Here is a 72,089-nt window from a genome sequence, read left to right as displayed (position 1 = left end):
GATACTTATCCTCCAAAAGATTCTTAGCAAAGGGCAAATTTTACCATCCTTTCAGTCAGTTTCACTGTCCTGATCCAGACTTTTCCTGGGGTATTTTCTTGCTCAGGCAGATCACAGGATGGCATATCATGCCCACGGTGAAGAAGCCAGTTAAGAGTAGTGCCAAGTGGAACACTAATCCAGAGAAAGAACAGAGCAGATGGGTGATGACAGGCACAAATTAAGGGGCAATACAAAGTCTTTAGAGATGAAGCACAGGCTGGGACTGTCTTGACTCAAGTCACAATGACCTTACATGAAGCTGGTAGCATTCTTTCTGAGTAGGGGCTGACTTCCTTCATGAGGCTGGGCACAGATTTTCAAGGCCATAGGACTGTGCTACACAGTTTTCATTCTATCTCTAGTCAGCATCTTATAATTTGGAGAGACCAGGTGGCATAGTTAGAAGAACATAGACTCAGATGCTTCACAGACCTGAGTTCAAATCTCTTTTCCACCAGTTGCTAGCTATGAAACCATTGGACAATTTAATTAACTTTGGTTAACTTCTTTGTGGTAGGCTTCCCAAGTTATCACATGGTGAAAATATTGCCTCTCAGGAATATTGTGAGGGTTGAGATAAAGGATGGGTATTACCAACATTAAGAGTCTTCTCAGGTTCCAAATACTCCCATCACTGTTACAACCCCCATCCTTTCTACAAACTGCAAATCTTACCCCACAGTGAACTAAACCAGCCCTTCCTTAGGAAAAATTTGGAAATACTTATGTGAGAATTGGAGGGTTACTATATAAAATTCCATTTAGAATGGTCCCTTGAGAGCAGGTTATTCTTGTTGAAGAATAACCCTTCAAGAAAGATTTTCAATTAAAAAGGTAAGAAACAAGAACTGAATAGATCTTTTCTTCCCTTGCCCCACCCCATTCCACAAGCCATAGTCATTAATGAAAAATGTGTGTGCTATATTACCCAGCTCCTTCTCTGCAGGGGAGAGAAGGATTTTGACATATTACTTCCAAACTTATAAATACATTTCAAAAAGGAGGAATAAATTTCTGAGTCCTGAGCAGCAAATAAAAAGGCTCACTCCTAAGAGAGTTCCTCTGACCTGTATGGAGCCAGAACTAATATGCAACACAGAACCATCCAGAAGTGCTGAAATGGATTGTTCCCTTTAGAGACCCTTCCTATTCATATAGCCAAACAGAAGCAGGACTTCTCCACAGATTACTCTCCCTACACAGTGCCCTCTGCTGGACTTCCTGGCCCCTAGCATCATGGCATTTCAGGCAGCAGAGCTGCTTTGCCCCAGCTAAGTGGTACCTTTGTAGCATGGCAACCAACTGCCTCTTGGACGGTAGCCACTGCCAAGCAGCAATATAACCAGGACCCAATTTTTAAATGTTCTCCTCATATTAGCCACTTAAGCCCATGTATTAGTTTCTTATTGCTGCTATAACAAATTACCACAAACTTAAAATAGCTTAAAATGATACAAATCTTCTAGTTCTTCAGGTCAGAAGTCAGAAATCAATTTCTCTGGGCTAAAGTGAGAGTTGGAAGGCCTAGTTCATTCTGGAAACTCTATAAAAGGATCTGTTTCTTTGGCTTTGCTGGCTTTTAGAGACTGCCTGCAATCTGAGACTAGGGATCACTTCCTTGCATCCCTACTACCTCTGGCTTCTGTTGTCATAGCCCCAAAATACTCAATTTGATCTCCTGGCTCCCCCCTGTGATTATGTTACTGGGCTCACCTGCAAAATCCAGGATTATTTCTCCATCTCAAGATCCTTAAATTAATCACATCTGCAAAGTAGTTTTGCCATATAAACTAACATAGTCATAGGTTCCAGGGATTAGATTGAGGCTATCAGTGAAAGGTGGAAGGCATTATTCAGCCTACCACACACAGGCTTCTGCAACAAGGAGTAGCACAAAGACCATTAAACCAGGAGAAAGGAGAACTAGATTCTAATCCTATATCTGCTACCTCTTCTTCATTGTGTAACCTTGGACAGGACCATTAACCTCTCCAAGTCTCAGTTTCTTCACTTATAAATGGGGGTAATAATAATCCCTCACTCATAATGTAGTAATCAAATGTTTGGCAAACTCTTTCATAACACAGAAACTAGCACAGAGCAGGAACTCAATAAAAAATGCTGGTATAGGGGGGTTGTGTGGGGAGAGATGAGATGAGAAGTCTACAAAAATAGTTAAGTTGAAATATAACTAAGTGCTAAATGAGACTCAATGGAAAGAAAGAGTGGAATGAAAAATGGAGAGGTATACATGAGTTCAGATTTGTATTTCCTTGAGCTCAGAGCGAAAGTATCCTCATTTTCCATGCACACTGGACTTTATTGAAAAAGAAAGGCTTCTATTTATTCTCAACCCAAATACCTTTGAAACAAAACACAAAAGTGTTAGCTTGAAGGTCAGAGGTAGTAGGATATGCAAAGACACAGAGGCACAAATTGGCAAGAAAGGGGGACAACATGTAGTCTCTATGGTTCATGTGCGACAAGAAAAATTCTTGATGGCTGTCCACAGAGTTCCACAAAATCTGCTAACCTGTGTGTAGATATCCAATAGCTTCTTCTTATATGGTGGGTAGCCTTGGACAAGTAAGATATCCTCTCTGTGTACCTCAATTTCCTCATCTATAAAATTGACATATTAATAGTACATACTTTATAGAATTGTTATGAGGATTAAATGAAAATCCACTTTATAAATTTAGCATGGCTGCTGGAATCAAATGCCCCATAAATGTTAACTGGTATCATCATTGCTACAAGCAAGCTAAGATGCCCAGAGGTCTAGGACTATTTCTTCAAAGAGACTCCCACTCCAAGAAACTAAAATAGTCTAGGATTATAACTCAGTGGTAGAGCACTTGCCTAGCATATGGAAGGGCCTGGACTCAATTCCCAGTACCATAACCAAAAAGGGACTAAAGCCTGAATCTTTCACTCCATCTTGCCCTACCACTTCTTTCAATCCACATACACTCACCAATACAACTGCTGCACAGGTAGGCAAAAAAAATATAAGCAAAAATAAAATACATAGTATATATATCATGTATTATATAGAATATATAACACATAATATGACACATAATATATGATATATAATGTATATAATATGTATTATGCATTATATATTATATATACATATTATATATTACATTATATAGTATATATTTTACATGTGATTATGTTAGAATTGTTATAATGCATATATACATTATATATATTAATATATAGCACATTATATTACATTATATATCATGTTATAATATAGAATGTGTGTATTATATAATAGCATATAATTAGAATATATAATATATAATGTATGTATATCTATTATATCCTGTATATATTATAATATTGTATATATGCCATGCATACCATATATGCTTATTGTATATATTATACATTATACATTATATACATAATATAGAATGTGTATATGATATATGCTCTATGTACTATATATGCTATATGCAATATAATATAAAATTGTGTTATATATTGAATGTGATATATATTTTATATTGCATTGATATAAATCATACATCTTAAATAGTATATTAGATGTATATATGTGATGTATATATAATGTTATAGATACATTATATATATTTTATACATGTATTATAATATAGACTATGCTTGTAACATAATATTGTACATGTAATTTTATATTGTCTATATTGTATTATATATTATATATACATTATGATATAGAATGTGTATGCAATATGCTATGTGATATATATTATTATATATAGAATATTATATATTGTATGTTGTGTGTATATTTGCTTTTATAATGAATACATATCATATATAGTGTATATATATGGATGTTGGGGAAGTTTGGGATGGTTTTTCTTCTTGAAATTATTCAAATACATTCTCACTATGAAAATAAATAAAGTATTCAAAGTAAATCATGATTCTTCATTTCCCACCAAGCCCACTCCTCTCCTCAAGGTGATTTTCTATTAACAGTTTCCTTTGTATGTATTCTATGCATTTACACACATGTATATACGGACTTGGAGAGTTTTTTTTCATAAGTGGAACTACATATTGATTTGTGACCTAATTTGTCAATCAAAAATATGTCTTGGAAGCCTATGTCAGTAGATATAAACCTTTCCCAATCTTTTCACATTGCTGCATTATATTTCATAGACATGTATGTACCAGTCTGGCAATTCAGGAAGAGATATTAAATGTCACTGCTGTCTTTGTCCTTGGGCAAGATACAGCTAAATCACTGCAGGCAGAGAGCTGACCTAGGACCACAAGGAACCTACAAATGATATCACACCCCTAGGACACATAGCTAAGACCTTGTGTTGGTATGGGAAAGGAAGTGGGAAGAACAAAGGGAACACAGAGTTGAGAGGAGGTAAGAAAGAAGGGATCAGAGAGGGAAATGCCTGCCAGGGCCCTTCAAAAGGTAATTATTGAGGGTATAAAGGACAAATCAATGGTGATAATAATGTTTTGCACTGCTGTAGAAATTCTAAAACCCTCCTGACAGATGGGCATTCAGTTTTGACTTGCATATACCCAATGATAGAAAGATCACTATCTTTCAAGTTTGCCTAGATTAATTTGAATCAATTTGTAGGTTCCTAAAAAGACAAGACAGAAAATGGGAAAGTTTTTAATGACTGAAAGAAAAGAAACAATTAGAGCATGAGCAAAGAAAAGCAGAATGAGAAGAGCATCTATAGAGGGATGAAGGAGAAAGAGATCCAGGCAGCAGAGAATACTAAGGTGGTGGGCAGAATAATACTCCCACAAAAATATCCATGTTCTAACCCTTGGAACCTAAGAATATGTGACCAAAAATATGTGACTTTACGTGGCAAAAGAGTCTTTGTAGGTGTGACTAAATTAAAGATCGTGCCATGAAGAGGTTATCCTGGTTTGTCCAGGTAGGTCCAATGAAATCACAGAATTCCTTACAAAGAGAGTTGAGGAGGGGTCAGTCAGAGAAGGAGATATAACTATGGAAACAAAGGTCTGAGTGATGTGCCCAAGAGTCAAGGAATGTGGGCAACTTCTAAAGCTAAAAAAAAAGTCAAGGACACATATCATCCCCTAGTGCATCTGGATGGAAAACAGTCCTGATGATGCCTTGATTTTAGCCCTCTAAGACCCATTTTGAACTTCTTAACTTGAGAAGGGTAAGATAATATATTTGTGTTGTTATAAGCCATTAAGTTTGTGGTAGTGTGTTACAGCAGCAAAAGGAAACTAATACAATCAGGAACCTACAAGTAGGAGAGAGCAAGGACAACTTTAATGTGTACACAGATCACTTAAAGATCTTGTTAAAACTCAGAATCTGCTTCAGGTCTTGTTCAAGGCCTGAGATTCTGCATTTGTACAAAGCTCTCCTGTCATACCACTGCTTCTGGTACATGATTTGATTGTGTAATCACTGATAAACACTTTGACTAATATTTTGATTACCACTCAGATACACTTTGATTAACAGTATGTTAACTTGATTAACAAAGGCTAGAAGACAGTAATAATACCTGTGTAATATTCTACAGTTTATGAAGCCTTGTCACATCCATGATACTTCATTTTGCCATAATCAACTCCATGATTAGGTATTATTATTCCTACACACGAGAAAACCAAAGATATATAAAAAATAAATTCCTCTGCCCAATCAAAGATATGGATCCTGGCCATTCTGACTGCAGAGTCTGTGCTTTTGCTACTGGACAGTGGTTCTTAACCCCAGCTAAATATCAGAATTGCCTGATAAAATTCTAGATGCACAGGTCACACCCCAGACAAATTATATTAGAATTCCTTGCTATGTGGCCAAAACAGTATGTTTTGGAATTGTCAAGTGATTTTAAGTACAGTCAAGATTAAGAACCATGGCATCAGAGCAGTGGGTCTCAGAGTGAGGTCCCTTAGCCAGCAGCAACAGAAGATGGAAATGTGTTAGGAATTCAGTTTCATGGGCCCGCCCCAGACCTACTATATCTGAAACTTCAGGGTAGGCCCCAAAAATCTGTTGTTGATTTTAAAGAATAAAATTTCCTTATTTATTTTCAGAAGTCAAAGAAGAAAATATACTGTATAAAGTATATTCCAAATCCAAAACTCAATTTGAATTTATAAACTTGTGGCACAGTTGGGATCTGGAGGAAGCTGTTCAACAAAGTGTATTTGCCATCAGAGGTTTGATTATGACATTAATCCAAAAAAATTTACAATGCTATAATCTCCATGTCTTACTACTTATATAATTGAGATAAACCTCACCAATTTATTGAGATGCTTTTCAAGAATGTAGAATCTGGGTTTTAATAAGGCCTCCAGGTGATTCTGATGCACACTCAAGTTTGAATATGGGCTTGAGAAGGGCCAATTTGTGCATGGAAACAAAAGCTGGGGAAACCAAAACACACCTTAAGTTCAGGCATGAAATCAGGCCAGGTTCTAAACCACTGAAATCAACCTCCTAAATGCATGTACCAAAGAATAAGAACTGTTCTCGGGTTTTCAACTGGACTATCAAATCCTCATGACACAGCTTTTCTGAGCCTTTGTAGGACAGACATCACCAACGGCCCTCTCAGACCATCAAACATCCTGGATATAATATTTGCCTCCACCTCTGCACCTTGCTCTCCACTCTCTCACTTAAAACACTAACCTTCCTATTTGTGCTCTCACCTGAACTGAGTAAATAGGCTTCTAACCACTCTTATCCCCACCCCTCTCTTCTTGGTATCCAAGATGAGAGTAGCAGGCAAAAGGTTAGTTCAAACGTACCCAAGCAAATGAATATATAACCTAAATTGGAGTGACTTACACAGTCACCCTCCCTGCATCCATCTCACCTGCTTCAGCAACACTGCTGCCCTTTGGTCTAATCCCCACAAGCTCTATCCCTGGAAAATTCCACTGTCAAACATTGAGCATACATTTTCTTGAATGAAGCCCACCTTGTCTTCTCACAGATAAACTCAGGTCTATAGGATGAAGAAAGGTAAACCTTTCAGTCACTATTACTGACTGGAGACTCAGTCTGCCATGATGTGGAAACAGTTTCCAAGGAATAGACCAAAGAGACAGCAGCATAAGATGAGGAGTGGGCTCTGTTCTAAACCAAATGACAATATTAACAATTCTTTGCCTTGTATTTCCTGTCCTTATTTCTCAACAAATTGAGTTGCAAGGGGTGAGAAACATAGGAACAGCATACTCTATTTGAATGAATTAGCCTCAGAGGTACTAGAAAGCAAAAGATAAGAAACAGTTTCAATGTGTGGCAACACTCCTGAAAGGATGCTGGGCCCCTCAAATAGTTACCAGCCCACTTCAACTGATTATGATCATCTTGCTTGATTAAAGGCAGTCATAATAGTAACTGAGAATTATTTATTAAGCAAATGCTTAATTAAGCTGAGATTAGTCATTAAGCTGGCACTTGAGCCTTAGGAAGAAAAGAGGTGGAAATTTAATAACAAGCTATGGAGAAAGAAAAAGTGTGATTAGAGTCAATTATATCTTCTCTCAGAGAGACCTGATGAATGCTCCCATCCCTCCAAAGCCTTTGAAGCATCAATGAAGGGAGAGGACCTGGAGAGACAGCATGTGCCAGGTACTTGGTTGTTGTCTAGTAACTTGGTTGTTGGAGAGGGAGGGACTATCTCAGGGCTCAGGGGGAGGTCTGCGCTGGGATTGCTGCCTTCAGAAAGCTGGAGAGGCAGGAGGCTGAGGACTCAAAGAGAGAGAGAGTGAATGATTTTTAATGACATCAATATCCCAAAGACTGGCAAGCTACCAGCCTGAACTGCCAGTGATGGCCAGAATTGTACTATGGCTCTGATCCCACAGATCCTCCTCCTCTGGCCCATGAGAATTTGAGCTGGAGAGCCAGCATGCCCTGGTAAGTGGAAGTCATACCACTTCAAGACATGGAGTCATCTTTCTCATTTGGAGTGATCCTTGCTGTACTGGCCTTCCTTATCATTGCTACTAATGCACTAGTGGCTGTGGCTGTGCTGCTGTCAATCCACAAGAATGATGGTGTTGGTCTATGCTTCACCTTGAATCTGGCTGTGGCTGACACCTTGATTGGCGTGGCTATCTCTGGCCTAGTTGCAGACCAGCTCTCCAGCTCTGCTCAGACCACACAGAAGACCCTGTGCAGCCTACGGATGGCATTTGTCACTTCTTCTGCGGCTGCCTCTGTTCTCACAGTCATGTTGATTGCTTTTGACAGGTACCTTGCCATCAAGCAGCCCCTCCGCTACTTTCAGATCATGAGTGGGCTTGTGGCTGGGGCCTGCATTGCCGGGCTATGGTTATTGTCTTACCTCATTGGCTTCCTCCCACTTGGAGTCTCCATATTCCAGCAAACCACCTACCAAGGGCCCTGCACCTTCTTTGCTGTGTTTCATCCAAGGTTTGTGCTGACCCTCTCCTGTGCTGGATTCTTCCCAGCCATGCTCCTCTTTGTCTTCTTCTACTGTGACATGCTCAAGATTGCCTCCATGCATAGCCAGCAGATCCGAAAGATGGAACATGCAGGATCCTTGGCTGGGGCTTACCGGCCTCCACGGTATCCAAGTGACTTCAAGGCTGTCCGCACTGTGTCTGTTCTCATCGGGAGCTTCACTCTATCCTGGTCCCCATTTCTTATCACTAGCATTGTGCAGGTGGCCTGCCAAGAGTGCCACCTCTACAAAGTGCTGGAACAGTACCTGTGGCTGCTCGGTGTAGGCAACTCCCTGCTCAACCCACTCATCTATGCCTATTGGCAGAAGGAGGTGCGGCTGCAGCTCTACCACATGGCCCTGGGAGTGAAGAAGGGGCTCACCTCATTCCTCCTCCTTCTGTCAACCAGGAATGGTGGGCCAGAGAGACCCAGGGAAAGTTCCTGTCACATCATCACTGTGTCCAACTCAGAGCTCGATGGCTAAGATGGTAAGGAAGGAGAAGTTCCAAAGTTCCCTTCCTCTCCTGACTCTGGACCCCAGCTAGGAGATCACATGGACCTAGAGGAACGATAGAAGTTGCCTCAGGTGACTGACCACCCTACCTTTCACATCCCCTCACCCCCAGAATGAGAGGCACCTGGGACAGGGTCCTCATTTTCTTCTATAATCAGTTTCTCCATCTGCAAATCTCCATTCTTCCCTGTTCTTTTGAAACAAACCTGTCTCCTGTATAGTATACTTATTTAAAGCAAGAAATGTACTCCTACAAAGCTGTTTGTATAACAAACCCTGTTTTTAATATACCAGAGCAATACTGTCCAACAGAAATATGATGCAAGCTACATATAGTTTTTTTAATGTCCTAGTAGCCATGTTAAAAAAGGAAACTGGCAAAATTAATGTTAATATTTTTAATATCTCAAGCTTTAATTTTAAGTTATTATTTTAATTTTACATATTTATGGAGTGTGTTATTTCCATACAGGTGTATATGTATTGATCAAATAAGAGTAATTAACATTTTCATCTCCTTAAAAATTTTTGCTAACATTTTATTTAACCCAGTATATCCAAAGTATTATCACTTCAACATGTAATCAATATTAAAAATTACTACTTTTTTCATACTAAGTCTTTGAAATCTAGTGTGTATTTTACTCTTACAAAACATCTCGATTCAAACTAATCATACTGCAAATGCTTAATAGCTATACGTGGTTAATGGCTCCCATACTAGACAGCACAGCTCTAGAGAAATTAGTTTTTTTCTTTTTGTTTATTATAGTGATTTACCACAATAATTAATTGGTAAGTGAGGAGTTCCTGTACCTTCTGCCTTCCTTAATATAAATCAGAGATTTTACATAGTGAGTTTGCATAAAACATAGGAACCTGAATTAGAGTCTAAAACATGTCTTTCCCTAATATTCATGGGGTTCAAATAGTGTTTATTTGGGAAACAGCCTATTGTGTGGTTATTTCTGCTACTATGTCACCCTATCTACCACCTTAACTCTCTGGTGCTCCTCCCTCCCAGTCGTCTCATATGGAACTTATAGATACTTACTGATGACAATGCTGAAATACAAATTCTGAGGCACCAGAAAATAAGAAAGAGTGAAAGGAGGTAGATACCAAGGCAGACACTGCCAAGCTTTCCAGAGCGGACCCACTTTGCCCCTCAGTGCTACACTTTCTTCTAGTTACTCCCAAAGTTGCATTTTCCTAAGAAACTCAGTCACACAAGAAGATGCCATGAAAATGGTACAGGAAGTCAACTGAGGAGCAGGTGCCTCATCCTTTTATCTGTGGGGTATAGAAATGACAATATTGGTAGCTGGGAATTTTGCTCAGGCTACCTCTTGGAAGCCCTGGCAGTAAAACTCAAGGACAAAATGGGGGGGGGGGGGACCCAGAAACCACACTCTGCCTTCCTGAGCTTCCCTGTAATTCATTCCTCGACCTCTTGGTCTCCACTGTGGATTTTAGAAAGTTTGATTCACAAGGCCTTAAAGTGATCTCCTCAGAAAGTTAGTGGGTTATCAACAAAAGAGGGCAACAAGAAACTAAAATTATGTGGGCTAATCTATCCTGGATTTGGTGCTGAAACAACATTGGAAGGTTAATCCTTTTATATCTCCAAAATGAAGGCCTGATGTGTTCAGGAGCAATGGCTAATACCAATAGGCCCTTGAAATTTTTCATTCAAATCTCAAATTATGATATTCAGAAACTGGACAGAACCTACCCATCACCATCTCAAAAAGATGTCACCACATCATGATGCTTTGCACTTGGGTTTTCTTAATTCCTCTTTAAGATGAACTTTCTGCTTTCTTTCATCAGTCATTCAGAGGATAATAATCACCCCTTTGTGTTTTCCTTCTCTTGAAATTTCCACACTCCTTATCTTCACCCTCTATCTAATGGTGGATTTCTTATACATCAGCCCTACTTTAGTAAATTCTCTTGAAGTTGTTCTGTTTACTAGTCAGGCTCACAGGAGAACATGCTTGCTTTCACCAAAGAAGTTTTATGTTAAAACCGAGGATGATTTTGGCTCTTGAGTGGATGATGAAACCCCAAGATCCCTTGAAGTGCTGAGCATCCAGCAAGTAACAGTTTTGCTAGCATACTCTTGGATTGGGTTATGAGTTATGGTAAACTAGATAAAGATACAAATAATAACTGAATTTTGGACAAAATTGAAAGCAGGTTCAAACCAATGCCCTCCTTATTGGTGGTTCAAAACTTAGTTTCTGGCCTTGCTGCAAAGGCTAGATCTTGCTAACATAACACCAGCAAAGTGGGATGTAATTTATTTAATTAGCCTGAGTTAAGCATTCCACATTGTAAATATATATCAAAACATCATGTTGTACCCCATGAATATATACAATTGTTATCTGTCAATTAAAATAAAATTTTAAAGATTTCTCTAAAGCTGCAGGAGAATATCAGGAGCTGAGGGGAGGTTAGGTGATCAACATTAGGTTCAATCCAAATAATGAAATTCTGCTCTCCATGATGGTCAGTATGTGCAGGAGAAAAATCACAGGCTTTGAAGTCCAACAGACAAGTGTTCAAATCATGATGCAGTTGTTTAAATTCTCAAAACTAGATTTCTCAACCGTTAAATTGCGTAATAATGCCTACCTTATGTTGCTATAGTGAGGATTAACTCAGATAATATATGTGAAAATGCCTAATAAACTACAGCATATTGTCAGTACTCAGAAAAACATTAGTCCTTTCTTTTTCCTTAAAATCCTAAACAATAAAACAGCCAACTGACCCATTCAAGGTACCATCATATTCAGATATTATGATCTTCAAGATAAAGGTAGTTTGGCTCAGAACTGTGAATTCCTCAACCCCTGAATAAGTTTATTTTTAATGAGGGATAAGAAGTAACTCAGGTAGAAAAAGAAGCAATAAATCTAATACATTAGCAGTATCAAGACAGAGCACATACATATGCTTAGATTTAAGCATAACCACAATTAAGAACTGTGTCTAATAAGCTGACAATAATAATGCTTTGCAAAAGTTTAATGGCTTTTTTGATGCAGGCTCCTTCACAGATAAGGGAATGTACTGGAAAGGAAACATTTAGCTTTCATTCATACATTCAATATTGTCTCCTGATGGACTTGAAAAGAAACCAGATTCTGCTCAGCAAATGATCAAAATATTCGAAAGATAATAAGACCTTATAAGATACAATGTAGATCAATCTGTTCCATTTATAGTTTTCAGGAGCAGCTTACTGTGAATTTGTTATAAAACTGTGACAGGACCAACATTTATATTACATTCTTGGATAGCTAATGCTATGCATTTAACGCCTCAGTTTCAGTTTCAGGACTACTCAAGAATGTAACAACACAAAGCCCTCTGCACAAAGGTATTGTGAATGGTTTTAGAAGTGTTACAAGCAGGTTGCCCTGACCTGATGCTTTTCTGCATGACCAATACGCCTATCCCTGGGAGTTGGCCAGAGTTAGCCTTGATATCTTTTCCCTGGATGAAGAAGTGTTAACTGGTTCAAATGGGAATTGAACTCATGACTTTCATTCTCAAACTCAGTCCCTGGTCAAACTGAATAAAGGCCAGTGAAAAGAGTAGGCAAAAGGGATACTTCAAGAACACATAGAATAAGAGGAACCATGGTGTCTATAGCTGGGCACAAAGAGCAGGAGTGGACTCAAGGACAAACCACAACTCCTTGGCTATCATTATGCACTCAATTTTGTGCCTCCTTCAGTACCATCCATGTCAGCTTTCAAAAACTGCTGACTGGTCTGGAAATTTCTCCTTTTAATTAATGAATCCTCATTTTTTTTCTGAAGTCTTATAAACTCCATAATGGGGCCTACAAATGTCAACTGTCATTTATTCATTTGTGTATACATCCATCCACCTACTCATCCCACAAACATTTGAGAGCTAGGTGCTAAAACTGCCCCATCTTCACTCAGGTTTCGTTTACACATTTGATGTATAAATAATGCTTATTATTCCTCTCAGATCATAAAAGTGAGTTTTATTCATTTTAGAAATTTCTTAAAATACAGAAAATTATAAAGTTACTCATAATTATACCATGCAGTGATGACCAGTTTTTCTCCTTCACCTTTTTTTTCACTTAATATATTTTACATACTTTCCTATGCCTTAAATCTTAAAAACTACAACTTGTAATGGTTACATGTTTTTCAACAAACAAGTATATAATATTGTACCCATTTTCCTATAGTTGTGCTTAAATTTAAGGTTAATTTTCATTGTTATAATACCACTATGAACACCCTGTGTATAAAGCTGACCTGCTCTCTTTGATTCTCTAAGGATAGGTTTTCCAAAACACTATTACTAGATCGAGAAGCATTAATGTTTCCCTGAAATCTGCTAAGAGTAGTCATAAGTGAACTATAAATGAACAGAACACATTGATATGAATACCAAAGAAATAAGGCACATGAATTCCTGAAAGCACATACCAAGGGAGTTAACTGGTTGTTGTTCCTGTTGTTGTTGTTGTTAACAAAAGGAAACCTTTTGATATGCTCCACTACTAGGATTAATCTTTCTCCCGCAAATTCAGAAGTCTGGACTAATAGAACACAGTAGTTTAAAAAACAAAACACCTCAGGGTGCAACTCCATCATCAATACAGCACAGTATGATATCCAGCTACTGATTTCAGTGTTTTGACTCTTATATTTTTCTCAGGCAGTCACTTTGTGCAATATCATAAAATGCTAAGTAGGCATGGGAATAAAACATTTATACAGGGGCCAGAATATAGTTCTTGATGCAGTTGAAGCCTTGAAGTCATAGTCTCTCAGCTTGCTGAAAGAGAAAGATGTGCTCTCATCTAATGGATAACCACGGCTGGGTAAAGTGCATGAGAGCTTAACATGCTACTACCCAGCCATATGTTCACTGAATTTACAAGCTGTTAGGACCATAATCAGCCACTGGGCTCAAAGAGCCCTCTCATGAGGAATCCTAGAAACGACTGATGCAGCTGGTAAGAGTTTAAGAGTCTATTTTAATGCACAAAGCAGTTCCTGTTTCTTTCAAAACCCCCTCTACAAAACAGGGCAGGCAGGATTTATTTGCTCCTCAGTACTAATATCATGTGGGGCCAAGAGCCTGAGGAGGCCCCTGCATCTGTTTAGGTTTGTTCTTATTGGTATATGTTGCTCAACAATCCCATGATTTAATCATATTTCCCATTTACCAGAATAGATCTACATCAGTTCCAGTTCTGTCTCAATTGTGTTGACATTAGGGCACTAAAAAGCTGATTAACACTAGGAGATAACACAGTCATAGGTCCAGTAAAATGCCAAGCTGTCTTACAAAACTGTTCAATGTGCTTTTACTACCTGTAGTATTTTTACAGATTTGTTCATTGAGTCATTTGACAAATATAAAAACATTTCCTATAGAAAAGCAAATGGATATCATATCATCTCAGAGGTAGTTTTAAAAAGTGAGATAGAGAAACCAATAAATTATAGCCAAATGGCCACAAGATAATTTCAAATATAAAAAACACTCATAATTAAAGCATTTATTATCCAAAATTCCAACCACTACTTTAAGATTACCAGGTTCCTTAGTAATCATAATATAAATAATATGGTTTATTTTATAAATAAACAGGAAAGAAAAGAATGCAGGAAGAGTGTTTAATTGAGTAAGCACAGCTGAGACACTGAATAAAAAGAGGAGAAATACCCTTTACAGTGAAAACTTAGAAGTTAACATTATTGGGGAATTGCCATTCTAACTAAGAAGACATGAAAATATTTGGGGGAAAAAGGCAATTTTATTTCTTTATTTTACATGCAATACCCTGAGAACTAGGCTTTAAAAATTCCTGAAGTGAGGTGGGGTTGTAGCTCAGCGGTAGAGTACTTACCTAGCACGTTGTGAGGCCCTGAGTTCGATCCTCAGCATGACATAAAGATTAAAAAATAATAATGTTGTGTCCACCTACAACTAAAAAAAATCCCTTAAGTGATATATTTTAGTAAATAAAAATTATTTACAATCAGGCTGGGTGCGGTGGCATACACCTGTAATTCCAGCGGCTTAGGAGGCTGAGACAGGAAGATGGCAAGTTCAAAGCTAGCCTCAGCAACTTCGAGAGGCCCTATGCAAATCAGTGAGACTCTGTCTCAAAAACAAAAAACGAAAAGGACTAGGGATGTAGTGTAGTGGTAAAGCACCCCTCAGTTAAATCTCCAGTAGCAAAAAATATATATATTATTTACAATCAGGTTCTTAGTAGTTTAATCACTTGTCCTGTAAAATTATTTATAAGCATAAAAATACTTCTTTGTATTGGAGGACAGAAGGTAAGAAGTCTAGCCCCATATCCAAATAACTAAATTTCAAACTAGTGGCATGCTTCAGTAGTTCTAAGTTCTTCAATGAACAGTCTAATGTACAAGAAGAACAAGTTCATTTTGCTTTGGTATGCCATCTCTGACAGCAAGAACTTTCTTTCTGAACCCCACTCTGCTACCCCTGGTGAACTGTGCTCACGTAGACAAGAGGAAGAAGGGAGAAGTAGTGGTGAAGGAGGTCACGGAGAAGAAAGGCCGACAAAGGGAAGAGAAAGAAGTGGTAGAAAGTGGTGAATATGGAGAAAAAGATATATTCACATTCACAGGTCTCCGGAAAAATAATCTAAATGCAGTATTACAGGTAAGTGTCGGAGTGACCAACCACTAAAACTATTGACCTTCTTTCTCCCAGGGTGCTATAAAGATAGGAGAATTAATGAAATCAATATTCTTTAGTGCTCACCTGCTATAAACTCTTCACACTGGGCAAGGTTAAGTCAGTATACATCTTGCATAGTAATTATAAGCATGGGTTCATGAGCCAGATTACCTGGGTTAGTATGCTGGCTCTGCCACTTTCTAGGGGCAAATCATTTCTACTTTTCTGTGCCTCATTGTCTCATCTGAATAATGAGAATAATACCTATCTCATAAGGGTTTGCACATAAAGCTATAAGGATTTGCACATTTTTATAAACGATACAATTAGAACAGTACCTGGCATATTAAAAAATACATGTAAATATTAGGGGTTTTTTCCTTGAAATAGGGTCTTGCTATGTTACCTAGACTGGTCTCTAACTCCTGGGCTCAAGCAATCCTCTTACTTCTGCCTCCTCATGAACAGCTGGGACTATAGGGATACACCATTATGCCTGGCTTAGCTATTATTATCTGAGTCATCTCACTATCCAGTCTCTCAAAAAAAAATGAGGGATTAGGGGCTGAAGATTTTTCAACTTGTACCCTACAGATTTTGATCATCATTTCAGCCCTTTAAATACATCTTCCTGGGATATAGGATGTGGGTTGTGAGAGAACAAAGGATTGCTTCAAAGTCCGAGCCACTAAAAGGGCTTTTGTGTGGGGCAAATCAAGAATTTTGTTTTGTACCTGTTAAGTTTGAAGTTCCTGTCAGACTTTAACAGAGATGTAGAGTAGGCAAAGGGACAGGGATGTATGGAGTACCAGGGAGAGGTATGGGCTGGGAATGGACATTTGAAACTCATTAGCACACAGACAATACTTAAAGCCATGACAATACTGCCCTTCAAGTGGCTCAGGCTTGAAGTAAACTTTATCATACAATCCTCTATCTAGTAATTCAAATTTTAATTAAATTTAAATCACATAGTATTTGCTGAACCTTTACCATGTTTTAAGGCCTTTTATGTGAGTCTTCAGCTACAGAACAATTCATTTATTCATCTGACAAACATTTACTGAGTGCATATAACTGTGCTGCGTACTGAGAATCCAGCAGTGAACAAAACTGACATAATCCCTCTCCTTATGGAGTTAAAGACTGATGGGAGATATAGATATTAATCAAATAATCACACAAATACAATATATAATTATAAATTGTGACACCATATAAAAATTATAATGGGGAAAATTATTTAGATTGAGAAATTCACTGGAAAGTTACTCTTTTTTGATAACACCTTTATTTTTATTTATTTTTATGTGGTGCTGAGGATCAAACCCAGTGCCTCACACGTGCTAATTGAGTGCTCTACCACTGAATCACAACTCCAGCCCCTGGAAGGTTTCTCTTAAGGAGGAACATTTAAGTTAAGGTAAATGAGAGTAATTTTCCGATATATATGAACTCTTTAAGTAACTATTTTTCAGCTTGTACCATTGTGGGGAAAAAAATGACTTTCTTACTGCTTATCTACTTGGGACTGAGTCAGGCATCTAACAGATGTAGTAAGTGTTTAAAAAATAAATATAAACAGCCAGGCCAGGTGTGGTGACACATGCCTGTAATCCCAATAGGTCGGCTCGTGAGACTGTCAGGAAGGTCACAAGTTCAAAACCAGCCTTGCAACTTAGCAAGGCCCTAAGCAACTTAGCAAGACCTGTCTCTAAATAAAACATTTGAAAAGGGCTGGGGATGTAGTTAAGCACTCCAGGTTCAATCCTCAGTGAGAAACACACATACACATACAGATAGACAGACAGACAGACAGACACACACACACACACACACACACACAGCCAGGAGCTATAGCACACACCTGAAGTCCAGTGACTGGGGAAGCTGAGGCAGAAGAATCAAAAGTTTGAGGTCAGTCTCAGCAACTTAGCCAGAACTCATCTCAAAAAAATAAATAAGTAAATATAAATAAAAATTAAAAAGGCAACTAAAAAGGGCTAAGATGTAGCTCAGTGCTAAAATGCCTCTGGTTCAATTCCTAGGACCAAAAATAAAAATAAATAAACAAGATGCCACTACTCACCTACAAGAAGGACTATAACCCAAAACAATGACAACACCAAAGGCTAGGAAGGAATAGATTCACAGAAATTCTTGTTCACTGTTGCTGGGAATACAAAATGATACAGCCACTTTGGAAGATAGTTTGGCAGTTTCTTATAAAACAAACACACTCTTATCATACCATCCACCAATTGTGTTCCTTGGTATTTACCTAAGTGACCTGAAAATTTATTTCCATACAAAAACATGCACACAAAAGTTTACAGCAGCTTTATTCATAATTGCCAGAACTTGGAAGCAACCATGATGTCCTTCTGTAGATGAACAGATAAATATGTCATGATATTTACAGACAGTGGAATATTATTCAGCACTAAAAAGAAATGAGCTATCAAGCCATGAAAAGACATGGAGGAAAATTAAATGCATGTTACTTAATGAAAGAAACCAGTCTGGAAAAGGCACAATATGATTCGAACTATAAGACACTTTGGAAAAAATAAAACCATGGAGACAATAAAAATACTCAGTGGTTGCCAGGGACTAGGAAGGAAAGTATGAAGAGGAGAAGCAGAGGATTTTGACAGCAGTTAATCCATTCTATATAATTTTTCTAATTATAGAAATATGTTGTTAAACTGTTGTTAAACATTTGTCAAAATGTATAATGCTTTAACCACATGGTCACATCCAATCTTCATTTGACTCAGCTCAAATGTCACCTCCATTATGAAGTTCTGGCAAAACCCCTGTGGCTGTTTCCCCTCTGTGCTCCTACAGAACTTTGTTCATCCCTCACATGATACTCAGAATTTATTGTAATTACTTATTTACACATCTGTTCTCTCACCACAATGTGAGCTTAAAAATAGAGACTATGTCTTACTCATTTTCATAGTCCCAAACATTAAGTAAATAATAAGCACATAGTAAATGTTTGAACAAAAAAATAAACAAAGATGAATACCTATACTATTCATTCAACCAATATTTGAGTGACTACAATATACCAGGCACTGTTGAAGTACAAGAAAGTAGCCAGAACTTTTTCCTATAAGACAAACGCCTCTTTTAGCATTTTATCTGTACAAACTTCCAAATGAGTCACTTGCTTCCTTATTCATGCTTAGGAAAGAACTACTTGACTCGTGTTTAGAAGTGAGTGGCATTATGACAATGAATGGCAGAGGGAAAGCACGATACACTTATTCTATTCCCATAAATGTGTGCTTTTAGAGTCCACTCTCACTTTTACATTCACCTTCTCTTTATCACTTTCTGGAGAATGTAACTTAAAGAGTTGGCATAAAATAGTAGAAAAAATAGTAAATAAAGACAAAGCCAAAGTGATTCTGCCAATAAATACTTTAATGAGAACCAAGGTCCATAGCAGTAACTGTCCGGGCCTATGCCTTCTGCTCTAGCCCAAACCTGGGGCTAAGCAACTACATTTAACCAACACTGGGGAAAAAAGGCCATTTTGAATGTCACCCATCAGTATCCATCTTCACAGAAGATACCAATCTGGGGCCAGAGTCTCAATGTTAACACTCCTCTCAGGGGAAAGTTAACATGGTAACACAAACACATAAACAACTTTGAACCATCCTATTGTTCTTCCATCAGGAGGCCTTTGGGAGACCACTGGTTCATTAAACACAATTTTGTCAAAATACATTAGAACACGAAAAAGGAAAAAGAAAAAGAATAGAAAGGCTGGCAGAGCCAGGCTCACATATATTCAGTTCTTAAATTTGAAGCCTCTTGAGTTGCTCATATGTAATAAAAAACTGAGGAATAAGTCATGGAAGATCTCTTAGTTAATAATGAAAGTCAAATCTAGTTCTAAAATTGTGCATTCCATTCTGTTAAATTAAGGTACTGTGCTATTCTAAGTCGCACTGGCTTAAACATCTTTTAAAAAACATTACCTGCCAGATCAAACATGCTGAGTGCCTACCATGTGCCCACTATGATTGCTGGCATTTAGCAATTAAACAGATTAAAACTCTAATATACTTAGAGTCTTCAGGGACAAAGAGAACATACACAATACCCCAAAACATCAAGGACAATGCATAATTTCATGCTAGAATAATTGTTATAGACATTAGGTGATTAGATCAATTTCAAAGAGTTCAGGAAAGATATATTATCTCTGTAAGCCTACAAACCCCATAAGGGAGGGAATTACTTTTCAACCCTGTGGTGCTCACGACTGTTCACGAAGCACCACACACAGTGTCCAATACGTGACTCTGCACACAGGAGGTACTCAAGACCAGCTAAAGGAGGGCAATTCACCCACAAGGAAAATCTTATTTTGCTATGAATTTCTTCACTCTATGAATGTTTTCTGTCCTGTTATTATTTCCTAGCTGTTTTAGTCCTATAGTTAGGAGTAGGAAACCCAGACCACCTCAACATGAACTTTCCTGTGGGCATCTCCCATCAGGGCTTCTAAAATCTTCAAAGCCCCTTCCAGATTGGCTGCGTTTGTTGTCATTTTGCTTTGAATAGGAAAACAAGAACGTGTGGCACATCTTTTCAACCCTTTTAGTTTGTATTAGCCTCCAATTAAAAGCTGTTTCTCTATTTAGTTCCATTCTCAATGGTCATCATTGGGATGCTTTAGTTAGTTACTTACTTACTTTCTTAATCAAATTTTCCTTCCCATAGTCTAGAACTCTCCGGGATCTTGGAATATCTACTTCCATTTTCATGTTTTAAAAGGATACAATGATGTTCCATGGTCCAAGTCGAAGCCAGTTTGGCCAAAATCCTTTATAGAGTGCAAAAAAGCCCTCATGTTTCCACATCTAAAGCAAAGACATAACCAAAAACAATAAATTCCCCTTTGTCTTTACTGTGACAATCATTTTTCCATCCCTACCCCAGCAACTTATGGCTCCATGAATGGTCTTTTTTCTAAAAATACACTTTGAATTCTTAAGTAGTCTAAAGCCACCTACTCACTTATTCAACAAATATTTACTAAGCACCTACCATTTGCAAGGCACTGTTCTTGATGCTGGAAATAAAACAGTAAATAAGACAGAGTGTTTGTAGTACCCAGCATCCAAGATGACCCTTAATAAATGTATCAAGACTGGTCTGTCACCAATAGAATATGGCAGTAGTTAACACATGTCACTTCCCTTGCTAGGTTATAAGATATTTTAGAGCCAGGTGCAGAGGCTCATGTCTGTAATCCTAGAAACTTTGTAGGGCTGGAGCAGAGGATCACAAATTCAAGGGCAGCCTGGGCAACTTGGTGAGGCCTTATTTCAAAATAAAAATAAAAAGGGCTGGGGTGTAGCTCAGTGATAAGAGTGCTTCTGGGTTCAATATTAAATATCACAAAAAATGTTTCATATATATAAGGCATCTGCCTTATTATGATCTTGGATCTTTCACTCTGAAGGAAACCAGATGCTGTAACATGAAGAGAGGCCTACAGAGTGAGGAGCTAAGGCTTCCAGTCAACAGCCCACATAAGCAGTCTTTGGTATCCTAGCTCCAGTCAAACCTTTAGGTGACTGCAGTCCTAGGTAACATTTGGACTATACTCCCCTGTGAGATCCTAAGCTAGAATCACTTAGCTAAGCTACTTCTCAATTCCTAACCCATAAAAACTACAAAGTAGTAACATTTTATTGTTTTAAGGCACTGCAGTACATAACTTACACAGACCCTACCCTCATTGGGTGCATATTCTGTAGCAGGGCTGACAGGCAAACACACAAACTGATAAATATTATAACCAGGAATAAATGTTATGAAGAAAACTAAAACAGGGTAAGTTCATAGGGAGTTGGGCAAGTCACTCTCCTCCTCTGAGTCTTTTCCATCATTATAAATTCTGTGTGACATGCCTATGGCCAATTTCATATGAATGCTTTCAGGATACATAGGAACAATGTGACCTGCTTTGTTTTGATTTCCTGCTTTATACAATGGGGGCCTCTATATACAATAGGTGATTATAAGATCTAGATGACAAATTATGCATACCCAAGATCATAAACTGATGGTATGTGCTGAATTTGGCTAGCAGAAACAGTTTATATATAACAGACAACTACCTATTAAGTAAATACAATGTGTAGGCATTGTGTTAAAATATTGAAAAATATTATTTTGCCTTTGGACTGTTTAACACTATTCTAAAAAGTGGATGTATTTGGATAAGACAATATGAGACGCCAGACTTACAAATGTCCCTTATCTCACTCTACAGTTTAAGTACAGTAGAGATAATTACCCTTGCAAACCAGTTTTGAGGGGAACAAAGAATAATATAATAAGGGTACTATTTATGGAAACACAGTGGTAATGCTGACATCAATGAATCTTTAGCAAATTCTGAAGGTCTCAGGCCAAAACTAATGTTGAAAATTTGAAAATCACTCAAAACAAAGCTTAGATGCAGATAACCTACAATCATGGGTTATTAAATGATAGGGGTCCTCAGAGATACAATACAATCCCATCATCTCTTACCTGGAATACCTAATTGGTCTAAAATCTCTATCTAGAAACCAGAACATTCTTTTAGAATTATAAATCAGATCATGTTACTTTTCCATTTAAAGATCTCAGATAGATTTCTTGTGGATTTCATTCTAGTTGCAAGTTCTCTGCAATGACTTACAAGATCTTACATGATTTAGCCCCTGCCTCTCTCACCATTTTCTCTTCCTACTACTTTCTTTTTCACTCACCACACTCAGCCATACAAGCCTTCTTTCTAATCCTTGAATATATCAAGCTCATTCCCAACTCAGATACTTTGTAACCTGCTCCTTCTTTACGAAATGATTTTCTTGAGGTTCTACATATGGCTACCTTCTTCTCCTCATTCAGAAGTCAGTTTGTCACCTCCTCACAGGCTTTCCCTGAACATCTTAGCTGAAGTAGCTCCCAAGCACCCAGTCAATATCTCAATATACTCTATTTTCTTTGTAATATTTACTTCTATCTAAAATTATACTATTTGTGTGTATATGTTTATTGTCTGTCTCCCTTAACTAGAATACAATCTCCAAGAGAGCAGGAACTATGTTTGTCTTGTTTACCATTGTATCCCCACCACCTCACAGTGTCTGGCCCATTTAATTTTCCAACAAATATTTGTGGAATACAAATGCTGATGGTCTCTAACAGCTCTGTGAGCCATCTAAATCCTTATAAATCTGCAAAACAGTGAACACCTTCAAAACGTGAGAAGTGGGAAATACTTTCTTGTTGAAAAAGATGTGTGAAAATATGAACTTCTGTAGATAAGCATTGACATAGAATACTTCATGAAGATATATATGTTAATTCATTTAATAATTTGCTTTGGAAAAGTGATAAACAGGTGCATACAGCTCTGCCTTCATGGAATTTAGACTCGACCAGGACAGACACTAAAGCAATTACAAATATGAATCAAATGTGATACAGTCACATAACATAATGTATTATTTGGCAATAAGGAGGAATAAAGTGCTGATACATGCTACAACATGGATGAAACTTGAAAACATTTATGGTAAGTAAAAGAAGCCATATATTAAGTTATATATTGTTGTTATGGTTTGGACGTGAGATGTCCCCCAAAAGCTCACATGTGAGACAATGCAGGAAGGTTCAGAGAAGAAATTATTGAGTTGTAAGAGTTTTAACCCAACCAGTGAATTAATCCCTGATGGGATTAACTGAAGTGGTAGGGTGTGTCTGGAGGATATTGGAATTGGGGCGTGGCTTTGGGATATATATATTTTATATCTAGAGAGTGGAGACTCTCTCTCTTTCTGCTTCCTGATGATGCAAGCTGCTTTCCTCTGCCACACTCTTCTGCCATGATGTTCTGCCTCACCTTGAGCCCCAAGGGATGGAGCCAGCCTTGTATGGACTAAGACCTCTGAAACTGTGAGCCCTCAAATTAACCTTTCCTCCTCTATAATTGTGCTGGTCAGATCATTTCGTCACAGCAGTGAGAAAGGTGACTAAAACATTTGTATATACCAACTAAGGTATTTATTGTATGATTCCATTTATATGAAATATCTAGATCAGGAAAAGCTATACAGATAAAAAGTAGGTTAGCAGCTGCTTAGGACTAGATGGATAGGGGATAAGGGATGAGAGCTAAAGGATATAGGGATTCTTTCTGAGGTCATTAAAATGTTCTGAAGTTGACTGTAAGTAATGAGGTTTCACATATCTCAATGTGATATGCTAAAATTCTAAGTATACTAAGTATTGAATGGGTTAATTTGATATGTATATTTTTTAAAATATTAATACATGATACTTGAGAGGAACTACAAGAAACCATTGAACATATAACCTAGTTTAATGGTCAGGGAAGGCCTTTTTTGAAAAAGCAATGAGATCTGAAGTATGACTAGGAACTGGCCAAATGAACAATGTATTTGGGATGGTATATGGCATGGGTGAACATGTGAAAGGAAATAGAAAATCAAGGACTGTAAATTTTTAGTATGCCTGCAATGTGAAAAAGGGTGGTATAAATAAGGCTGTAGGAGCGAAAAGGGATTATAGAAAGCCTGGGGTCAGCCTCTCAAGTCACTGGGATTATAGTCACTGGGGTCAACCCCTCAAGTCACTGCCACCACATCTGGCTCATTAACAAACTTTAGATAGGGGTGACAGGATGAGATTTGCAGCCATTCTTCACTATGTCATAGATGAATGTGTGACTCCATTCACCAAAGTGTTTTAGGATTCTAAAAGAGGAAATGCAAAATAATATGGAAGATACTGCCATATATAATGCTGATATAGAACAAAATCACTTTAAAAAACTTTAATAACAAGAATATGAATGAATGAACATATATAAGTACTTAAGGGTTATTACCAACATAAAAATATATTTCTGTAGCTACAGCACAGCATAGTTGTCGTAAGTACAAACTTTGGAATCGAACAGACCATGGATTACATCTCAGCTCTGCCACTCATTAACTGTGTATCTTAGGCAAGTTACTTAGCTACTATGATTGAAAGTTTCCTCATTCATAAAATGGGAAAGATAATGTTTTCTCCATAGGATTTCTGTTACAGTTAAAGCATATACTCTATATAGAGTGCCCAGCATATAATATGCATTCAATAAATGCTATTTCTATATTATTTTACCTTTCATGTGCTCTAGCCAACCTTCTTGAAAGAGTGCTTTATATCTGTCTACTTATCTTCAATTCCTATGTGTTTATCTCCTTCTATTAGAATTAAGTGACATGAAGGCAGGGAATTTTTGTTCACCAACATATCCATGCCAATCTAGAACACTGTCTACCAAGTAAGACACAAACGTTTTTTTATTAAATGAATGAATGAATGATTAAACATATTCCTCAATATACAGTATTCCAGCTATATCTCCTTAATGCATGTGACATTAAATAACTCATAACTTGTTCCTTCCTGAAACTCATTACTCCCTTAGCTTCCATGACATCACTCTCTTCTAAACTTCCTCATATCTTTTCAACTGTTACCTTTTGGTATCTTTCCTGGGGTCATCATCTGCTAAGTTCTTAAAAATTGGTATTCCCCAGTGTTCTTTCCTTACCCCACTCGTCTTCTCTCTATACCAGTGACTGTCAAATGGAAAGGTGAGCATGTCAGAAATACCAAGGGGGAATTTTACAAAACTAAATCCCCCAAGGTCTGAGAAATACTGCCTCACTGAATCATTATTATTGCAAAGAGTTATATACTACTTCAATGTTCTAGGAAGGCAAAAATGTTGTGAACTCCTCTACCTGCTCTCCTTGGTTATGAACCACCTATATGCTAATGATCCCACAAGGTCTTATTTACATCCATGAATTTCCTTGACTTAGGCTAGTATATTCATATCCACTGGTTGTTCCTCATGAGCATATCAAACTAAGTATCCCCAACTATGATGTCTCCCATGAAACCTATTCCCCTTCCTATGATGTCTCTGCCAATGAATGTTGACATATGGTCACCAAATCCAAAACTCTGAGTCATCTTTGACACTTCCTTTCTCCTACACTTCTCAAAAAAATCTTGTTGACTTTACCAACTAAATTATTCTCATTCTGTCCCACTTTCTACATTCCCACTACCATTTTGAAGTTAAGGCCTTTATCACCTCTAGCTCAGGTTAGTATAAAAACCTTCAAATTGGCTTCCATATGTCTAGGTCAACAGTTCTCAAAGTGTTGTTGCTAGGCTAGCAGCATCAGTGTTGCCTGGGAACTTGTTAGAACAGATTCTCAGGTCCCATTGCTAATCAACTGAATCAGCATCTGGAGATGGGGCCCAGCTAACTGCATTTTAACAAGCCCTGCAGATGTTTGAGGCATGTAAAACTTTAAGACCCACTGCTTCATGCTTAGCCCCTTAGATTAGTGGTTTTCATCCTTGGATGAACATTGCAGTGGCCTGAGAAGTTTTAAAAATACTGATGCTTGTGTCTTACAACTCAGGTTCTGAGTTGATTGGTCTAAGGTAAATGCAGGAGCTGTGAATGTTTCCCCAAGTGATTCAAATTTGCATCCAAAACTGAGAATCACTGTCTTAGATTCCACCTTCATGAAGGCAATTCATCTATTTAAAATTCAAATATGAGCAGAAGTACTAGGGATTGAAATGGAGCAAATTATATTCTGTGCATGTATGAATAAATCAAAATGAACTCTACTACTATGTATAACTATAACACACTAATAAAAACATTAAAAAGTAAAATGCAAATATGACCTGATTAAAAAGCTTTAAATATTTTCCTATCAAGTTAAAAAAAAGGTCCAAGCATCTCAGCCTAACATTCAATACCCTTTATAACCTAACCAACACTTACCTCTCTCACTATGAGGAAGGCACCATAGTGTAGAAGCTAAGAAGATCAGCTGAAAGCCAAATGGTCTAAGTTTACCCCAACACTACCACTTACTAGCTGTGGTACCCTGAGGTACTTAATCCCTCAATGCTTCAGTATCTACCTCATGTGGCAAATGATGAGCATTAAATAAATGAATACACGTAAGTCTCATTAGGATAGCTCCTGACACACAATGAAGCACTAACCAGATGGGAGTTGTTATTATGCAGTTTACCACTATCTATAGGGAGTCTCTTTCAAATTTTGAAACCGGGCTAATTGTCCCTCACATAACTCTGAGTTTATCATTTTCCAGGCTTTATCAATTATTTCTTTATATACCTACAGTACTTTTGTAATACCTATTTCTCTGTAGCTACTAAAATGGTGCCTGATTATAATAAATAATTGCTTAATGAATCTGATAACAGCAGAAAAATAATATGGCAGCATCACATTTTAGCACCAGGTTTGTTTTTGTAGCAGTGATTTCACAATAAGTACATAACAAATTTATAATATTCAACTTTCTAAAACATAATAGCAGAAACTTTCAAAGCAAAATATGAACAATAGAACAATCCTGAACTTAAATCAAGCACCAAGGTTTTGGGTTGTTTTCAGTACCAGTGTTTCCATTAGAGTCTCTGTTTTATCTAAAGTGAGCAAATGGGAGATATGTTAAGTCTTTTCAACAACTGTACATGGTGCTACTAATAAAAGTATGCCGAATTCTCGAGCACTGAAATTGGAATAATGATATTAAGGACCACTGAGCATCAGCAGATGGCCAAAGAGACAGCTTTTCTACCTGGGAATGACTTAGAACCATTATACATAATGGTTCTTTCATCTTCAGAATGATATGTACCAACCAAGAATAAGAACTGAAAAAATATCTGAGATAACAAAGAAAACTAAAATGTAACCCAAATCCACAGTGTGCATACCTTTAAAATACCATCCAAAGTGCCCTTATAGAGGTCCACATGTCCCACGATTGCCCTCTGGTTCATCATGCGAGTTCGCACCACATCAACAGGATTGGATGCCAGAGCGCCAGCCAGGCCACATGTAAAGCTGGAACTAAAGATGAAAACTTTAAAAAATAGATTGTGCCCATTTCCATCTCCTGTTTACTTAAAGAAAAATTAGGCCAAACATAAAGGTAAAATAACTCAGACCCATCAAATAAAAACCTGATGTTTTCCCTTTCATTACAATCTAAAGAAAAAAAGGAAATCTTTTTAAAAGAAACCTCATTCAAGGTTGTCATTTTAAGTTTTCAATCTGACACCTGTCCCCTTCTTCAAAGGAGACAGTTTATAAGCCTAACAGGACCCTAAGCAGGAAGTGCCACTCATCATTTATTAGTTACATACATTTTCAAATGATAGCATCAAATGCCAAACACATTTGAATTACAAAGTATCATAAAGGTTGCAGGACTAAGAAGATACAAAATGAGATCAGCAACAGTCTTTAGCCCAAAACTGTGGTTTAGATTCAGAGGCTCCACAAAAATTCGCTTTGTTTTATCTTAGTCTCATTGAGAAAAGTTTGTTTTCTGATATAAAATAAACCAAGGCAAATAATAGATGAGTTTAGTAATATAGAGTCTGTATTTGAATATATGCAAATCTTATAAACATCTGGTAGGCTGCTATATTACACACTGCTCCCCAACACTCAGGTGCCCATAGCATCTGGGATCTTTGTAAATTGAAAAATGTATAGAAGTCTTGAATTGCTGGAAATAGAAGAGAAAATGGTATTAGGGCCATATGTATCCGGTTATTAATTTCACTTGTGAACATCAATGACTGAGGCTTTGTGTGCTCAAATTACCAAAAGTATAAAATAAGTACAACCTATCCTACTTACACAAAGTGAGTTAAAATTGTATCTCCCATCATTCCTGACAATATCAGGTGCTTCTTGGTAATATCATAGACAGGTAACTCTACTCCCACAACAATGGCAGCACGCTGAGCAGTTGGAACCACACCCTAGAAAACACAAGTAAAATTAGACACCAAGGAAATAGAGTGACAAAAATCTCCAAGTGAATAAAATACGTCATCAGTTGAAAAGTGTGGAAAAAGGCCAAGTCTGAAATACAGAGTTCATTCTTTCAAATCAGTGACTAAAACTTATATATTCCCAACTTACTTGCTATACTAAAAATAAATTCAATGACATGACACCTAAAGTATAAGAGACAAAAATAGATAAATTGGATTTTATCATTAAAAATTTTGCAATTTTAAAGACATCACCAAGACAGTAAAAATAAATGCTTGCAAACTGTATCTGATAAGGGACGAGTACCCAGAATATACAAAAAATTTTAAAACATATGATAAAAAGAAAAATAAACCAATTTTTAAATGGGCAAAAGATCTAAACATATTTACCCCAAAGAAGATACATGAATGGACAAAGAACAAATGAAGAGTTGCTTCCCATCATTAGTCATTAGGGAAATGCATACCAAAATTATAATGACATACCATTTCACACCTACGAGGATGACTATATTAATTTTTTAAGTTAAAATAGCAAGAGTTGGTTAAGATGTGGACAACGTGGAACACTTATACACTGCTGGTGGGAACACAAAATGGGAGAGCCACTGTGGAAATGATGGCATTTCCTCAGAATGTCAAATATAAATTACCATATGATTCAGCAATTCCATATCTACACTAATACCCAAGAGAAATGAAATATACTGTTCATGCAAAATGTATAGACCAATATTCAGTGGCACTAGGCACAACAGCCAAAACGTACAAAACAACCTAAATGCCTCATAAATTGATGAAGATATAAACCAAAAATGTTGGAATTATTATTCCATAAAAAGAAATAAAGTACTAGTACTGGGGATGTAGCTCAATGGTAAGGCACCTGTATAGCATACACAAGCCCTGGGTTTCAACCCAAGCACTGCAAAGAAAAAAAAAGGATGGTTACATGCTGCGACACACATGAACCTTGAAAACAGTATGTTAATGCTAACTGAAGAAGTCACAAACGATCACATGTGATATGCTTCCATTTATATGAACTATCTACAATAGACCAATCTATAAGGACAGAGAGTAGAGTAATGGTTGTATAGGGCTGGGAAAGTTGGGAGAAATAGAAAAGGAAAACTAAAGGGTATGGGGTTCTTTTTTTAAAGTTTTTTTTTTTTTTTTTTTAGTTGCAGATGGACACAATAACTTTATTTTATTTATTTTTATGTGGCGCTGAGGATTGAACCTAGTGCTTCATGTGTGCTAGGCAAGCACTCTATCACTGAGCCACAACCCCAGCCCAGGGATTTCTTTTTGATAATGAAAATGTTCTGAACTTAAGACAGTGGTGACAATTGCACAAATATATAAATATATAAATATACTAGAAGCCATTACATGGTATACTTTAAAGGTGAAAGCTGCTATGAAAATAAAATAAAATCATGAACCATAGTCAATGAGGAAAGTACAGCTTCCAAGTTTAATTCATAGAATTTTAGGATGTATAGCACGCACCCAGAGTAAGATAACAGTAAAGGTATGAAGTAGCTAGGGAAAAAGGCCTAGAGAAAGCAATATTTCCCTTACAAGTCTTCCTGTGGGAATATTACCAGTGTTCCACTAACACAATATTCCTTTCACAGCTCACATGACAACCACAGGGTTGTTAGAGAATTAAAAGTCACCTATTGGAAGGAATATTAATGATACAAGAAAATGCTTATGATACAATGTTAAAGAAGGAAAGACATGAAATTATATATAACGTATTCTAACTTTGGGGGAAAAAGGTATACATATACACATACATCAAATTTTAGAAAGGATTAGAAGGAAATAAATTTTTTCTAGGGTTAGGAAAACAGCTAAGTTAACTTTCATTTTTATTCCTTTTATATAGTTTTATTTGTTCTTTTCAGATATATATGACAGTAGAGTGTATTTTGACATACTACACATACATGGAGTATATCTTATTCTAATTAGGATCGCATTCTTGTGATTGAACATGTTATAGAGTTACACTGGTTGTGCATTCATATATACAACCATAGGAAAGTTATTTCCAATTCATTCCATTGCCTTTCCTATTCTCATCCCCACTCCCTTCCCCTCATTCCCCTTTGTCTATTCTTCTCTCCCCTCCCCCTTATTGTGTGTTAGTATCTGCATATTAGAGAGAACATTCACACTTTGGTTTTTTGGGGATTGGCTTATATCACTTAGCATGATAGTCTCCAGTTCCATTAATTTATCAGCCAATACCATACTTTTTTATATTTTCCACAATAAATATTTTACCTTTATAATTGTTTATCATTAAAATAAAAAATTACATCCCTTAACTATGTATACCTTTTATCAATCATACCTCAGTAAAGCTGGGGAATTGATGAAACATATAAATAAATTTTTAAAATTGAAAATAACATAACAGGGGGATAACTGCTTGCTGGAGTAACACTTTATTAAAATGTTCAAATCACTTCTAAATTCCCAAATTTAATTTATAAAGTAGAAGTGATATAACTGCACTGAATGCTTGATTCTGATAACCTGGCTGAAAAAATGCCAATTCCTCTGTGACTCTTCCACCTGCTTCCACTGTTAAACAGGATGACCTTTCCAGAAGACTGCTTGTGAACAGTAAGGTCCCAAACTGGGGCCCACAGGTACAATTCAGGTCACAGATATATTTTGTGTGGTCCACACAATATCTCTACAAAATTTAAGAAGTTGTCAATATGGGAAAAATTAGGAACTTCATATAGAAGTGCACATGCCTAGCTTCTAGAAAACTTGGCTACACTGGGCTCACCATCAATACAGGGTAGCTAGAGCTGAGAAGAACTGTACTCTTTCAACATGGTTGGTGCTTTCCAGTTCTCACCATAGGCCTCACCATACAACTGGCTCTCCAACTCTGACTGAAGTTTCCAGTTACACTTTGTTATTATACTCCTGCTGTTTTTTTCTTACAATGGAGTTAGGAACAAAATGAAATGTTTCTGGTACCCATGTTACAATTAAAACAGGAAAATAAACCATGTATTTTGAAGAAAATCAGTAGCATAGTTCTTGTTGAAAAAGAAATATTCCTGTGTTTAATATACAAATAAAATGTCTGTATCCAAAAGGATACATAATATAATGGTTTTTGCTTGTCTACATTGCATGCCTTGATCACTTAATTAGTCCTGGGTCATAAAAGTAGCTGTATTCAGTTCCTCAAAAAACTAAATATAGGGGCTGAGGATGTGGTTCAGTGGTAAAGCACTTGCCTAGCATGTGTAAGGCATTGGGTTCGATTCTCAGCACCACTATAAATATGAGTAAAATAAAGGTCTATCAACATTTAAAAAATTTTTTTACAACTAAATATAGAATTACCATATGATTCAGCAATTCCACTTCTGAATATATAGCCAAAAGAATTGACTGCGAGTCTCAAGAGATATTTACATACTCCATGTACATAGCGGTATTATTCACAATAACCAAAAGGTGAAGTTACCTAGTGTTCATCAATGGTGGAACAGAATAACAAAATGTGGTATATACATACAATGGAATATTATTCAGTCTTAAAAATGGAAGGGAATGCTGACACATGCTACCACATGGATGAACCTCAAGGACATTATGCTATGCTAACTAAAATCTCATTAATGGACAAATACTATATAATTCTATTTATATTAGTTTATTAGACTAGTTAAATTCATAGAAAAGAATAGAATGGGGGTCTCTAGGGGTTATGGGAAAGGGAAACAGGGAGTTGTTTAACAGGTACAGAGTTGCAGTTTTGCAAGATAAAGAGTTCTGAAGATTGGATACACAACAATGTGAATGTATTTATCACTACTGAACTATACACATAGAAATGGTTAAGGGATCGATTTATGTATACTTTACCACAATTAAAAATTTTAAAAAATATGTGCTGCCTTGAAAAAAATCCCCAATTCTGCTTATTGCTTTGTTTTTGTCCCTTGGAATCAGTTTACGAAAAAGTTGTACCAGTTTTATTTTCAGGTTTTAAGGTAGACTAATCAAGAAAGTACATCATGCTGTGATCAAAGAGCAAACTTTAAGTATCATTAATAGATACTATGATCATTAAGTGAAAGATTATGTCTATCTCAAAAGAACACATAACACAATTACTTTGTTTCTTTGTTATGTGCCAGGATTATCCAACTAGCCTGGATCATAAAACTATGTCCAGTATGAGGTATTGTATAAATGTTGCTAGAAGATCCCCTTGCTGATTACTTGCTATTGCAAAGGGAAAGTTATCTTTTATAACAGCAAGACCTGGTGAACATCATCTTACCAAGTCATCAAACAACACTATTAATCATGGGACAACCTAACTTTATGCACCTCTTGCTACGATGTAGCATGCAAAACACAGTATCACCTATGAATCTCTCCCATCAACAATGCTTAACATGAATATAATCAAGCCAATGGTCTCAAATGTTCAGCTTATAGGAAATATACGGAATAGAGGAACTAGTTAAACAACCCCTAGAAACATCCATAAGAAACTAGCCTGATCTCATCATAGAAGAGAATTATAACAAAAACTGGATTTTAAGTATAAGGGACTTATTGTTAATTTTCTTTCCTGTGATAATGGTACTGGTTATTATGTAAGAGAATGTTCTTATTCTAAAAGATACATAATGAAGTATGAAAGGGAGCACCATAATGCCTACACTTACTTTCATATGGTTTTGCAAAAAAAAGGTGGTGTGTCTGTATATATACATAATAAATCTAATAAGTTCAAATTCTATCAGTACTTTAGGTCATGAGGTTATGAGTAAATAGTATTCCATAGTTCAATTCTTTCAACTTCTATGTTTTAAATTTTTAATAACAAGTAGTTGTGGAAAATATAAAGGAAGAAAAATAGCAAGCTCTCATTTTATTTAGAAGTCATAAATGGATTTCCCATACCATTCTCTCTGCATAGTTCTATTAGTAGTCTTAATTGCTATTGCAATATCCAGTAATTAACACAGATTAAAAAGTTATAGCAACAATGAGAACAAAAAAGCAAAGAATAGAAGCCTGAAAGATAATATGACAAATTGTTACAATTATTGCTAGGTGGTGGGACTACTAATTTTTGTTTTTTCTTTTCTGTATCTTCTCAATATTTTACAGTATGTCATACTTTTTATAAGGTTAAAAAGGTTGTTTTAAGTAACAACTTTTAAACATAAGCACTACAGAGGCCATCGCAGACAAAGATTGTGTGTCACTACAAAATTAGCAAAAAATACATTGAAGAACTGAATTCACTGTGAATTTAAACAAACCAAAATGGCCACCTAAAAATATGTAATACTTTCCCGAAATACACAACCCTCAAACATTAAGTAGAAATAAAGGATCACTGATAAGTGTTGGTCCTTCATTGGTGATGAGGAGCTTCTTACCTTGTTTTTGTAGGGTTGTAATTACAATTCTATGGCTTTATATAAAAAAGTATTCCTTGCAAATTCTAGAAACTGAGAGTATAGAACAATACCAGGAAAAGAGTACTCACCCTCCACAAACCCCTGGTGCCTTCTTGTTGGTATATATCAATGAAGCTGCCATCATGCTTCCTTGGAACAAGCTTCCTTGAGCCTGCATTCGAATCTAAAATACAAGATGTGATCATTGATTTGACAAAGAGAACCAAAATGAGATGTTTCAAGTCACTTAAAATTTTAAAAAAAGTATTTGGGAATTCTCAGAAAGATCTCTGCTGTTATGATGGAATTAATAAGTTAAATTCCAGATAAAAATAATGTAATTTATGTCAAAGTATATTTCATAAAGATTACTTTTAATACCCTCATGTTCCCCATAGTAATTCCAACATTTCTGGAGTTGGAAGAAAATGTGGGGGAAAAGAAAAAGCATTCAGTGAGGGTAGAAATAATTCTTAAATATGATTGGTTTAGTAAAAAGTTAAAACAACCTAAATATCCCAAACAATAACAATAACAGATCAGGGGCTGGGATTGTGGCTCAGTGGTAGAGTGCTTGCCTAGCAGGTATGAGGCACTGGGTTTGATCCTCAGCACTGTGTTTGAAACTCGGCAGCACATAAAAATAAATAAATTTAAAAAACAACAACAGATCGTTACATAAATTATGTACCCAAGTATATCCATTTAATGGAATACTATGGAACCATAACCTTTCCTTGTAGACTAATATTTGTTGACAACGAATAATATCAAAATTAATGTTGGGGCTGGAGATATAGCTCAGTTGTAGAGTGCTTGCCTAGCATGCACAAGGTCCTGGGTTCAATTCCCAGTACCACCAAAAAAAGAACCTCAAAATCAATGCTAAATGGAAAAAGGGTTGCAAAGCAGTATGTGCATCATTTTTATTAAAAACGTGTAAACTTAAAAATATTCATAACTCAGCAAGGAGACTAGATAAACATACATACCCAAAAATTGACAGTGGTTTATATCTGAATGGTGAGGCTACAAGTGAGTAATTTTTCTCTTTTCTATTTCTTATGCCTTCCATCTCTCTCTACATTGAACATTCATTACTTACATAATTATAAAAAGCAAAAAAGGTTTTAAAAATATAACTTTAGGGGCTGGGGATATAACTCAGTTGGTAGAGTGCCTGCCTTGCAAGCACAAGGCCCTGGGTTCAATCCCCAGCACCAAAAAAAAAAAAAGACCTTAATTGAATTTTATTTGTGAAAAGCATGATACTATATTCTGTGAAGTGCATTTGAGAGCTGTAAGAAAGAAAATACAGCATTAATAACTATGTAAAAGATTTGGTATAATTTCCCACAGACTCTGCACACACAAAATCATAGTAATCAGTCACAAAATATGTGGCCCAAATGTAGGTCTGATTTTCATGAAGCATGACTCTAGTATTCTAGGTTTCAATAAATGTCCTTGCTAAGTCATGTAATGGTGGCATGCTTTTATGCATAAAGCCAACCACCATTAAAAGAAATTTGAAATAAAATCCTAAACCCAAGTAAGTAAAGATGCAAACTATCACAAAGACAAATAAATACTACTCTATGGGAAGTTGAAGACTTCTTCAAAAAAGTGATTCCTCAGCAGGAATAGGACTAGAGTAAGGTAAGTGAATATAGGTGATGAATACAAAGATGTTCACTGTACTATATTTTTCTTCCACTTTTGTATATGTTTGAAATTGTTTATCAAAAACTACACAAAAAATTAAACTCTTAAAAATAAAAATGGAGGCCACAGTTGAGCTATACCCTAAAGGCCATCTACCTATCACCCAAAACTTAAATTATCCTGATTTCCCCAAAACACCATCTCTAATCATAAAAAAACATAAGCTATACCACCTTATCAGCATGATTCAGTGAAATGAAACCAATCAATTACAGACAAATCAGTTTAAATAGCTCTACTTGCCTTATAAAGAATGGTAATGTATAACAGCCAATCAAAAAAAAAAGGTCAAAATAGCTGGGCACAATGGTACATGACTGTAATCCTAGCAACTCGGGAGGCTGAGACAGGAGGATTGCAATTTTGAGGCCAGACTCAGCAACTTAGCAAGACCCTCAGCAACTTAGTGAGACCTTGTCTCCAAATAAAAAATAAAAAGACAGATGTATTCAGTGGTAAGCACACCTGGGTTAAATCCCCAGTATAACAACAAAAAAGGTCAAAATATAGTCCACCCTCCATATGCACAGTTCGATATCTACAGACTCAACTAACCACTGATCAAAAATATTCATAAAACAATCTGTATCTGTACTGAACATGTATAGACTTTTTCCTTGTCATTATTCCTAGAACAATACAATATCATAACTATTTACATAGTATTTACATTACATTAGACATTATAATTAATCTAGAGATATTTTCAAGTACACAGAAGGATGCACATAGGTTAGATGCAAATACTACACCATTTTATATAAGGGATTTGAGCATCCAAGGATTTCAGTTAGCCCAGGGGTTAGGAGTCCTGGAACCAATACTCCTGTGAAAAATTTCAGATGAGTATACTTCCTCTTTTATGTATCATAAGCTGTGCTATAACTACTATAAGGTGAGGTTCTTACTATTTGGTTTAAAGTCTCCTGGGTCAAAATATATACTTTCTCTTATTGTATAACAACAAACTTGAATTTTTTTCTAACTTAATCTGATTTTACTTTGACAAAACAAAAGAAATTGCTTTCCCTTAACTTCTGTCTCCCCATGGGCCGGAATACAGATGTGATGGTGGCCCCACTTCAACCAAACAGATTAAAACAATACCATAAGACAGGGGTCAGCAAACTTTTTCTGCAAAGAGCCAGACAATACATATATAGGCTTTGTAGGGCCTGTGGCCTCTATCTTGACGACTCAGTTCTGCTACAGAAATGTCAAAGCAACCATAGACAATACAGAAACAAATGGGGTGACTGTATTCTAACAAAACTTAATTTACAATAGACAGGGGGCCAGATTCAGCTCAAAGACAGTTTGCCAACTATGCCCTTAGAGATGGCAATGCAACAAAATTGGATGAACCTGGGTCCTGGATGATTGCACCAAAGGACCACCCACCAGCATAAACTGTTGTCCTCTAGACAGTTACATGAGGGAGAAATAAACTTATATCTTGTTTGAGATCATGCATTTTGAGTTACTTGGCCAACCAGGGAGAGATTATAGAGGAGAAATGATGTAATTTTCTTGCATAGAGAAGAGAAAAATTTTAGGTGTGTATAGGAAAATAAGCCTATAAACGAAACCAAAGAGTATGAACCTAGGAGAAGAATTAAAACCAAAGCAGAAACTCCAGGAGAAATTAGTCAAAATAGGCTGAGAACTAAAATGTGCACAGGATTGATAATATGGACAATACTACTGAACCTGGGAAGTAGCTTCTTTTTGGTATCGGAAATTATACCCAGCAGTCCTCTACCATTAAGTTATATTCCCAGTCCTTTCATTTTTTTTATTTGAGACAGGATCTCACTAAATTACTGATGGTCTCACTAAAGTGCTAACCTTGAACTTGAGATCCTCCTGCCTCTGCCTCCCAAGTGGCTGGAATTACAGGTATGCACCACTATACCCAGTTCTGGGCAAAGTAGTTTCAAGCAAGTAGCAGAACAGAAGAGAGAAGGTGGTGTCTTAAGGAGGTCAGAGGGTCAGAGGAAGTACTTTAAGAATGACTTGAACATATTTATCATTCAGAGGGAGCCAACTAATAGAGAGGAAGGGAATAAAGATTATAAAGTAGAAAAATAGGCTTGGGATACAGTGTAGTGGTAGAATGCCTTAACATGCATGAAGCCCTGGGTTCAATCCACAGCACTGCAAAAAGAAGAGATTAAATGACAGAGAATGGTCCTTAGTGAAACAAAAGTAAGAGTAAATTCATGGTTTCTAAGCTTGGTAGTGTATCAGAATAACCTGGAAGACTTGTCATAAACTAGACTGCTGGCCCCATCCCATCCTTTCTGATTCAGTAAGTGTGGAGTGGGGCTGAAGAACTTGCATTTCTAATGAGTTCCTAGGTAATGCTTATGTTGCAGGTCTGGAGAACCACATTTTGAGAACTACTACAGTGGAGACAAAGTACAGACAGGTATAAATGTAAATAAATTTATAAGTGACGGGTAGAAAGGCCAGAACAGGTAGAAGGTGAGGCCACAGGAAGTAGAGTTGTCTGCTGAGAGAGAGGAATAATGAGATAAAAGTAAGGTTTAAAGATAATACTCTTGAAGACAGGAAAAAGAACTAACTGTCCCAGAATTAGTGAAATTGTGTTTATAAATCACATAGGCATGGTCACAGTCTAAAATTGTGACTTCTCCCAACCCATCATTATTCAGTTATTCAGTTCTATCAAGGTATAAGAAAGGAAAAGGCAAACTGTAGCATTTGGCCAACAGTTATAATTTTACAAGAGAGATTAGAGGAATAGGATATTGAAGCAAATCACTTAGGTAGTAAATCTAGGATACAAATGGATAGAAAGGAAGTTTCAGGGAGTTAAGTACATTTTTCTTAAAAAGGACATCCTGACAAGTATATTATATTGTAAATATTTTAGAGTTCTAGGATATAGTCAATTCTCCTCATAAATACTTTTTCTACAAATCTGAGGTTATGTAAAAATTTTAAAGCTATTAGTCTCACTTTAATGCAGAAACACAATTTCACCTCTCTTTTCCTGCCAACCACCAGTGGTTTCTTTCCTATGTGCTATTCTACAAGTCACCCTCTAAGCTCAAGAGTTTCTGAATTGCAATAGATTTCTCCTTCACTGGGGTTTCACCAATGCTGAAATCAATAAAGCATGTGTCTTCTTACTTTATTCTCACATTCCCCCTAAAATAATTTCTTAAAAAACTTGGGATCCTAACTGGACACACACCTATAATTCCAGCTACGGGAAGAAAGCTGGAGGATCACAAGTTCAAGGTCAGCCTAGGGAACTAAGCAAGACCTTATCTCAAAAGTAAAAAGAAAAACAGGACCAGGGATATAGCTCAGTGGTAGAGTACTTAGGTTCAATTCCCAGTATCAAAAACAAACAAACAAAAAAACCCTTGGAACCCTGTTACATATTTCAATCATATACTTGGTGATTGAATCATAAATTTAAATAAGTTAATAAATAGGAAATAGAACTGGGGTTGTGGCTCAGTGGAAGAGCACTTGCCTGGCATGTGTGAGCCCTGGGTTCAATCCTCACACTATATATATAAATAGTCCATTGACAATTAAAAAATATTTTAAAATAAATAAATAGGAATATTTACCATTTTGAGATAAGGTAGATTTAGATTGCTATTAAAATGTTCCATTATATGATGTGATAAAATAGTACGTCCAATTATATTAGCAAATCAACACCATTAAACCATAGTTGCATTGTGGTTCCATTTCAGAATATACCCAAACAGACCAAAATATAGCATTTAAAGTCAAATCTCACCTTTAAGAGAAATGTGGATAAGAAGGGAAAGACAGAGACAGGGATCTACATAGTTATTAAAGGAAGCATCTCCAAAACTTATCTCAATTCAGCCCTTTGATAGCTCAGGTTCACCACAGATCAGCATACCATATGAAGACGTGAATGGGTAAGGGGGATATGCTTTCCTTTTGTAAAAATGGGAAAAGGTCTATTAGAAATGCAGGGTTCATTCTGAGAACAGTTTGAGGAAAGAATACAAATGGTAATACAAATTCTGGAAACTGATTCCTTAGAACTACGCAGTCCTTGAAAATATCCTAGAGGGGCTAGCATAACCATTTGAAGACCAATAGGTAATCTGTATCATAATAAATTGACTACAATTTATTGAACATCTGCTACCAAGTACAATTTCAGGAAGTCGACATATGTTATATTGAATTCTTAGTAATTCTTAACCACTGCATTATCTTCATTTTACAAATGAGGAAACTCAGTGAGGCTTAATGCAATTAGGTGACTATCCCATGGGCAGAATGGGAATCTGAACCCAAACCTGACCTAAAAGATTGCGCTCTTTTCAAATCACACTGCAGACATCTTTCTTACCTTTAGAACATCAGTGGGATTGGCTATAGTGGATGATATCACTCCTGACACCACTCCACAGATCATATTATTAGAAGAGTTTCATCTGTAAAAGGGATTTGAAAAAAGAAAGGTCTGATTTTAGTAGGCACTAATTTCTGAAAAGAGAGTACTGAACTATTGGAGGAAGAGAACTTTGGTCAGAGAAATGACTTAAGAACTACCAAGTTTATGAAAGTAAAGAAACTCAAATATTTCTAGATCCCAAATCAGCACCAAACACAAAAAAATTATAAAATATAAATCAATGTTTCTACCAAAAAAAAATCAGCATTTCTAAAAGGACACTGGAACATGTCCTATTCTTCTACATAATTGTCATACCCCACATGAATTCAGAATGTGGTTACTTCCCCTTCAATCATTTCAAACTAAAGTATATGTTTTCTAAGTCTTCTTACGAACAATCATCAACATGAAAGATCAGGAAATGACTGTGAAAAGATAAAATCTTACATCTAATAGGGAAAAATTATCTAAATATTGATTTGACGAGCCTTAAATCTCCACAAGCTTCCATTTATTTATAGAGGCTTCTATTTATTTAGAGGCATCTATAGTCAGAGTGTAAAAAATAATTTAAATATTTACTAACTTTAGCTAGGCAAGCACTCTACCACTGATCCATACCCCAACCCCACAAGCAATAATTGATAATTAAATTCCTTAACTGAAAAAGGGAACACAGAAACCACAGAACATATCATTCTAACAACAAAAATTCTATCTTCTCCCCACCATAAAGATCCAATGAATAGAAACTAAGTAAACCCAAGTGAAGAATCTATGAAAGGAAATTATTTTAGGAAGAGGTGGAAGAAAATCCTTCAGGATCCCCAAAGAAGAGGCTCCAGAAAAAGTTGGGTTAGGACAACAAAGTGATTCAAAGGACATTACTAACCGAAAGTCTCTCCAGTTGTTCCCAACCATCCAACTGCCCCAGGCCTGTGGTAAAATAACCATTTAGTACATATAAGGCTGGAAATGATGCAGCAGTAAATAGAGAGACATACAATAATGTTGAATTGGGTAGGTGGCCATAGGTACATGACAATCTAGAAAACAATAGCCTAAAATTAATCTAACAAAAGCTTATCAAAATTGACAGCTAGAAATGCCTTATGAAATCCTCTTATTGATGAGGATAGCACTAATTTTCTGGACATGATTGTTCCATGCTTCCTCAGGGCTGATCAGAAAGGCTTTTTTATTAATAATAAAGGACAAATTTGAATAGCAGGTCCCTTTAATGCATACATCACCTCTGCAAGGATTTACCCAAATCAGCACGTGCTCACTTTGTCCTTGAAGTGGTGGTCCTCCATTCTCAGGCATCATGTGATGAACATTTCACACTAAGCATGATTTCAATAATCCCTTTGAGGATCACTTCAAAAGAGAGTTGAGTATACTGACCTTCTAAACGTTCTACAAATAATCGCTTCAAGCTTTGGTAAATCCCGATTTTAATGGTGCCATATGATGCCTGTCTTAGTAAAGCAGGAGCAATCCTTCCCAAAAGAAAAGTTAACAAAGAAAAGTTAATTTTACTCAACATGCATTTGCAGATTATACATATCAGCCAACTCATTTCTGTTATCCACCTCATTTCACCCCAAAACACAGAATATGCATTTTTTAAGCACCCATGAAACACTGACCAAGAGAATAAAGTCTAGATCATAAAACAAACCTCAACAAATTTAAAATAATTGAAATCATATAAAGTATATTCTGACCATAATGAAATCAAACTAGAAATCATTAAAGAAATATTCAACACTTGGAAATTAAACAACACACTTCTAAATAATCTATTGGTTAGAGAAAGTCTCAAAGGAAATTTTAAAAACATAAACCTGAGAGGCTGGGATATAGCTTAGTTGGTAAAGTGCTTGCCTATCATGAAAAATGCCCTGGTTCGAACCCTAGCACTGCAAAAAAAAAAAATCAAAGATCAAAATTCAATCTATGAAAATATATGGGAGGCAGCCAAAGTATTGCTAAGGGAAATTTATAACACAAAATGCTTACATTAGAAAACAGGGTAAGTCTCAAATCAATAATTTAAGTTTCTACCTCAAGAAACTAAAAATTAACCTAATACTAGCAGAAGGAAGAAAATTTTAAAAGAATATCACTTAATGAAATTGAAAATAGAGCTGGGCTCAGTGACATACACCTGTAATTCCAGTGGCTCGGGAGGCCAAGTCAGGAGGATCATGAGTTCGAAGCCAGCCTCACAAACCTGTCAAGGTCTGAGACAACTTAGCAAGACCTGTCACAGAGCAAAAAAAGTAAAACAGAATAGAAAAGGCTGGGGATAGGTCTCAGATGTGGCTCAGTGGATAAACAACCCTGGGCTCAATCCCTTGTGGGAGAGGGGGTGGTGGGGAGGGAGGGAGGAGAGAGAAGTGAGGAGAGAGAGAGAAAGAGAGAAAGAGAGAGAACAGAAAAATCATGAAATAAAATGTTGGCTCTTTGAAAAAAAATATACAAAATTAATAAATTTGTAGCATGACTCACAAAGAAGGATACAGAAGCTATAACTCCCCAATATCAGGAATAAAATGGAATAGTTCTGCAAATCCAGCAAGCATTCTAAGGATAACTTCATGCTCATAAATTCAACAACTTAGAAGAAATGGATTAATTCTTTGAAAACCACATATTGCCAAAACTCCATTAAGATAAGGTAAATAATCTGACTAAGTATTATAACCATTGCAATGAACTAAATGCTTGTATACTCCCACCACAAAGTCACATGTTAAAATCCTCACCTCAACATGATGGTACCAGAAGCGGGACCTTTGGGAAGTAATTAGACCACAAGAGTAAAGCAATGGGATTAGTGCCCTTACAAAAAGGACCCCAGAGAGCACTAGCTCTTTCTGCCAAATGAAGACACAAGAAGTTGGCAGTCTGCAACCGGGAAAAGGGAACTCACCAGAAACCAACCTCCAGAACCATGAGAAAAAAATTCCTGTCTTATTATAAGCCATCCAGTCTATGGTACTTTTTTATAGCAGCCCAAACTAAAACCACAGTAAAGAATTTGAATTCATAATTTAAAAGTCCCCAAAGAAGAAAGCTCTAAGACCAGACAATTTCGCTGGGGAATTCTACTAACATTTAAAGAATTAACACCAATATTATACAGTCTCATCCAGAAAATAGAAAAGGGAATGCATGTCAACTCCTTTTGGTTAGTGCTACCATGATACCAAAACCAGACAAAAATACATGGAAAAGAAAAACTACAGACCAATATCTCTCATGACTCAGATGCAAAAATCTTTACTAAAACGTCAGGAACTGAATCCAGAAATGTACAAAAGATTATATACTATTATCCACCATAATAAATCCATCAACCTGTACTTCCTAATACTTACAGATACATCTTTAATCTTATCAACAAGGGGTACTAAAACCAAAATCTCAGCCTATTTAAGTTCTGCTCATAAACTGGAGACCTTTTCACTCATGCCTCCTTTGAAACTCCTCCAAATTGCAGAACTGTACTTTAAGAGATATAAATAGCAATAGCTCAAATGGTTAGGATTGAAAAATGATGACTAAATATGCATATTTCTGATTTTAATCGCTTGTTATCAGAAAAAAATATCTTGTGATTATCCATGCTAAGGAAAGAACAAATTAAAACAGATGATCCATGAATCACCTGCTTCAGAATGACTTTTTTCCTCCAAGAAAATTATTTTAAGATAGCCTAACATAGGTTAATGAAAAAACTGATTTCCATTCTAAGCAATAAACTGGTAACCTAGATTAAAATGTCCTAGGATATTGTTCAGCAGATAAGCTACAAAGTGGACAAAAACAATCTCAAACTGATGGCTAATCAAAAGGTGACCAAAAGAGATGGGTCTCCCTCTCTCATTCTGCATTTTGTTTAAGCTACCAGAATAACATTTTCTTAAAAAGGAAAATTTTAAAGGAAGTCACACAGGAAAAATATCACAAGGATATATGTGGTTAATTGGTGCTGCTATTAATAAGAGCTGTGGATAAGTCTCAAGAAACTAGGAGAAAACCTATGCTGCAATGATATGTCCATTTTAACATATATCACCTCATAGCCGGAAAAATATAAAATCCAAAGTTCAAGTCTTACAAGCAGGTAAAATATAAACAGACCTATTAAGCAGAATTACAAGTTGAATGGTGAATTCGCAGGGCACGAATTAATATTGAGTTGAAATACTTGGCCTATTTATGTATTTATTTATGGTACCAGGAATTGAGCCCAGAGGGGCTTGACACTGAGCCACATCCCAGCCCTGTTTTTATATTTTATTTTTTGTTTGAGACAGGGTCTTGCTAAGTTGCTGACGCTGGCTTTGAACATGCAATCCTCCTGCCTCAGCCTCCCAAGCCACTGGAATTACAGACATGTGCTACCACACCCAGCCTTGGCCTCTTTAAAACGCATTTCTGTTCATGATGCAAGAAAAGAATCCAGCCTTACCCTGAATACAAAGCCAGTACACCTTCTTCTTTATAGATTCTGAACAAGGCATGAAACATCCCTCTATATTTATCTCTTTGAAACTGACATCGATGCTTTGGCCTTGGACTTGAAGTCGTGTTTTGGTAAGGTCCACAGGGAAAGTTCCTACAAAGGAACACACTCACTTATAAGTATCTTCAAAGAGTCACAGTTAAGTTTGGCTAAATATAAGGCAATGAGAATATCTGAAACATAAGACAGGGTCTTTTATAACACGCACAAGGGCTGTATAGCTCAGTGGTGTAGCACTTGCCTAGCATGCACAAGCCCTTGGTTCCATCCCCAGCACTGTAAAATAACAGTAAGAACAACAACAACACATACAAAAGAGCTCTACTAGAATGCCACTGCCAGAAGACAAGAGTTGTATGTGGTAAAGTGAAATGTACAATACTATATCTATGCAACACAATTTGACACATAGTATAATTTGACACTGTGGATATGCCAATTATCAGTCTCTTTTCCACCCCCTCCCACCTCAAGGCTTTCCAGCTTCCCCTCATATATCTCAAATTTTTACAAACACAGAAAAGTATGGTCTTACTACTCCAGGTGCTCTTATAAACTACAAATTTTGTGAGTTTTTTCTTTTATATGGTTACAAGAAATAAACAGCTCCCCAGTATTATAAAAAGATAAAGTCCTACTTGGTTCTACTCATTCTGGTTTCTTAGGTAATTCAGAACTAATACCAGCAGAGTGCGTAGGGCAGAAATTTCTTTAAACCATACCTCTTTTCTTAATGTGAACTCACAAAAGTGGTCATTACATTGACAAAATACATTTTCAAGGAATATTTAAAGGTCTAAAACTAACAGGTGATTATATAACTCGTTCGCTTTTGGCTTGGACATCAGAACATCTACTAAGAAAGTTAACAAGGACTGGTAGATCATAGTCACTTATGAACAGTAGAGGAAAGAGAAAATATGGAAGATGAAAAATCAAAATCTAGACTGGGCATGGTGGTACAGCCTTGTAATCCCAGCTACTCTGGAGGCTGAAGCATGAGGATTACAAGTTCAAGGGCAGCCTTGGCAACTTGGTGAGACCCTATCTCAAAATGAAAAGAAAAAAGGATGGGGATGTAGCTCAGTGGCAAAATGTCCCTGGGTTCAATCCAAAAGAAAGAAAGAGAGAGAGAAAGAAAAATCAAAATCTAAAAACATTTAAAAATTTAAATTAAATAGAGAAGAATATTTTTTCAATCTTGTTTGGTTTCTTCTCAAATAGAATACCAGTTTGAAAGAAAAGCTGGGGTACTTACTAAGAAAATTATAAACAACTTAGCATAGAAGAATGAACATTAGTACATAAAGCAGAAACCCGTATCATATCCAACTCCTGTATTTTCATATATATTACTTAAGCCTAGCAAATTAGCAAATCATTAAACTATCAAAAAAGCTTCCCTAATTTGACTTTTCTTAACTTCATCTACCATACCATTAGTAGTACTTCCTCAGAACTATTAGTAGTTCCTCAGAACTATTTCTTGATGACTTTGAGACAATAATTTTTGAAATGAAGAGGACAAGATTTTTATTTTTTCTCTAGTTTTCATCAAAAAATAAATATCACCTAACACCATATCTATAACATAAAATGCAAACTTGTCATTTTTCACATTCTTACCAAACTCAGCAACAATAGAGGCAAGGCCGCCATATACAAAGGGTTTCCAATTCAGACCAGACATCTCATGGCTTACAGTGGCACTTTTCTGGTGCTAAAAATAAGACAAATCAGAACAAGGCAACAAAAGTGAGGAGCACTTGTTAGCATTTGATCACGTGTACTAGATCAACAAAACCGGTAAATAAAAAAAAAATCCCAAGTAAATGGCAGGCCCTATTTTATGTGCTGGATGGTCATGAATTTGTTCTTTACTGGGGTAGGTGTGTAATTCAACCTGTGTCCTCATTCTCTCTACTTTCTTTAGTGTTATTACTCATCCCCACCCAAAGAAGAGACTTCATTCCATCCAGCATACCCAACTTAGACATTCTACTAAACAATTACAAGTGAAGGAAACTAGAATTCAAGTTACATAGGCCGAGGCATCTCATAAAAGCAGTTCATGGTATTCAGTTAGCTTGATTCAGGTACAATGCACAGGCTCACACCAATCCCCTCTCATGTTCTTAGTCCTCTCATCTCTCCAATGAACTTTAAGGTTTGAATTTGTCCAAGAGATACTTCTAGCAGCTGGGGTTGTGGCTCAGTGATAGAGTCCCTTGCATGGCATGTGTGAGGCCCTGGGTTCAATCCTCAGCACCACATATAAATAAATAAAATAAGGGTCCACTGACAAATAAAAAAAAACATTTATAGAAAGAGATATTTCTAGCTACATACAACTAGCTTCCCTGACTAGGACCAGGCTGAGCTAATGCTCTTTTCACCCTCCTTCTGGCTCCCAGAGGAATGACAGCAATACAGATCACTTCCTTCTGACACTGAACACATATCCTTCTAGTGGGTCTTCTTCCCTCGACAAAAGCCTTTTAAAATATATATATATATATATATATATATATATATATATATATATATATATACACAAATTCTGTTTTTCTTTTATACTCTAGTTCTTTAATAATATATTCTTTTCCCAGCTCCCCTCTTTCTCCATCCCACCTGTCAGACCTGTCATCTTCAATCTTTTTGACTTTCTTCTCTATTTGTGCCATTCTCAGCTCTTCCCTCTTGGATTTGATTTTTCCCCAGCTCTGGCGTCTAAACCAGCAGTGTTCAAATTTTAGCATGTACCAGAATCATCTAGAAGGTGTATTAAAACATGGACCACTGAGCCTCTCCCTCACAGTTTCTGGTTGGTGGTCTGGGTCTGGCCATGAGAATTTGCAAGCTCCCAAATAATTCTGATGTTTCTACACCTAAGAAGTACTGCTCTGAATATCACCTGTGAAATTCTGGTTCAGCTCACAGTAATATCTTTCTTAGCTGTGATTCTCATTTCCTTTAAATACTCATTATTCAGAGCTACATAGTGTGTATACTTCTGAACTTCAAAAGCAGCTTCAAGTAGTTTACAGTCAAAAAGGAAGACTCTAAAATCAGATTACTTAAATTCAAATCCTAACTATTTCTGTGAATTTGAGTAGATTATTCAACCTTTCTATGCCTCCATCTTCCAAACTATAAAATGTGATAACAAAAACTATATCATAGGGTTGTTGTGAAAATATATATGTTAAACACCTAGACAAGTACCTTGCACATAGCCCAATAACTGTTAGCTAATTATCATTATTACATTTCTGAAAATTTAAGTACCCAAATTTACATTTTAACAGCTAGTAGCTGCTATCCACCCCCATCCATTGCCAATCTAGGGTTAGCAATTTTGAGTCACAGTCCCTTTTTAGAGGAGACAAGGTTTTGCTTTGTTTCCACATAAGAAATTCTCTGTAACTAAGAAAAGAACAATTTTCCAGAGAGGATTACAAACATACAAATGAATATTTTAGTTACAGGTCACAAAAATAATTATGGAAACTTCAAGCATAGTATACATAGAGTCTGGAATAGATAACCCTATTAGAGGAAAGTTATTAAAAGAATTCTAAAGAGCAAAGTAGGGTTAGATAATTGAAATATCAGCTGCAGTTTGAAACAAATCTTAAATACTAAATACTACCATATCAGCATCTTTATGCCTGCATTTTAAGATTAGAATTGACAGTAAAACATGATACATATGGTGAGAAAGTAGGGATGGAAAAACAGGACATGGCATATCCATCCCCTCTCTGAGTCTATGGGGAAAAATTCACTGTTGACCAATTTAGAGATTCCCCAGAATAGTCTTAAATGTTTCAAACAGCTGCTATGCTTCTTCCCCAAACCATCTTTACAATTTCTTTTAACTCTTCTCATTGGAGAAAAAGCCTCTGTCAGAACTTTACTACCTGCTACCCAGCCTTTTAATAAGGCAGGGGCAGAGTCATAGCAGGAACCAAATCTTTTAAGCTGGTTGGCCCAGGGGTTCCCTAAAGTAGTTTTCACAAATAAGGGCATCTAGGGTGTTTTTCTGCTTGATTTATTTAACTTAAAGAGATCACATTTTTCTTACTCCTGGAACATTAAAACCATTACCTGGCTTGTGTGAAATATTAATGGTAATTGGTAGTTGATATTATTTAGTGTCTTTACTTGGCAAAATAAGCTTGACTGCCCTGTATTTATGGCCCCTCCCCATGCTTACATTTGAATTTTACTGGTTCATGAAATCCAAGTGTGGTCAAATCCTACACTGCCTCTTCCAGCACTTCCCCACCTGTTCATGATAGTAAAATCTCTTTCACTCCAATGTTAGGAAAGTATCTTATGAAGTAATACTGTATCATCTTTGATTAGGTCTGATTTTAGACAGTCCTTCCTCATGGTAGGACAAAAGTTTGTCTTTCTCAAATCATTTTCACTGAGTCTTTGGAGGCAATATTGAACAAATGTATTATTTTTTCCTAGGGGAGTCCATCAAATATTTAAAGATAGCAATCATGTTTTCTTATATCTTACCTTTCTCAAGCTAAATATTCCTGAGACTTTTCTTAATTCTATATATTTTACTTCAATTACTATAGTTGAAAATTGCAGTTGTTTTTTAGGGAGCCCTATCACACTATGGAATCATTAAACTGTCAGCTGATACCTCTGAGTCTTTTTACATTTACATAAAGCTGTACATATGGATGCATGTTATGTCAAAACTGTCCTACAAATATTTGTTGAACCTCCATTTCTATTTTCTATATCTTAAATTCAATCACGAAAATAATGAGTACCATTGGGTTTATCTTCTAGTTGCCCCATGTTATTTCTTCTCTTAACTAGGTAACATCATGAAGGCAGACACTGTATCTCATGGTACTTTTTATAACTCTCAGAACAGCTTGTGCAAAATTTGGTACAACATCATTAAATAATGGTTTTTATCAGTGTGACATTCTTTACCTATATATGCAGCCTATATATAAAATATTACAACCAGGCACAATGGCACATGTCTGTAATCCCAGAGGCTTGGGAAGCTGAGGAAGGAGGATCACAAATTCAAAGTCAGCCTCAGCAACTTAGGGAGACACTGTCTCAAAATTAAAAATAAAAAAGGGCTGGGGATATGGCTCAGTGGTTAAGCACCCCTGGGTTCAATCCCTGGTACCAAAAAAAAGAAAAAATTACAGGGGAAACCAGAAAGGTAACTTTAGCACCTGGTCAATGCTACACACCCTATACATGACACTGCCCTGTTCCCCCGATATTTTCTACCTAAAAATCCTCTTTCCTTTCTTTTCTTGTAGAGAATTACTTGTATAAAATACCCCAAACCCTCTTAAATTATTTTGACAGATAAGGCTAACCCCAGATATGTGTAAAAGAATAGAAGTCATATCTTAGTTAAAATAGAAATATAATACCCTAAATATTTTTATTATATAAAGAAGCCAATGAAAATCATGTTTAAACCTTCAGATATATATTATAAAGATCTAAGGAAAATTTGATAACCTAAAAGTACCAATAAAAAGGTCCCAGAATACAAGTTACATAACCCTACAATGCTCCAAAGATCTGATCAGAAAAAAATAGGCAATAGAGAATCTAAGACTGAAAAGGTAACAATGTGGAGCCAACATATCTTTATCGAAGACATACTAAATGTTCAAACCTACAATGTGCTAAGGTATAATCACAACATTTTTTATAAAACAGAAATTTGTTCTAACACCAAAGCAATAATTACCACTCAATGTACCTTTCCTGGATAATCAAGGAGATGGGGCAGAGATAAAAGTTGTATTAAATAGAGTACTTGCCTTTTAAGAGCTTAGAATCTGGTGGAAGAAAACAAAGTACTTGATTAGAGAAAATTTAAGTGCTACACTATGTAGTACAATCTTATAAAAGTAAGAGGAGCATGGAAAAGGAGACAATCAACATGGGTTTAAATAATTTGAAAAAAACTCGTGGAGGTGACAGAACTTAAGTTGGGCCCTGACAGAGAGTGCAGGTTGAATCAGGATAGGTGCAGATAAGGGAAAGGGTGGGAGAGGGGACAGGATGAACAGAGACAAATGTGGGAACAAACACAGCATGTGGAGGTAGACATCAATATGATTTGTTCTGTAAAGGAAATGAAAGATTCAACTGGAATAAAGAATTCACTTGTTGGCTGAAACAAGCAGAAGGAGCAGGTTGTACTGAGAGGCTTAAAAAAGATGTGGAGAGGACACTAAGTTAACAGGAAAGCGACTTGACAAAAACCCATATTTTAGTAAGCCTACTAGGGGTGCAGCAAGCACAGTGGATTACAAACAGGAGAGGCAGGGAGACTGTCTTAGGATGGTGTGAAGTAAAGAAGAGAAAGATGCTTACAGGCAGTGAGCTTAGAAATAAACTTCTGAAATGGGGACAAAAAGGTATTTAATGGTGTACGGAATGAAGATGAAGGAAGAGTTCACGACTACTCTAGCCTGAGGGATCGGGAGAGGGGAGGGAGTCAAGGAATCACTGATAGAAAACTATAAATGTCCCTGATGTTACCGAGACTTAAGAAACTAATTCATGTTGACAAGCTGTCATCCCAATCAAGTAACCGAACTGCATTTTAATAGATGCCTTCAATGCCTTGATCTCAGGAGTGGCAGGAGGTAGAAACTGAAGGGGACCATCTTTCAACAGCATTCCTCACACTAATACAATGGAGGTGTTTGCTTACTCCGCTTACAATCACCGCCGCCGTTGCAAACTTCACCCTTAGAAAAATTAGGATTATTCCGGGAAAGATACCCATTCACCCTCTGGGTAGCAGGATCTTGCCAGTTCCTCAGCTGTCAGAGCGAGTTCGTGGAGAGAAGGGAGGCGCCTGAAGGAGGCGGCCTCCCAAGGGGGTCGAGGAAGCAGGGTTCAATCGAAGAAGTAAAACCACCGATGCCAGAAGAGTGAAAGACAGGGAAGGGACTCGGCTGAGGGGAGAGAGAGACCAAAGGACCGTTAAGCCCCTCCCAGGCCGGGAACCAGGCCAACCCGGCCCCGCGCGGCCTGGCGCGGCCCAGCCCCGCTCCCCAGCCTGGAAATCCAGGAGCTCCCCCTCACCTGCTCCGGCTCATCAGACGACTGGGAAGCCGAAGCTCCCACAGTCGGAAACGCCACTGCAACGCCAACCCGGAAGCATTGAGACCAACGGAAGTAACCAAGGCGTTGCCTCGGCAACTGTGGCACAGCCATTCCAACTCCGCCCCCTCCAAGCCTAAAAAAGAAGGCGCGAAATATGAGGCAGAAGCAGCAGGGATCTAAAGGCGGCAGTCGGGAAGGGTGCAGGAGCCAAGGTCCAAAGGGGGCAGCGTGATTTTAAGGAAATATAGGGGAAGGGACCTAGGGCGTGACAACTCGGTGTCTTCTGAAACTAGCGTGCTTGCCAGTGGAGCAGAAGCATCACCTTGTAACCCCGTTACCCACCTGGCTCTTACAGGAGGCTGAACCACAGGAGAGCGGTCAGCAGAGCCACGTGGACGCCAGGGACCGGGCGCGAGAAATGATGGGCGGGGCGCGAGAGGCGGGGCATCCTGCGTGTATGCTCAAAGTACGGAAAAGGAGCGAGTGTAAAGAGGCATGGCGAAAGATCTAAAACAAAACTAGGAAAACTGAGGGATAGGAGGCGGCAGAATTCGGGAAGGTGCGTGGGCTGGGAAAGAAAATAAAGATCAGGGCCACAAATCTCTGTGCCTATTGAATGTCACACGTTAGTGACTGAAAAATTATGCACAGGCCCTGTACTCGAAGCTCATGGTTTAAGCTGAAACTTAAAGCAAACGGAAGAGGGACCATAAAGAGTTAAAGGAGAAGAATCCGAAGAGGAAAAATGCTAATGGGGGAGTCCCAGTTAATCTGCACCTCAAGATGGACCAGAAAATGAAAGCCTGTGACAGCTTCAAACTTCTGTCCCTAGGACCACTGGAAAGTATGACCGCAAAGCCCCCTGGGGGAGTCCATTAGCCAACAGGCCACACCTATTCTTAAGCCTCTCATGTGGATTTGCCAATCACGCGAGAGTATGCAACAGCTATATGATTTGTTTTTTATGTTATAGGTAGACTTAGTTGGTTCAAGGCACGTGGCCCTAAAAGATTATTTGTGAATAAGCAAATGTTTGGAATTCCTTTGTTCCAAAAGGATTTTTTTTCATTTTAGTTCACATCCTTTAAAATTTTTTCCCACCCATTTAAAAATTTCTTCGACCCCACATGATAATAATTGCTGATATTATGGAGTATATACATGTACCAAAGGTGATGCCAAGAGCTTTTTGTGCACACATAGGCACCGTTATTTTTTCATTCTGACAGATAAAAAAATGAGGCCAAAATGTGATTGAATAATTTAGTAAGTGGCAAAACTGAAATTTGAAATGAGATCCAACTTCAGAGTCCAGGCTTTGTTAAATTCAGAAACTTAGCTACTTATAATAAGAAATAAATAGCCAGCATGGTGACACATGCCAGTGATTTGTGAGGCTGAGGCAGGAGGATCTCAAGTTCAAAGCCAGCCTCTGCAACTTAGCGAGACCCTGTCTGAAAAAAAATAAAAATAAAAAGGGCTGGGGATGTAGTTTAGTGGTAGAGCACCCCTGGGATCAATACCCAGTACTGAAAGAAGAAATATGCACACATTTCAAAATGTGAACTCCCTTTCATTTTCATCTCCGCAGAGCACTACCTTTCAGTCTAACAAGGAGTGTTGTAGCTTAGAGTCCTCCTTACATGTGACCTGAATTTTGTGTGTAGCCAGGACCTGGGCTTATCCATCACATCCACGTGACAAGACGTGTAGAATTATGACACACACACCGCCCTCCCCCCGGGTGTGGAATCACTACCTTAGATTTCTGCAAGACTACTTAGGCCTTCTCAGTCACTGACACCACCAGCTAATCCCATGACCACCTGTGTAAACTTTGCTAAAAGGAGCTTTGTTTTTAAATAACTTATTTTAAAAGTTCTACAGTAAGTGAATTAAAATAGCATTTGTAGAAGCAACATTATAAACACATACCACACTTTAATGCATCTGCAGTTTGGTTTCTTTCAAACAGTTTATTTTTAATATTCTATAAAGCTATAATAATAAAAAAATTTCATGCACATTTACCAAAGTTTGTCATTTCTCTTATAAATTGCCCTCTATTATTTGTAGGCTCTACCACCAAAACCAGTATTTGACTTTACATATTTTCTTGTGTTGATTTAATTCTGATCTCTGAAAGACAAACTATTGAGGAGGATAAAATCATGGACTCTAATCATTAGAATGAAACTGCGATGCTCATTCTAATATTATAGACAGCTGTCTAAGCTATACTGGAATACTTCTAGTGTTAGTATGCAACACAAGTCAGCTTATTACACTATTGTATAACTGTTACAAAGTTCTCATTTCTACTAAACCAAACTGTACCTTCTTTCTTCTACTAGCCCCAGGGAGGAAGCTGGTTTTAATGAAGAGAACAGTATACTTGGAGCAAGAACAACTTATTTTTCAAAAAATTAATTCAGATGATGTTCACATGACATAAAATTAGCTTTTTTTTTTTCTATTGTGATACTGGAGATTGGAGATTGGACCTAGGGTTACTTTACCATTGAACTATATCCCCAGCCCTTTATATTTTTTATTTTGAGACAATGTCTCACTAAGTTGCCCAGGCTGACCTTCAACTTTCAATACTCCTGCCTTAACCTTCTGAGTTGCTGAAATTGCAGGCCTAAACCACAGCATCCAGCAAAATTAACCATTTTAAAGTGAACAATTCAATGACATTTAGTACATTGACAATATTGTGAAACCATTTTCATCACCTCCCATTTTCAAACCCCAGATCCATTAAACAATTGTTCCCCATGCTTTTCTTACCAGAACCCCTGGAAACCACCAGTATGTTTTCTGTCTGTATGTATTTACCTATTCTGAAAGTTTCATATATGACCTTTTGTGACCTTTTGTCTTTTGTCTTTTGTCTTTTTACACTTAGCTTAATGATTCTGCAAATTCTTCAAACATTCATTCATTGATGAACATTAGGGCTATTTCCAACTTTTGGCTATTGTGAATAATGGTGCAATGAATATGCATGTACAAGTATTTGATTGAGTACCAGTGTTCAATACTTTTGGAAATGACCAGAAGACATTTTTGAAGCCAAATACCATCACTTTCTTGCTGTATAATTTGAGTAAACTGCTTAATTTTTCTGAGCTTCAGTTTCCTTGAAGATTAACTATTCTAATGTTCCTAGCACAGAGTCAGAAGCTTAGTATATTCTTACTAAATGTTAATTGCCTTCCTTTCTTCTTCCTTTCCTTAACAGCCCTCCCATTTATCCTACATCCCAGTAGTGTTTTCTTCCATAGGCTTCACATCCCCCTCAACCAGTCTTCATAGGTCATGTTTTTCAGACCTCCCACCATCTTAATTATCCTGCTCCCAGAAGGTGTCAGAAAGAAAAAAACTTTCTATTGTCCTAGGGTCCATACTTGGGGGCTGTGAATTAAACTAACAGTTATTTTTCTCCTGTTAACATCACACAATTTTTATTAATATTTATGTGAAAATTACACAATTTTTATTAATATTTATGTGCAATGTGTTCACAAAAAGAGAAGTGAAACTCAAAGAAGCCAATAGACTCAGGTTTAGGTGCCCTTTTAACAGAGAAAATAGGATTTCAGACTCAAGGGATAAATTGTGGGGATATGACTGGAAATACATGGGGGAAGTAATGGAACACAGGGCTATTTTAATAAGGAATGTTTGGTATGGAAATTCTTGCCCCACATTTAGACAGATGAGGGAAGATCAGGGAATTCCTTCTGCTGCTTCTCAATTGCATTTAGCTCCAAATAATAATTGTGTTTTTGTTGTTGTTGTTTGGTATCAGGGACTGAACTCAGGGGCACTTAACCACTAAGCAAAATCCCCAGCCCTTTTTATTTTTTTTTATTTTGAGTCAGTGTCTCATTAAGTTTCTATAGTACCTTGTTAAGTTGCTGAGGCTAGCCTCCAACTTATTATCCTCCTGCCTCAGCCTCCCAAACCTCTGAGATTACAGGCATATGCCACTGAACCTGGCAGCTCCAAATAATCCTTATGCCAAAGTGACATTTTAGATAGCATATTTTGATCCCCTTCAAAGACAAATTACAGTGCATTTTAAGTTTTTTGTTCACATTGCCTATTTGCAGGGACAAGGGGGGACCTGTTAGATGTCCAATTGAACACTAAACCTAAAATGTGGGGGTATTTAATTTAAAATTGAAAACATTTTATTTTTTTAAGACTCTATTAAGAGGTTGAAAAGGCAAGCCTCAGACCAGGAGAAGAGACCTTAATCTATAAATTCTATAAATCTCATCCAATTTGTCTTTTCAGCCTTAGTATTTTGATGTCTTTCCTTTCAGTTTTTCTGTGATTCATAAAATGGTTTGAATACAGAATAAATATTATTTTACATGCTACCTCCTCAGTGATCTCACTCCCTCCCTCATCCCTCCTTGCTGCTTCTGGAGACCCACTCTCTCCCTCCCTGTTTTCCCTTCCTATGAGGTTTGTGTTCTTCCCAAAATAAGAAAATCTTCTAACCATTCATACCCTCTAGATACTGCCCAATCTCCTTCCATTCACAGCCCTTCTTAAATTTTAAATTTTTATTTAACTCAAATTATTACCATTTCAGCATATGATTCATATAAAATTGTTATTGACATATTTTAGCCTCTTTTGATACTAAATCTTTGTGTCTTTTATACTCACAGCAATCTCAGTTCAGACTAGCCATATTTCAAGTGCTCAAAGCCACACATAATAGCTTCCAAAACAGGCAGCAGAGAACTAACTCTTTGCTACATCTGATGGATTATCACATACTTCTCCAGCATCCCTCCAAGGAATCATGTAGTACCCTGCTACTCAACTGTGGCCAATTGGTGGCATTAGCACCACTGGAGCTTGTTAGAAAAGCAGATCCTCAGGCCCCAGGTAGGACCTATGTAAATCAGAATTTTCATTTTATACTAGGTCCAGGTGATTTGTTCGCACATGATACTTTAAGAAGTCTATTCTGTCTCCTCTTCAACACTTCCAGTAGCAGGGAAGTCACTATCCCACTAGTAAGGAAGCCTATTCCAACTCTAAATGGTTCTAAATTATTACAAAAGTGTTTGCCCTTCCTTTCTTGAGCATTCTCTAACTGTGCTAAGTGCTTCACACAAAATGATCTCATTTAAGCTCAGAACTCTATGAGACAAAGGCTATTTTGGCTCCTTTTGTGGATGATGTTGTTGTTAGTGGCAAAATACACGTTGCATAAAATTTTCCATTTTAAAACCATTTTGAGTGTGCAATTCAATTACATTAAGTCCATGCACAATATTGTGCAACCATCACCACTGTTTGCTTCCAGAACTCTTTCATCATCTCAAACAGAAACCAATTAAACTATCACTTCCCCTTCTCCCCTTCACCCCAGTCTCTGGAAATCACTCTTCTACTTTCCGTCTCTATGAAATTGCCTATTCTAAGTTATCTCATATAAATGAAACCATACAATAATTTATCATTCCACATCTGGAAATCAAAATACATTGAAAGCAAACACACTGAAAACAAAAAAACAATAAATAAAAGCTGGTTCTCTGAGAATAAAACAGATCTCAAGCCAAAATGATCAGGGAAAAAAAGAATGAAATTAACTAGTATCAGGAATGATACAGGTAACTTAATTACAGATCCTATTCATTTTGTGGCAGGTATGCTAAGATGGTCCCTAATGATTCCAACCTCCTGCTATTATGTCCCTGTATAAACCCCTTCTCCTTCCCCCTTGAGCATGAACTGACTCAGTGACTTGCTTCTAACAAATGCAGTTCAGAAAAAGTAGTGAGATTTTACTTCTGTGATTAGTCTATGACTACTATCTTGCTACAATCTCTCTATTGCTGGCTTTAATGAAGTAAGCTGACATATCAGAAAGACCAATGTGGCAAGAAACTGAGGCCAACATCTGCACAACGTTCAACAGGGTCCTCATTACAACAACCCACAAGGAACTGAATGCCACCAACAACCATGAGCTTAGAAATGAGTCCTTTCAGCCAGGCTTGGTGGCACAGGCCCGTATTCCCAGATACCTGGGAGAATGAGGCAGGAGGAACACAAATTCAAGGCCATTGTAGACAACCTTAGCAAGAGCCTGTCTCAAAATTTAAAAATAAATGAATAAAAAGGGCTGTGAATATAGCTCAGTGGTAGAGTGCCCTACTACTGTAGAGTCCCACTACTGAAAAGAAAAGAAAAAAGAAATGGGTCCTTTCCCAATCAATTAGGATCGTAGTCCTACCCAATACGTTGAATACATCCTGAGAGATCCTGAATATTAAACACACCTAGGCTGTGCCCGTATTCCTGATCTGCAGAATCTGTGAGATAATAAATATATGTCACTTTAAGCCGCTAAGTTTGTAGCCATTTGTTATGCAGAAATCAAAAACTAATGCAGATGTAAAAATAAGAAGTTACTGTCAACAAGTTTATGCCAATAAATTTGGAAACTTCAGCTGGGTGTGGTGACTCACACCTGGAGGTTAAGGTAAGAGGATCACAAGTTCCAGGTCAGTCCCAGCAACTCAGTGAGAACCTCAGCAATTTAAGGGGACTATGTTTCCAAATAAAAAATACAAAGAAAGGGGATGTACTCAGTGGTAAAGTTTCCCTGGGTTCAATCTCCAGTACCAAAAAAATTGGAAACATCAATGAAATGAAAAAATGAACTAATTTGTTAAAATACACACAGCCAAAGCTCGTTCAAGAGAAAGTTAAAGACCTAAATGGTTCTATAAATATTCTAAAAATTTATTTGTACTTAAAAAACCTTCCCTCAAAGAAGCTTTGGTCCAACATTTCACTGGAAAATTCAAGAATTCAAGGAATAAATACACTTCTACATGTACTCTTCCAGAAAATAGAAGCAAATAGAAAACTTCCCAACTCATTCTGTCAGTCAGCAGCACTACCCAAATACCAAATTGGACGAAGATATTAAAAGGAAAACTAAAAATTAATATCCTTCAAGAAGTTATATTAAAAAATTCTTAAAATTTTAGCAAATTGAGTCTAATAATATATAAAAAGGATAATTTGTTATATCTACATGGGATTTATCTAAGAAATGTAAATTAGGCTTAACAAAGTCAATCACTATAATTTACCATATTAAAAAAAGAATAAAGAAATACCATAGAACCATCTCTAAAAGCACAGAGAAAACATTTGACAAAATGTATCATCCATTATTTTTTTGTGTGTGTGGTGCTGGGGACTGAACCCAGGGTCTTGTGCATGCAAGGCAAGTACTCTACTGACTGAGCTATCTCCTCAACCCTATCATCCATTCTTGATTAACTTTGCAAACTAGAAATAGGATCTTCCTCAATCTAATAAAGAGGACTACAAAAGACCTACACTTAAAGTCACACTTACTGATGAGATAATGAAAACTTTTCCTCTAAAATCAGAAACAAGGCAACGGGTACATACTCTTACCATTCACTTCTATTCAGTATTAAATAGAAGAAATTCTAGTCAATAAAGTAAGGCATGAAAAAATGCATTTAGATAATAAAAACCTTAAACTCTCATTACTCATGAATGATATGTTGTCCAAACAGGAAATCTTCTACAGTAAATAAAAAAGCTATAACTAGTAAGTGGGTTGCAGGATATGGAGTCACTACACAAAATATCAATTGTTATTTTTATATACTAACCATGGATATTTCATTTTTTAAATATTTAAAACAACATCAAAATATGAAATATGTAATGATAAACATTATGGAAAATGTACAAGATCTGCCCATTGGAAACTAAAAACAAATTGCTAAAAAGAAATTTAAAGAAGACTGGGCTGGGGAGATAGCTCAGTTGGTAGCGTGCTTGCCTTGCAAGCACAAGGCCCTGGGTTTGATCCCCAGCACCGCAAAAAAAAAAAAAAAAAAAAGAAATTTAAAGAAGACTTAAATACAAAGATATACTGTATTCATCATTTGGAAGAACCAATAGTACAAAAATATCAATTCTCCTCAAATTGATTAATAGATGCAACACAATGCCAACCAAAATCCCAGGAGACTTTCTTATAAAAATTGAGAAGCTGATACTAATATGTTTGCAAAAGAACCTAGAATAGACAAAACAATTATGAAAAAGAATATCAAAGTTAAAGAAACTTGCACTGCCTGATCTCAAGATTTATTAAGTTGAAGTATTCAAGATAGGGTAGTTCGGGCAGAAGGGTAGACACATAGATTAATGGAACAGAATGCAGGGTCTAGAAATTGACCCATGAATATTGTAACTGATTTTCTACTGAGATGATACAGCAATTGAATAGATAAAAGGATAATTTCAACAAATTATTCTGTCAAAATAGAATAAACTTATATGGAAAAAATAAAAACAGGTTAGATCCTTATTTCATGCCACCTTTAAAAAATTAAAACTTTAATGAATCACAAACTTAAAGGTTAGAGTTATGTAAACTATTTCTTGAGACTGTTGTGTAGCAAACTGAATTCATAACTGACACAATTCATAACTCTGTTCCATGGTACAGAGAGACTCCATAGTGTAAGAAAGTATGAACAATTACATTTCTTTTTTAAGGATTTATAATTTATAATAGCCCATTAAAACTTGACAAATTCGTTAATAAATAAATATAATTTTGCTTAACCCAGTAATATGTTAATATATTTGACCACAGAGGTCTTTATTTTTGCACTAGTAGTATTCTTGGTCACACACTTGGGAGACTGTAGTCTTGTTCAAAGTTTTTGCTTTAAATGTGAGAAATCTAAATGTACAGAGAATAATTCCCTTGACCAAGATCATTCATCTAACGGGAAATATCTTCAGGCATAAATCCTCTGCTCCTTTAATTACATAACATTTTCATTTTCATTGGCATGAAATATACCTTGAAGGGTTTTTTTTATCTTTAAGTTTTCATAAACATATATTGCTTCTATTTCTCTGCTTTTGCTATTTCTTAGGATGACCCTATTTTAGCATTTATCCTATAAAATAATCTGCCTTCCCCATAAGACTGAGGATTCCTTCTGCCCAGGGAATGTGAACTGATCATTTTTTTTTTGTTGGTTTTACCCAGTTAGTTTCATTGACTAGATTATGGTGGAATTTCAATAAATGTTCTGTGAATGAAAGGAAAAAGGGGAATGATTTCCATGTGAATAGCTCAAGAACAAGAGTACAGATATCCAAAAGTACAGGATTCCAGATTAGGAAGAGAGGAAACATTATCTAAGGGAGGAAGTCAAGTTGATGGGGTATTAAGAATAATATGTGCACACAAGGAATCAGGAAAGTAGACAAAATGTGATGTAGGGATATCACCAACACAGAATTTTTGTTTCAAGATAACTGGTATGTTATTGCATAATCATTAAATAATTGATTACACTAAGCACCAAAAATATGCTGTGCTCCATGCAAAAAATAGCACATTATGACATAATAACAACTTTAAGAAAATCATTGCAGAATTTAACCAAATCATTATGTGCATATATAAATGTATCACAATGAATACCAATATTATATATATTTATGAAGTACCAATAAAAATTAGTGGAAAAATAAATTAATCATTGTAGTTTGATAAGCACCAGATGTAGAGGTTCAAGTATCAGTTCCATATGCTGAAGGAAATCATTTAATTTATTTATTTGCTTTTCTGGTGCTGGGGATCAAACCCAGGGCCTTGTGCAGAAGGGCTCTACCACTGAGCTACACCCTCAGCCCTATTTATTTTTTGAATGCTAAGGTCTCACTATATTGCCCAGGTTGGTCTTGAACTCCTATGCTCAAGTGATCCTCTGGCCTCAGTTTCCTAAGCAGCTGTAGCTACAGGCTGGGAAATCACTTAAAACTTGTTCTCAAAATGAAAATCACAGAATACAGGAAAACAAAAATATCTCACAGATTAGACAAAGGGAATGAAGAGAAGGGAGGGGGGATAGGAATAGGAAAGACAGTGGAATGAATCACACATAACTTTCCTATGTTCATACATGAATACATGACTCCACATCTTGTACAACCACAGAATAGAAAGTTAATATATAATATGTCAAAATACATTCTACTGTCATGTTTAACTTAAAGTAACAAATAAAAAATTTTTTAAAGTACATCACAAAAAGAATTAACATTTATTGACCCTAGCACACAGAAGTGCATCAAGATCTTATATCTACCCTGTCAGGTATCTTCCCTCCCTTTAAAAGTTTCAGAAACTTATGCATTGTCATTGTACACAGGGGGGATACACACATGCACATACTATGGCTTGATCAATATCATTTCCCAGTGTCTTCCCTTTCCCTCAGGCATCCTTTTCATGTACTTAATTTTTTATATTATTTTAGCTATTAAAAATGTGTTTATTGTAAATTATTTTAAATTATTACATTAAATTATTACTGTTCACTTGTAACATACACAGAAAATGCACAAGTAAGTTTACCACACTTCAGTGAGTTTTCACACAATAAATCCACATAATGACTCAAGTTCCAGAAACATTACCAGCACCTCAGAAGCCTGTCAAACAACCTTCTAGTAACTAGTATCCTCCCAAGGGTAGCAATTTTGCTGGTATAACACTATAGAATTGCTTGTCTCTGTTGAACTATATTTGAAAGCTATCATAAAACAGCTCTTGACTTCTTTCACTGACCATGAAGTTTGTTAACCCAACATGTTGTTGCATATTTTTGTAGTATATTCATTCTTGTTGCTGCATGGGTTTCCATTTCATGAGCATGGCTCAATTTATTTATCTAACCAATCACAAATGAACTTTTGACCTATTTTCAGTTTTCCATTATTTTGAGTAGTACTATGCATCATCCTTAGGATAATAATACACCATGCCCCTGGAACGCTCCTTTAGTTCCCAGAAACCTTACCAAGTCAAGGTAACAAAAGCAGGTCCAGGCTTAGAATGTCTACAAAATAGAAGAACTCATGTATGAGGGGATGTATGTACATAGTGTTAGCTATAGAAAGCTGCTGCTTTGCATGTATGCCTGGACAGATGCTCCTTGGCATGCTGGTCACACAAGGAACAAAGCAAACTAAGCAAGCTAATGCAGATGATGTCGCTAGTCCTGTAGACTAATTTATGAAACCCCACTCTCTGTGGTAACTGGTGCAGAACTGAGGGCACTCTGGAAAGAATATATGTCACTCATCCAGCTGTCCACCACAGGATAAAATGTTCTGATGGGGGAAGAATATGTTCTTTTCTGGTGTAGTGTTATAAGGAAAGGAGGTGCTACTTGGCAAAGCACCACGAGGACAGAGATGCTCCTATCCAGTCATTGCCACTCAACTCTCTGGTAAAGCCTCCTGTCCAGTCTATCACCACTGGACCTTCCCAGTAAGCATTTCCCAATAAACTTTATGTCTCACACCCCCCCACACGCAAAAAAAAATAAAGATTTAAGAAACTGAAGCATCCTCTGTTTTTTGGTACTGGGTATTAAACTCAGGGGAACTCGACCACTGAGCCCCATTTTGTACTTTATTTAGAGACAGGGACTTGCTGAGTTGCTTGACGCCTTACTAAATTGCTGAAGCTGGTTTTGAACTTGTGATCCTCCTGCCTCAGCCTCTTAAACCACTGGGATTACAGGCATGCCCTACCATGCCTATCCACATCCTCTCTGCTAACAATCTGCAATTTGTCCTACATGTCTAGGTTGCCCCATTTTCCCCACAACAATTTCCAAATTACAACATTTTTAATGCAGTGAGATTTTATAGTGAATCCGTTTTAAAAATCGTTGGATTTTCATAACTTGCAGAACCGTTTGTGGAGCACTAAAAAATGATAGTGTAGCTCAGTGGTACATTACATGCTTAGCATTCCTAAGGCCCTGGGTTTAATCCTTAGCACACACACAACAAAAGAATAACAGGTCCATTGTCTTGTTCAGAACATACTCTAGAAATTCAAAACAGTGCCTGTCCAAGGAGCATCCAAGACTTGAAGGAGTTCCTAACAGTTTTAGGTCAAAATCAATTTGTAACTTGTCATGGAATTACAAGTAAAAAGAAAATGAACACTTATACAGTGTTTAATAAATTCCACATATTGTACTAAACACTTTATAAAGCTTCCTCTACTTAATTCTCACACCTTCCTTATGATATTTTAAAAACGAGCTTTGCTTTTGGAATGCTTATTTAAAATTATGAGTTTTCAAAAGCTAGAAAACCAAAATACATAAATGGAATAAATGTTTAAAAATGGAGATTAGTCATAAGTACATAAAAATAGGGCTGATGATGTAGATCAATAGTTGAGTGCTTGTCTAATATGCTAGAGTCCCTGGGTTCAATCCCAGTACTGAAAAAAAAAAAAACTTGATAAACACACAAAAAGTAAATTTAAAGACAGCATTATTGAAGGAATAAGAATCTAACTTATCTAGATACTAGTAATATAATCTGAATGCAGGACAATCTAATAGATTGCACGTGAAGATCAATCTAAACTTCTATTCATTTGTATAATTTGTTTCATTAATAGTCCACAAATAATAGGCCAATATATCAATCAATACTATTTACTAAGACTACTTGAAAAAACTGGTTATGTTCTGGAAAAACAGTCCCTTTTGTGAAAGATTCTACCATTATATAAACTGTAAAATTTTGCCTATAGTCTTCACTTTGGAATAAAATGAATCTCATTAAATTTACACTATTTACAAACATGCAGGAAAAAAACTGTGTCCAATGAAATTACTACAAACAATGACTCCAGAGGCAGTGGATCACATCTGTAATTTCTGACCCTCCAGAGTAACTGAATTTCTTAGGTTACAGTAGCAGAGTTTGGGCAACACAGGGAGACCCTGTCTAGAAAGAAAGAAAGAAAGAAAGAAAGAAAGAAAGAAAGAAAGAAAGAAAGAAAGAAAGAAAGAAAGAAAGAAAGAAAGAAAGAAAGAAAGAAAGAAAGGAAGGAAGGAAGGAAGGAAGGAAGAAAGAAAGAAAGAAAAGGAAGAAAGAGAGAGAAGAAAAGAAAAAGAAAAGGAGAGGGAGGGTAAGGGAAGGGAATAGGAAAAAAAGTATGAAGATTCAGTTCTATAGGGTGTTGATCTTCCCTCCTACCTGCAATTAATGATGAAATCAACCCATTAAAAGTAAGGACAGAAAGTCCTTTGCTTTCAATTGATATTTTTGAAATTAAATATTTCCCAAGTCAAAAAAAATTCCAAAGCAGTCTTAACAAAAAAGTGCACAGCTTAAAAGGCTGCAAATTCTTGTTCTGAACAGTTTTTCTTGTAACTGACATCTTTCCCGTGTCATAAACTCTATCAAGCAGATCTTGGGGAGGAGAATATAAAGGGATGTTGAAAAAAATTAATGCTTATTTATATAAAATTCCAAATCCCTAATCTCTAATAAACATCAGTGTCATAGGGTGACTCATGATTTCACTGTTTTCCTTTTCACTAGGTAAATCAAATGACTGATCCAGCATTTAAGTTTTAAATCTGTAAGTCTAGATACGACATCAAAGTTCAGATATCTACTTTGAGGAAGCTGAACTCTAGTCCCAGAACTGCTCAAAGAAAATGTAGTTGACGCAGCCTAATTTCCACAACGCCTCCCTCCCTCTTTCCTTCCTCCCTCCCTCCCTTTCTTTGTAAACCTCGGTAAAAGACCAAGAAGCCAAAGAAAAGTTCACACTGCACTAAAGTCGGGCAGGTCGCTCAGTCACTTGTGGGCCCCTATAGCAGCCAAATGCTGCTGCTGGGATTCATCTTTGGCCACTTCTAGCAGATCCTAAGGCAGAGAAAAAGGGTTCAGGGACAGACCACCGAAGCCCAATGTGGGGAGTGGGGAGTGGGGGGCGGGCGTTGAAGAGGAAGAAAAAACTTCCAATGCCTCCATTGGTTCACAAAGCCATGAGGTAGCTAGCGGCAGAGTCTGGTGCCCTAACCTGGGCGATTAGTCCACGTGTTCCTTCAGGCTGCCAAGAGCCAAGCGGCAGTTCCCCAAACTGGCCGCCTTTCTTACTTAAGTCCCTGTTGTCTTGGCCCTCTCCTGCCCACTCAGGCTCCCAGGCGCACAGGGTCCTAGCCCTATGAGTGGTCAGTTGGGCTTTTATGTAGAAGAGTCGCGGCAACCAGAGATTTGAAATGACCCACTCCCTCGGCAATGGCAACGATAGAATTGACAAGTTGGAAGGAACTTAGCCTCGGTCAGAGACATGTCTGAGGTCACCGATACCTGGACGTCCCTTGAGGGTCTCCGGGAGTCAGAAAGCTCCCCTTTGTATGTCTGTGGTGTGTTAAAAACACACAAACAGGAGTCCTCCTCCCCCAGTTCAGCTCTTTGTCTACCCTGCCCACAGCCAGTCAGCCCTGGATTGCTGAGAACCGCACCAGTCGCTCCACGGCCAAAGGCGCCAGCTGTTTCACACGTCCTGCACCCTGGGAGCCCGCCTGAGCCTAGCGCAGAATGGAACGTGCAATATGAGCGCTCCAAGCGCCGGCCCTTGAGCTGGGACTCACGCGTGCGTCCCCAGTCAGCTCCCCAGTGTAGAGCGGGCTCTGGACTTGTTGCCTTACAAAGGAGCGCCAGGGTGCCTCTTCTCCACCTCCAACACGCCCCCACCACCCGCCAGCCCGAAATTGCCCGCTGTTCCATCGTCACATCCAACCTTTCCAACTAAACTTCCCTTGGCCTAGTGGAGCAGGCTACGATGTTTCCCTCCACTACCAGTTGCTGGGTTCCCTATGCCCCCAATAGACTCTAAGATATGAGTGGGGAAAGTGACTTTCATGTCTGGCTGCCCTTTCTTCCCAGGGCAGGCTGGCTGTCCCTCTGAAAACAATTGGTGGGACTTAGGAGGACATTTTTTTTCGCTAGGGTGGTCTCAGCACGGAGCTCCAATGCCCGCGCTTTCCACCCCTGGCGGCACGATGGGTAGTCAGAAAGCCCTTAGAGGACACTTTAGTGTCAGTTCGCTCCTGCCACCTGCGTGAAGAATGTGAAAGGCGCGGGATCGGATGTGGAAGAGCCAGTGGGAATCTGGAGGGGCCACTGCATAGCTGCAAGACAAAGCGCTTAGTAGGGGGATGGGGAAAAAGGTGCACAGGGACCCAGCCAGCCTGGGCAGCAGAGGCAGGCCCTCCTGAGAGAGCCAGGTGGTGGTCTCCGCGGCACCTCCTCCCTCTCTCTCTCTTCTCACTCCCTCCTGAGACCGGAAAGGGGACCTGAGGAAACATAGTAGCAGACACACCTGGATCATCCGCTCGGACTACAGATGGATGACATCGCTGAGCCTGCTGCCTTTGACGATGGTGGCACAGGCCTAGAAAGGCTAAGCTGAGCGAAGCGCAAACGATGTTTGCAACAGGGAAGGGAGGAGTCCCATACACTGGTGAAATCTGGTGCTGAGCTCAATGCAGGAAGAAAGGCAAAGCCCTACTCAAACTCTACAAAGCCAGGTAGACTTCCAGTTTCCAAACATTCCACTCATTCAAATCCTCATGTCTACAGTGATTTTGAAAAATTTGATTCAGGGCCACAGAATTGGGCTTTGGTTAAAAGGAAGAAAAGTTTTTTTCTTTCTTACTCCAGAGGAGTTTCAGAGATGACCCTCTCTTCTGCATGTGCAGATCCCAGGGTGTGTAAGCAGCCGTATTCGAGTCACAAGAGGCAAGTTAAAATTAGGCAGACATCAAGAAAGCATAGACAGAAAGAAACTGACTTTGGTGCTATATCAAACAACTTCCAGGTCTACTTTGTTTATTCATTAGGTCAGGAGTTTTCTGTTACTTGGAATCTAGTGTTTCTGACACAAGCCCAATGGTCATTTTTGGTAACAAAGACCCAAGCATGAAATGGGCAGATGAATTAGATAAATTTTAAGGCCTCATTCCAGTGGTGAAATGCCACAACTCAGTGGGAGATTGCACAGCTCAGTGGTAGAGCTAGGCAGAAATCCTGGGGAAGGAGGAGGCATGTAATCTGATCTGGTGGATTAGGGTTCTGTTTCAAGAGTAATGGAGAGCCAACTTTTCACCCTTCATCTACAACTAATTTAGAGGAAGAAATAACCATCTGCTCAAATACTCAGTTATGACAACTCCAGTGGGGAACTAACTGGTGAAAATATTTCATACCTATTATGGCCCATAATGGATTATTTTATACTTTCTTTTCCTCATTAGACTTTGAAAGATGCTGCTAGGCATCTTTCTGCACTATTCAATGAATAAATTAGACATGAAAAATGAGGGCTGAAATGAAATCTATCAATCATTTGACATTCAAGGCAATTTTTCATGCCTCTAAAACAGTCTTTGCATGTGTTATTTTGATGGGGAAATATTATGCCTACCAGCATATTTTCTATAATATCTCTGTCCACCTGGGACTAGCAGGAACAATACAATATAAAAATCAGTTTAATAACAATTGAATCCTTCAGTTAATGACGCACCAGTCACAGTTGAATTCCCGTGATTCTTGAAAAGCCTGCAAGAATATACCAATTTTGAGATTTCCTGTAGAAAATGTATTTGCATTTACTCTTCTGCACATTGTAGGTATGGATTTTGCTACCATGCTTGTTTCTTTTAAAAGTGAAATTCACCTAACACAATTAACCATTTTAAAGTGTTCAATTCAGTGGTATCTAGTACTTTCACAATGCTTTGCGACAACCATCTCTCTGCAGTTTCAACTCCTTTTGTGATCCCAGAACACTTCATACCCAGTAGGTAATCATTTCCCATTCACTCCTCCACCCATGCCCTGGAAACTACTCATCTGCTGCCTACCTGTATGGATTTGACTATTCTGGATAGATCATATTTTTAAAAATCATACAATTGGGTTTTGTGTCAGGCTTCTTTCAGTTGGCATTGTATTTTCAAGGTTCTTCCATATCATAGCATGTATCAGTACTTTCTTCTATTTTAGGGATGAATAATATTCTTTTTGTGAATACACCACATGCCACATGCCACTCAATGAGGGAAAATAGTCATTTCAACAAATGGTTCTGGGAGAAACAGATACCTATATGTGAAAGAATGATTTTGTGCCATCCCTCATACTGTAAACAAAAATTAATTCAAAAGGTATCAAAGATCTAAATATAATATTTAAAACTCTAAATATTTTAAAAAGAAGTATAGGTGTCAAATCTCATTACCTTGGATAAGAACATAGTTTCTTAAGTATACCAAAAAAAAAAAAAAAAAAAGAAAAGAGGAAGTATATAACTTGGTCTTCATCAAACTAAAAATGTTTATGCCTCAAAGAACACCATCAACAAAGTGAAAAGACAGCACAGAGATTGAGAGAATAATATTTAAAAATCATAATTTTCAAAGAGCCTATTATGTAAAATATTAAAATAATTATTGTACCTCAATAAGGTAAACAGTTTAGTTGAAAATGGGCAAAGGACATAACATGTATTTCTCCAAGGAAGGTAAACCAATGACCAGTACATACGTGAAAAGATGCTTTGCGCTATTAATCCTTAGAGGATTATCTGGTTTGGATATGGCGTGTGTCCCAAGGGTTCATATGTTGGAAACTTGATCCCCAGTGTGGAAATGTTAAGAAGTAGTGGGACCTCAAAGAGGTGGGGTATAGTCAGAAGTCCTTAGGTCACTGAGGGCACTGCCCTGGGAAGAAATTGAAAAATTCTCACGGAATTCTGGTTAGTTTTCACAAAAAATCTGTTACAAAAGAACAAGCTTGGCCACTCCCCAACTGTATCGGCTTCCTGTCTTGCAATGCGATCCATATTGCTTGTGCTCCTTCCATGATGTCATGTACCATGAGACTTTAATTACAGCCAGGCAATGTAGGTGCCTTTCCCTCAAACCTCCAAAACTGTGAACTAAACAAAACCCTTTTCTTTAGATAGTACCCAGTCACCAGTATTTAGTTATAGTAATAGAAAATCAATTAATGTAGGGAAATACAAATCAAATCCACAAGGAGGTGCCATGTCATACCTAAGAAGATAGGTATAATTTTTTTAAGTGTTTGGAAAGATTGTGGAGAAATTCCACACTCATCCAAATGAGAAAGAATATTTAAAATATATGGCCATAATCAAAATAGATTTAGTAGTACCTCACTAAGTTAAACTATAGTTGTCATGTGCAGTGGTGCATGCCTTTAATTCCAGTGGCTTAGGACACTGAAGTAGGAGGATCAAAAGTTCAAAGACAGTCTCAAAAATTTAGTGAGGCCCTTCAACTTAGTGAGACCCTGTCTCAAAATAAAAATATTAAAAGGCTGGGATGTGGCTCAGTGGTTATGTCACCATGGGTTCAATCCCTGCTACCAAAAAAAAGTTAAACTATAGTTACCTTATGACCCATCAATCCAACCTCTAGGTATGTACCAAGAGAACTGAAAATAAATGTTCACACGATAACCTGAACACCAATGTTCATCTCAGTCTTATTCTACTTTTTTTTTTTTTGTTAGAGACACATACTTACATGTGCATTTAATTTTATTTATTTACTTATTTTTATTGTTTGTTCTATTTAGTTATACATGACAGCAGAATGCATTTTGAATCATTGCACACAAATGGAGTACAAATTTCATTTCTCAGGTTGTACATGATGTAGACTCATACTTCATGTAATCATACATGTAGATAGGGTAACGATGTTTATCTCACACACCGTCTTTCCTACCCCCCTCCCACTCCCTCCCTCCCTTCCCCTCATTTCCCCCTACACAATCCAATGTTCCTCCATTCTTCTCTTACCCCCTCCCCCACCCCCATTATATATCAGCATCCACATATCAGAGAACATTCAGCCTTTGGTTTTTTGGGATTGGCTTATTTCACTTAGCGTGATATTCTCCAACTCCATCCATTTACCTGCAAATGCCATGATTTTATTCTTCTTTATGGTGGAGTAATATTCCATTGTCTATATACACCACTGTTTCTTTATCCATTCATCTGTAGAAGGGTATCTAGGTTGGTTCCACAATCTAGCTATTGTGAATTGAGCTGCTATAAACATTGATGTGTTTTGGGCACTTTCATCTAGTATGCGATAACTGTATTTATATGGGTTTGTCTCTGTGTCTTCTATTCTGTACCATTGGTCTACCTGTCTGTTTTGGTGCCAATACCATGCCGTTTTTGTTACTATTGCTCTAGTATAGTTTAAAGTTGGTTTTATACCTCCTGCTTCACTCTTCCTGCTAAGGATTGATTTGGCTATTCTGGGTCTCTTATTCTTCCAAATGAACTTCATGATTGCTTTCCCTATTTCTATGAGGTACCTCATTGGGATTTCATTTGGAAGTCATTGGAATTTTGTTTGGAATTGCATATATAGTGTTTTGGTAATACGGTCACTTTGACAATATTAATTCTGCCTATCCAAGAACATGGGAGGTCTTTCCATCATCTAAGGTTTTATTTAATCTCTTTCTTTGGTCTTCTGTAGTTTTATTGTAGAGGTCTTTCACCTCTTTTGTTAGATTGATTCCCAAGTATTTTTTTTTTGAGGTTTTTGTGAGTGGGGTAGTTTTCCTAATTTCTCTTTCAGAGGATTCATCATCACTTATGAATAGAAATGCATGAGATTTATGAGTGTTGATTTTATAACCTACTATTTTACTGAATTCATTTATTAGTTCTAGAAGTTTTCTAGTTGAATTTTTTGGGTCCTCTAAATAGTCCAGCAAATAGTGACAGTTGGAGTTCTTCTTTTCCTATTTGTATCCCTTTAATTTCTTGGTTCTTTCTAATGACTCTGCCTAGAGTTTCAAGGACAATGTTGAATAAAAATGGTGAAAGAGGTCATCCCTGCCTTGTTCCAGTTTTTAGAGGGAATGCTTTCAGTTTTTCTCCATTTAGAATGATGTTGACCTTGGGATTAGAAATGATAGCCTTTACAATGTTGAGATATGTTCCTACTATCCCTATTTTTTCTAGTGCTTTGTGCATGAAAGGGTGCCGTACTTTATCAAATGCTTTTTCTGCATCTATTGAAATAATCATATGATTCTTAACTTTAAGTCTATGGGTG

The 72,089-nt window shown here is 37.1% G+C and overlaps 2 protein-coding genes across 2 annotated transcripts; one reads left to right on the top strand and one right to left on the bottom strand.

Annotated features, from left to right (window-relative positions):
* Window positions 1–7,982: 7,982 nt before the first annotated feature.
* On the top strand, window positions 7,983–8,990 carry Gpr119 (G protein-coupled receptor 119). The gene has a single exon (XM_047535129.1). The coding sequence runs from the start codon at window positions 7,983–7,985 to the stop codon at window positions 8,988–8,990; it is 1,008 nt and encodes a 335-aa protein (XP_047391085.1).
* Window positions 8,991–19,168: 10,178 nt separating this feature from the next.
* Slc25a14 (solute carrier family 25 member 14) lies at window positions 19,169–52,143 on the bottom strand. The gene is given in 13 exon segments (XM_047536827.1): window positions 19,169–19,612; window positions 20,561–20,641; window positions 27,645–27,780; window positions 28,579–28,703; window positions 34,285–34,337; window positions 34,340–34,379; window positions 40,299–40,369; window positions 40,372–40,383; window positions 41,754–41,848; window positions 44,833–44,905; window positions 44,908–44,979; window positions 46,513–46,606; window positions 51,997–52,143. Coding segments are annotated over 13 exon segments (1,026 nt in total). The 5' UTR covers window positions 52,129–52,143; the 3' UTR covers window positions 19,169–19,570.
* Between the last annotated feature and the right edge of the window lie 19,946 nt (window positions 52,144–72,089).

Source organism: Sciurus carolinensis, chromosome X (genome assembly GCF_902686445.1).
Source record: "Sciurus carolinensis chromosome X, mSciCar1.2, whole genome shotgun sequence".
NCBI lineage: Eukaryota > Metazoa > Chordata > Mammalia > Rodentia > Sciuridae > Sciurus > Sciurus carolinensis.
This window is presented reverse-complemented; position numbering and strand designations above follow the sequence as displayed.

What these genes read in the sequence shown, in the direction of transcription:
- Gpr119 (XM_047535129.1), top strand. Translation starts at nt 7,983, where the DNA reads ATGGAGTCATCTTTCTCATTTGGAGTGATCCTTGCTGTACTGGCCTTC.